At 44.5% G+C, this 72089-nt stretch overlaps 2 long non-coding RNA genes across 3 annotated transcripts in view; both read right to left on the reverse strand.

Moving 5' to 3' along the window:
• Positions 1 to 22698: 22698 nt before the first annotated feature.
• LOC309346190 lies at positions 22699 to 34242 on the reverse strand. Of its 2 annotated transcripts, none has more exons than XR_014158439.1 (4): positions 34032 to 34242; positions 32147 to 32293; positions 23432 to 23563; positions 22699 to 23124 (listed from the first exon to the last, which is right to left on the reverse strand). It is a non-coding gene; the product is annotated as an uncharacterized lncRNA (long non-coding RNA). The 2 variants fall into 2 exon arrangements; XR_014158440.1 differs by having other exon boundaries at positions 34084 to 34235.
• Positions 34243 to 69783: 35541 nt separating this feature from the next.
• The window catches only part of LOC309346277, a 4983-nt gene continuing 2677 nt past the window's right edge, over positions 69784 to 72089 (reverse strand). Inside the window, exons 2-3 of the long non-coding RNA XR_014158558.1 lie at positions 71015 to 71146; positions 69784 to 70363 (exon numbers count right to left, since the gene is read on the reverse strand). This is a non-coding gene — a long non-coding RNA (uncharacterized lncRNA). The remainder of the gene's footprint in view (positions 70364 to 71014; positions 71147 to 72089) is intronic.

The raw sequence follows: 72089 nt of genomic DNA on the forward strand, positions 1-72089 counted from the left end.
AGGTCGTCATTGCTCTCCCCTGCGGCGGCGTAACGGGGGCGGCTATCTCTGCTTGAACATATGTTCTCCAGAGCCGGCCCATCCCCCACACACACACTGGATAACCCTGATGCTCCCTAGGTCCCCGGCTGGGGACTAGGGAGGGAGAACGCCCAATGCCTGAGCCAAGGTCTACCCACATTTGAAATTTAATAAAGTTGTGGCCAATTTAATCCCATAGCACGTTGTCTAGAGTCGTTATTCCACATGACGGGGGGACCACTCGGGATCTGGGGACTCCGCCTGTCCACGCAATGACCGCTCCCCACTTAAAACGGGGGGCGCCTTTTGCGTGGACGCGTGCAGCCCTGGATCTGGAGTGGCCCCATCAGCATAGGCTTTGCCTTCCCCCAGGTGGGATACCTGGAGGTCCCCGCCTACCCCAGCGAGTTGTCCAATCCCACCTGGGGGAAGTGTTGCCAGGGAAACCAGGCCAGGTAAGGGGAGGGATTACCTGCCCACACAATAGAGGGTGGATCTTAATTGTTAATCCTCACTTGGCTCCAGAGCTTCTCCCACCCTACCCACCCTCAGTTAATGTCTTCTTTTGCAGGTTAACTTTTTTTTTTTTTCATAGGTTTTGCAGGTTAACCTGTCTCCACAGGTATGCGGGCGCTGCTACGATAAGGTCGCTGTTAAAGGGCCGGAAAGGAATTTCCCTGCATTGGCAGGTTTCGCCTTTCCCGTAGCAAAACGTCACAACTTTGGCGGTATCAGGCCTTGGGCGGAATCCTTTAGTCCATCTTCCTCTTTGCGGCGGCGATACCAGGGTTCCCCGTTAAAGGGGTTTTTGAAGGGAGGCTTTGGCCGTACGCCGAAAGGTCGTCATTGCTCTCCCCTGCGGCGGCGTAACGGGGGCGGCTATCTCTGCTTGAACATATGTTCTCCAGAGCCGGCCCATCCCCCCCACACACACTGGATAACCCTGATGCTCCCTAGGTCCCCGGCTGGGGACTAGGGAGGGAGAACGCCCAATGCCTGAGCCAAGGTCTACCCACATTTGAAATTTAATAAAGTTGTGGCCAATTTAATCCCATAGCACGTTGTCTAGAGTCGTTATTCCACATGACGGGGGGACCACTCGGGATCTGGGGACTCCGCCTGTCCACGCAATATAAATTGAGAGCATTTGCAGATGACTTGGTACTTACGTTACAAGAGCCAGAATCTAGTACCAAAAGGGTTTTGGAATTAATTCAAGAATTTGGTCAAGTGGCAGGATTTAAACTGAATAAGTTAAAAACTAAGGTATTAGAGAAAAATTTAACAGTTATTGAGAAAGAGAGGTTTCAGAATGAGACAGGTTTAACTGTGGTTAAGAGTGTAAAATATTTGGGGATCAATATGACAGCAAAAAATATGAATCTATTTAAAGATAATTATGAGAAATGTTGGAAACAAGTGAAAAAAGATCTAGAAATCTGGTCAAATCTGAAGCTTTCCTTGTCTGGTCGAATAGCAGTTATAAAGATGAATGTATTGCCTAGAATGCTGTTTTTGTTTCAAACATTGCAAATTGTGGACAAGATGGAATGTTTCAAGGGTTGGCAGCAAGATATTTCTAAATTTATCTGGCAGGGCAAAAAGCCCAGAATAAAATTTAAGATTTTAACTGATGCAAAGGAAAGGGGGAGATTTGCCCTGCCAGATTTGAAACTTTATTACGAATCAGCAGCTTTCTGCTGGTTAAAAGACTGGCTGCTTCTTGAGAACACAGACATCTTAGATTTGGAAGGTTTTAATAACTTCTTTGGGTGGCATGCATATCTGTGGTACGACAAGGTTAAGGCTCATAAAGGTTTTAAAAACCACATTGTCAGGAAAGCATTGTATAATGTTTGGATTAAATATAAAGATTTGTTGGAAAATAAAACTCCAAGGTGGCTGTCACCAATGGAGGCAAAAGCTTTGAAAAAACTTAATATGGAGTCTAAATGGCCAAAATATTGTGAAATCTTAGAACAGGAGGGTAATAAGTGGAAATTGCAGAGTTTTGAGAATCTAAAAGATAAAGTGCGAGATTGGCTTCATTACTATCAAATAATGGAGGTTTACAAGTTGGACAGGAAAATTGGTTTTCAGGTGGAAAAGTCGAAATTGGAAACAGAGCTGTTAGAATCCAAAACTAAGAACTTGTCAAAAATGTATAACTTGCTGCTGAAATGGAATACACAGGATGAAATGGTTAAATCAGCTATGATTAAGTGGGCACAAGATATTGGACATAACATTATGTTCGCTGACTGGGAAAGGTTGTGGACCACCGGTATGAAATTCACGGCATGTAATGCCTTGAGAGAGAATATTATGAAAATGATCTATAGGTGGTACATGACCCCAGTCAAGCTTGCAAAAATCTACCACTTATCAGATAATAAATGTTGGAAATGTAAAGAAAACGAAGGTACATTTTTTCACCTCTGGTGGACATGCCCAAGGATTAAGGCTTTCTGGGAAATGATATATAATGAAATGAAAAAGGTATTTAAATATACCTTCTTGAAGAAACCAGAGGCCTTTCGACTTTCGGGTTAGCGCCAACGTCTAATGGCGGATTCCCTCCGAGCTCCAGAGGGAATCGGCTCAGTAGGGATCGGGTTCTACCGCGCCGGCGTGGATAAATGTGGATGCCTGTGGACGTGGTGACTCGGCGGGCACCATTAGCGCCCCCGACCCGCAAAGGAGCTTTTTTAAAGGCTACGGAACGGGGGACGGGGGGCGGCGCGGTGCTGAGAGTCTTCTGCTTCCCCTGCTGAGTGAAGCCGCATGCCATGGATGGAGAGCGCTGACTTTTTCCTTCAAACATTCGGACTAAAAGCAACAACCCGTGAGTAATACGGAAATCGGACTTTAAAGAAAAAAAAATTTAAATTCGATACGAACGGGGGAGGGGTAAAAAGGAAGTCTGCCCCCCCCACCTTGTAGATACTTTAAAGCAAAGACCGGATAACTAAAGTCGGGAGAACCACCTTTTCCTTCTTGGAAGAAAAATTAATATTTTCGCGATTGGACTGTACAATTGATTTTGCTGGAGGATAAGAACTGGCTTAAGCTAAAGTACAACCCCCCTGGGACCCGGGAGTGATCTGTGAGAGAGCCTGCTGATAAGATACAGACTTTGACAGCTGTCAAACTAGCTGTCAAAGTTGGGAAATAAAAGGAAACGTTTCTGGTGACTCTGCTGGCTAGATTTTCTTTTAAATTTGGATACAAATCGTCAGGAGTAAAGGAAAATAAGTTACATTTGGACTAAACAGAGTCCCCCTAGAGGGGACTTTTGAGATATTGCAAGAAATGGCTCTAAGTGGAAAAATACTGGATGAGCTGAATAGGACTTTTTATCTCCTGGGAAAGCTTCACGACCAAAGTGATATCTTAGCAACAACGACAACAGCATTGAATGATACTGTCAACAACCTTATGGGAACAGGAAGAGACTTGATACAAGTTTTTGTCTCCGAACCAAAAGTCTTGGAAGGTGGAATAGAGGCAGCTACAGCTGAGGAAATGAACTTTGACAAATCCCAAGAGACACATGAGGACTTGCTGGAAACTGAAGGTGAAGCCACAAGGCTGCAGAAGATCAAGTTTGACCAGAGGCCTGGTAGCATAAATTTGTTCAAGATGGAAATTGGAGCTTTAGGGCCATATAGATTCAAAAGATTCAAGAAACAGAACTTGAGCTCCACTTCTAAATACAGAGGCCTGCTGGTAAGAAAAATGGACATTATGGTGACAGGGCTTCTTCGAGAGTCGGTGTTGAAAACAAAGGACTGTCAAGAAGACTGGCAGAGAGAAACTAAGAGAGGGCTAAAAGCCTCAGGTGTTTGGGACACAGGCTAGAATAGATGTACTGATGGACATTGGTTTAGGGAGCACAACCGGGAAAGGGAGGGGGGGATTTGGGAATCCAAAGGGTGTTAAAATATAATTTGTTTAGATCTTGTTCATATGTTTATTTTTTGTAACTTTTATGGAAGGTGGGAAAATCGCGGAAGGGAGATTTGGGTCGACTTTAGGAAAAAGGTTTAAAATTAACTTAAAATTGGGTTTTTTTAGATTAAATAGATACAAGATTTTAAATAAGTACTTGTTGAGTGGACAAAAATGAAATTATAATACAGAAGGGGGAGGTGCGAGGAGGTCGGGGAAATAAGGTTTAAGAAAGAAAGGGATTGGAATTATACCTGTTTTGTTTGTTTGTGTATGTTTTCATGTTGGTTTGTGTTTATGTGTTTATAATTGGAAACTTCAATAAATATTATATTAAAAAAAAAAAAGAAACCAGAGGCCTTTCTCCTGGGTATGGTTAGCCATGTGGTGTTAAAGAAAGATAGAACTTTTTTTATGTACGCTACAACGGCAGCAAGGATTCTTATTGCAAAGTATTGGAAGACACCAGATCTACCCACCCTGGAAGAATGGCAGATGAAGATGACAGACTACATGGGACTAGCAGAGATGACCGGCAGAATCCGAGACCAGGAGAAAGAGACAGTGGAAGAAGATTAGAAGAAATTTAAAGACTATCTTACTAAATACTATAAAGTTAATGAAGGCTAGAAAGATATGGGTTTAAAAATTAGTGGTTTTCAGGGGCGTTGATTAAGGAAAGAGAACAGAATTATTAAAAACTATGGGAAATAAGGGAATGGATTTGCTTAAAAGATAAATGAAATTAGAATACAGAAGGGGGAGGTATGAGGAGGTCGGGGAAATTAGGTTTAAGAAAATAAGGTTTGAAATTATACTTGTTTTTGGTCTTTTGTTTGTGTATGTTTTTATTGTTGTTTGTGTTTATGTGTTTTAATTGGAAACTTTAATAAATATCATTTAAAAAAAAAAACTAAAACTGCCAATGTTGTGACAATTCCTATGGGGAAGGTGAAACCTGCGGAGCAGGGATAATTCCTTCCTGGCTCTTCAAAAGCAACCATCATAAGATGGTAGCAAGACCCACAAACCTGGAAGGAAGATGGTTAAACTGCCACAAAAGGAAAAGATCTAAGAGAGGGTTGGGTGGGTGAAGCTCTGGAACCGACTTTGCATCCCACGCTGGCTCCGCCCCACTTATAAAACCCCAGAGCAGACCGGAATGAAATTTTCTCACTCGCGGTCCGCTCACTTGGCCTGGCCTTTAGTGACACCACAGATTGGCTGGTTTAAATAGGGGTTTGGCAGGAACCCCAATGATCTGCGACTCTTGGAAGGCAGGCCAGCTCAGGCAAACTGGCTTGTTTCTAGGGAGATCGGGAGTGCTGCGCACTGGTCCACAAATGGCACCCACTGTCTGATGTTTTAGTGATTATTCATCTCTCTATCGCTCCCCAATCCCCCAATAAATGAAGAATCACCCAGGGGTCATTTGAAGCTCTTTGTCAATAAGTGCTTCAGACAGGACGCTTGCTTCCCCCTTGAGACACAGATGGTGATGCTGATTCTAATCATCTCCCATGTAAACTAGGAAGATGGCTATTGCACTGGAACAGTATCATTTCTCTATCAGCAAGCAATGGGGAAATGGGAAACCTCTATGCTATTCATGCTCAGGAATACATAGAGATATATAAATCTAAAAGAATGCAGCTACTTACAGTTAATCTGTATTTCGTTGCACAATAAATTTTGGCAGCAGAGGATGTTACTCTGTAAGTAACCTTCAAATGTAGTGAAGCTGTAATTCGTTGAGGGACAATTTGCAGCACATCCCTTTTTAAAATTGGTTTCTACTGAAGACCCATCTGTGAGCAAGAATTGGAAAGACTAAATCTGCAAAAATTCAAATCACATCTCTCCTTACTGAAATATAGATGATTTTTTAATTATTATTTTTTTGTCAAGTGGGTGACTGAAGAAAATAAAATATGTCAAGCACTAGATTTGCAAGCTAGTGATTCAAGTCATTTCATTAGTAATCAACCAATGAGTACAACATATTTTCTTCTCCAAAACCATGTAAATATTCTAGGATATTTCCTTAAAAAATTGCACATAATTAGGTCAACAGACTCTACAGGGTCTTCTGGGGAGAATCACAGGCCTGGTTCACGTATACACTCACTTCAATTCATCTCCAGTTCTTTGGTTGTCCAGCACTTAATGATTCACCTGAATGCTTGAAAGGTCATCCCTAGATACTTCAGGGACCAAATGGTGGACCTACACACCCAATTTTAATTAAACAGAAAAGACATACTCACTTAAAAAGCCATCAAAATGATGTTGAAAGCAAAAGCCGTCGTCAATTCGGCAAAAACCCAAGTAACCTTCAGAACACACTAGATTTGTCACTTCTGTGAGGAGAGATGAAGAAACATTCAGTGGCGCCACAAAGTTGCTCGTTCCATGAGAAACGGCATCTACATTTACGGTTAGAAATATGACCATGAGCTAAACCTTTGCTGGATATAATCCAACAAACGAAATATGAGCAGCTTTCATCAACTCAGGATCCACTTGCAATAGTGGGTCATGCGGGATGAAAGCATCCAAAACACTAAATAATGCTCACAAGGTCTGTAGAACTCTGTAATGTTTGAGTCAGGTGGTACAGCAGTGGCCCTTATTAACCATCTTCTGTATGAGAGCAGCAGAAGTGGTGTACTGCTATCAGCCTCAGTTTGTCTCAGTATTTATGTTAGAAACAAATCATCTATATAAGATGTATTAACAACATTTTCCTACATTGTGCATATTAATCTGAACGTGCGAGCACACAAAGTAAAAGTTATTTCTTATTTAAAGTGTCTTGTTCAGCTTTTAGAAGAGGGAAAAGGGAGCTCCTTAAAGGGTCAAATGACCCTTTATCATTCAGCAAACTTACTGGTTTTCAGGATCCACAAGCAGTGTTGCGTTGGAACATGCATGTACACATATACACACCTTCCCCCCATTTCTCACACCCAAACATACCCACTCACTGTGACAGACAGAGAAATAGCTTTATGGTGATTCATGCATCCCCATACCAAAGCAATGGCATCTCCTTCCCCCATTGCAGCACATTCCACCTTACCTCTCCCTGTTGCCCAGATAATTGACTGTGTGGTTCCCCCTTCTTCCCTGCACCAGTCAGATGGGCATTAAGTTGTACAGTGCAATTTCAGAAGTCCCATCACACACTGCTGCACACAGCCCACATTATTGGTGCTAGGAAGTGTGCTACCACCAGCCCAGAGCATGAGCAGAGCATGAGGGCAATGGGGAGAAAGATGCACCAGGAAAGCCTTCCCCATCCACCTTCATCGAATGTGTGCTCATCTGCCCTGCCAAACACCTGCTTGGCCAACTGAGGGAAACACAGTTACCGAAACATGACAAAGGGTCAATCCACAGGTATGTGACACAGACAACCGATTGCAGCTGACATGAGGTCCATAAGCCATGAATTGCTCAATTGTGCTGGAAGTAATGGGCAGGTGGCCCAGTCTCATGAGAAGTGTAACAAGCCCAAACAGAGCAACGACATCAGCACAGCAAGCACTATAAAATCAAGCACTAACAGGCAGTGCTGTTGCTGGGAGGGAAGACTAGCCAAGTTCTTTGCCCTTGGTGAAGCCTCCAGAGGCTGCACTGCGGCTCTCAGCCTCTGTGTGTATGTGTGTGCAAATGCATGTGGGGTGTGTGTGCAAAACTGGGTGTTTGACCTGGGTGAAATGATGCCTAGTTTCGCCCCTGCTACCAGAGATTCCTTTCTATTTTGATTCCCAAATGCCCTTGGTCTTATCCAATCTTTTCAGCATATTTTTGTTTTCCTTCAATGAACCTATCTCAGTCTCCCTAGCTTAGTCCACTTCACATCCCCTCCCAGGTAGTGAAAAGAAGAATCCAGGATTTCAGCTTCCTACTCACCTGGGAGAAACAGGGCCAGGAGAAGGCAGATACTGAGGAAAGCCTTCATAGCGCTGAAGAGATCAAAAGCTTAGACTCAGAACAAGCCAGCAAGTGACTTGTGGAGGAAGAGGCTGATGTGGGGGAATTTATAGGCCAAAGCGGGGAGGCCTGGGAGTAGAGGTGGGAAGAACTGGTCCAGTGAGGGGCAGGAAATGATGAAATTAGAAATTGCATAGAATGTTTTCTTGGAACACAAATTTCAGTGCTGAAATTAATAAAATGTTTTTTTTAGAATGGCACGATCTTCTGCCAACTGCCTTTTCAATTAATTAACAACTCTTCAATTAAGAAACAACGATCATTCTCCTTTGGATGTAATTTCACCAAATGACCTTCCAGTCCTTCTCCACCCCAATTTCCCCACAATGTCTGAGGAAAGTCTCTAGAGTCAGCCAACTTGGCACGTTCAGTTTTGTAATATACAATCCTTTTACAGAATGTATCCTGCAAAACAAAACAGCTGAATTTTTAAACCCCACAAATTAAAAGCTGCTTGAGAATGTTTTAAACAAATTAGAAACTTGGAGCAGGAAAACAGCAGCAGAACCGCCCCCCCCCCCCGCCGCTGCCGCCAAACCCTGCCCAAAGTGTTCATTCACATGAGTCTGGTTCTACCTCCTAGGTCAGCTGGTAATGGCCTTACAAAGGGAACAGACCCTGCAGTCCTCACCACAGTCAAAGGCCCAGTCCTCACTGCAGCAGGAGTTTTTTATAGTGGAGTGCAAGGGCCTGGGCCCTGCCCTGTAGGCCAGATGGTGAAGGCCTTGCAAGGAGGCAGGCCCTTCAGTCCTCACCGCTGCTGATGGTAAGTGACCAGTCAAGTGACAGTCAAGTGAGATGCAGAAGGCTTTACACAGTCAACCATTTTGTTTCAGACATAACATGAAGAGAACAACCAATATGGTTTTGTAGTAAATTCCTTCCATTTTGGTCTGGAACTGAACCGGTGGTACACAGCTTGAATTGTTCCAAGAAAGGCTAGTGCTTCAGGCATCAGCGGCTTCATTTGCACATCAGTTGAGTGTTTGACAACCGCAAGCTGAAGCACTGTTTCTGTATTTTTGCTTTTGTGCCAGTGGCGTAGCGTGGGTTGTCAGCACCCAGGGCAAGGCAAGTAATTTGCACCCCCTAACCCGTGGATTTGCGCCCCCTAACCCGTGGATTTGCGCCCCCTAACCCTAACCCCCAGATGTTGCGCCCGGTGTGGCCGCCCCCCCTGCACCCCCCACGCTACGCCACTGTTTTGTGCTGCTGTATTTTCCAGCCATATTTGCCCATTATCATAAGCTTGAGTTCTATTCCTCACAGAAAGGAATAGTATCTTTCAGTGGGACTTCATTGCTGCCTCTCTGGATTGGCTGGGAGAAGTAGGCGGGAGCATATTGGCAGAAGAGGAAGCAGGCGGAAGAAGAAGTGCCATGGTATTTTATGTAGTATTACACAAAAATGTAAATTGTAATCTTCACACACTATATGCAAACATTTTCCGATGTCCAGGTAAATTTCTGGCTCCACTCCTTTGGCTCCCAGGTTCTTGTTTGATCCCAAGCACAGATATGATGTACTACCTGCAATCCTGTCCCCTGGGCCCCTTGGAGAGGCTTGCAGGGGCTGATTTGGCCCCCATGCCAGATGTTCTTCAACCCTGAAATAGATTACAAAAGGGCTCCATATCTTCTCTGTCTTTTGGCTTCCCTTTTTCAGCCAAAAGAGCAGACTTGTGATTTTAGACGAAATTGTCAAACCACATTTCTTCAAGAAGTACATTATAAATCCACTCCTCTTCAGAAGGTGAGCAGCATATTGAAGCAATTAAGATTTTGGCTGATGTTAGATTTCCCATGAACTTCAACTGGCAGAGCTTAAATGAACCTGCTGAACGAGGCCCTGCTCTCACAATGGCCAACCAGATTCCTATGCAAAGCCTAAAAGCAGGACTTGACAGCAACACCACTTTCCCAACTTCTGATTGTTTTGTATATTGTTTATTCTATCGATGTTTAATTTTATCAATATTTAATTGTTGTCCATGCTTTTCTTCTTTGTTTTTTATGGTTAATATTTTTGTCTGTAAACCATCTTGAGGCCCATCAGGGGACAAGACAATAAATAAATATATTGTTATGAGATTTGGGGGGGGTGGGAGGAAGGGGGTTCTAAGATGTATGCCAGAGCCATCTATTCCCTGGATCCAGTAAGTGTTAAAGGTTAGTCAAGCCTTCTAATTTGTGGAATAGTCAAACTATGTTCCTGGTGAGCTGATGGGGTATTAAGGGGCTCTGTGCAAGACAGAAAATGAATGGGTGGGGCTCCCTCCCTCAAGAAACAAACCCAGAGGTGAGAGTGGAGTTTTGCACTGATGCGAGCTAGATGTTAAAGCAGCAAGGTGAGAGAAGACAGAGAGATAAATCAATTTTGATGTCTGTCATGGTGTCCCATTGTGCCAGAAGGGGAAAGCTGTCTGCAGACAAATGCCGGCTTCCTTGTCCTGAAGCGAAATGAGCACTGCACCCCGTAGTCACCTTTGACTATACTTAACCATCCAGGGGTGCTTTCCCTCTTACCTTTTACCTGTGTCAGAGACAAAGGCATGATGATTATGGACTGCATGTTTTCCTAGGACTCCTAGGACTTTAAGGCACATGGTTGAAATCCGTTGCTGGAACACCTGTCTCCCCCTCACAATAAGTTTCATACCACTAACTCTTAGTGAAATCTGGCAAAATTGCTTGAGTTTCCAAAAACATAATCCAATTTTTGTGCTCAGCTTTGAAATCTTGCGCAACCTGTGGGGACACATTTCCCCAGGGTGGTGAAACTGAGGCTGGCACAGATTAGGAGGGACGTGTCCTTGGAATTCTTGGGAGGGAAAAGAGATTTAATTTGCTTTCAGCACTGTGCTTCAAATTCTGGTATAGTGCAATTAGAATTCTAGCAGTTCACTGTGCTGAACCTGTTGTTCCTGGGTGCTGGCAAAGTGCTCCTTGTCGTGACCTATACTTTCCTCTTCATGCTTCCCTGTTTGGCCCACTGCTGTTCCTGACTCTTCAGCTTTCTAGAATGATTAAGACACTCGTATCACCTGCCTCCTCTTGATCCAGCTTCCTCCAGGAAAGAGCCTCGGAAGAATAGACATATTATGGGTACCAAAGTCCACAGTATCTGTTTTAAGAACACTGAAATGCAACTGAGAACTTTATCAGATCATAATCTAATATTTACTATTATGAAAGGCCAACCAAATACCACTTTTAGACGGAAGCTGAATGACAGCTTGTTAGAAAGCTGTCTTCAGTCCAGAGAGACTGGTAATAAGCGACCCCTCCATCGTGAGAGTGTTGAATAATTGGCGTAGCTAATTGGTTTACGACCCCAATTAGCCCCAGCTTACAACGATCTTCAGTCCGGCACGTTTCCCTCTAGCTGCGCCGATCCTTCGTTCCGCCACGAAATGCAGAGTAAACACAGCGGGCTGTTGCTTCCCGGTGATTTAGTTGATGCAAACACACCCAGGCATTAGTGTGTTTATTTAACAGTGTTTATTCAAGCAGAAAAACAACAAACAGAACTTCTCAGATTCTCCCTGGGCTGCTAGCGTTCATGGCTGCCGTCTCCTTCAGAGACAAACAGGCAGTGAGAAACAACTCCTCCCTCCTTCTGGGTCACGCGACAGGAATGGACAGACGTCATCCAGAACTCCTTAACCCTATGAGTTCTGAAACCACTAACACCCCCTCTTCTGTCCAGTCCTGAGGTGACTTGGGTGTCTACCTTTACAAACCTCTTGTGCCCCTTCCTGGCATCCTTGTCAGGCACCAGTGGAACCTCCTCACAACTCTCAGGTTCGCACTGTGCGAAACCAACCCACACCCCTGTGGCCTGATACCTCTCAGGTGGAATGCCCTTCGTTGTGCGACTGGACCGCCTGGGCACAAACTCAGGTACTTCCTCTGACTCACTGTGGTCAGCAGGTGTGTCCTCTGCATCACGGGATTCCCCCTCTGACTTAAAGCGTCTTCGAATTCTTTGCATTACGCTAACAGGAGATGCAGGCTCACTCTTGGGCTCTCTTTTAACAACTTGTGGAGATGCCCCATCCTGTTCTTGACCCTGGTCATCGACCTGGTCTTCATCAACAGGTTCAGCCCCTGGCTGTCCCTCATCCTCATCCTCAGACAGACATTCTGAGAGAACGTCACGCCTTGCAGGAGTCTTTGACCAACCATCCTGCTCATAGAACTCAGCACGTTTACTGACCAGAAGCTTGGTCTGATCACCTCCTGGATATGCAAACCTCCATCCTTTAGTGGCTGGTTCATATCCACAGAAGATCATTTTCTGGAACTTGGGTCCACCTGGCTTTTGTAGTGCCTTTGGCACTGGCACCAAGGCTGGTGACCCAAACGAACGGAGGAAGTGAACCTGAGGTTTCCTTCCGTGAAGTATGAAAAACGGGGTGTCACCTACCACTGAATTGTAGGACCTATTAGCCGTAAATGTCACGGTCCGAACTGCCTCCCCCCAAAAGCTTGGAGGCAAACCAGAGTCTGACAGCAAAACCTCTGTAGCCTTAACCAGAGCTTCACTTCTGAGCTCCGCCACCCCCCTCTCTTGAGGAGAAGTCACCTTGTGATGTATCCCTTTCTGGTGAAAGAACTTCTGCAGAGCAGACCCAGTAAACCCTGCACATCGGTCACTTTTGACTCCTTGCACCTTGGTGGAGAACCTTAGTTCCACCTCCGCAATCCAATTTTTAATCAGTTGTGGTGCATCCTCCTTGCATTTGAGAGCAAAACACCACAAAACCTGGCTAAAATCATCCTGCATCGTCAGCAGAAACCTGGCCCCTCCCAGACTTGGCTTTGCCATGGGACCAAACAGATCTATGTGAACAAGTTCAAAAGGTTTTGTGGTTACCCTGTCCACCCTGGGGTAACTGCGCCCTTTTACCTTTGCCCTTCTGCAAGCCTTACAATCTAGGGATCTTCCACATTCTTCAATTTTACAGCCTTTAGTGCACTCAGGTAACACTTGGATTTCTTCAAGAGAACTATGGGCTGTCTTCTTGTGCCATGCACACGCACATGAAACATGTGTGGGAACTGTAGCACGCATAGCTTGTGCCCTCTCAGCCTTCCCCTCACCCCCTAGAGGCGTTTTAAGAATAAAGAGATCATTCTGCCCCTTTTCAACTCTGACCAGTTGCTTCTCTCCCCTGGAGATTGTACAAACATCATTTTCAAAGCACACCTTAAACCCCTTTTGCAACAAATAAGGGACAGATAAAAGACAGTGTTTCATCCCAGGCACAATGCAAACTTCCATCTCCTCCTGCAAAACAGAAAAATAAACATTTGCAACATTAGTCACAGGTTTTTTTTCTCCACTAGCAAACTGAACAGTTTTTCCAGCTGGAATTGCCTTGCAATTCCACATCTCGACAGTAGGGGTCTCTGGAATAAGATTCCGGTTCGCTCCAGAGTCGATAACAAAACACAGATCATTGTCTCTCTCAGAGCTGTCCTTCAACATCGCCATAGCAACAAACGTCTCGCTGCCCCCTCCCTTTGGGCTTCTGCAGCTATTCTCTCTGGTTGTCACGGCAACCAACTCCCCCTTGCAGGGAGACTTGCTCAGGACCTTGGCAGCTTCCGTAGATGCAACTGTCTCCGTTGCCTTGGAGACCAGACTGGTCTCTACGTTCCCACGCAACTCTGTAGGGCTTATCTGCACGTTGTGCAGGTGGCTGGCCTTGAAGCGTCTAGCTCTCCGCAGCTTCCCAGGCCTCGGCTGACGACAAAAACAACTCTTGGCTGCCTTTGGAAAACAAGCCGTTTCTGAGCTTCCACCGCTCACTGCCCCCCCCACTGCTCTCAGGGCTCCCAGAACGTTTTCCTGCACCCCCTCTGGTGGGTAAAGGGCTCCCAACGCTTGGCCTCTGGCCTGGCTCCTCACACAGGTACGGTGCAGCATTCATACAGCTGCCAGCAATAGTCCCTTCGTCCCCCTCTGGGGGCTCACAGCTTCCCTCAGCTGTGTGTCGGCTCTCAAGAATGTGCCCAGCGCCATCTTGCCTCTCTCCTTCGGATGCGGCCACGTGTTGGCCCTTGCTTCCCACTCCCGCTTCACAAGCCTCACGGAGTGCCAGCCAAGCAGCCTCAGGCCTTTCAGCATCCAGGATAACATGCATCAGATCAGCACTCACATGTTCTGCCAGAAAAGCAAGCACAGGCTTCTCAGCTTCACTCAGCTCTGCAGCCTTTATAGCTGCCCCAGCCGCCTTCTGTGGGGGCTGGACTGCTTCCCAAAGGTTTGTCCCGACTAGAAAAAGTTCTACGTGAAAGCTCCACTCCAACCAGCCTTCGCACATCAGCTTCTCACATGGCAGCTTAAGCTCAAAGCCATGCTTCTGGGACTGCGCCATCTCTCCCCCAGTGCCCCAGCTTACTCATGTAGCAGCAGCTTTCCGGCACCTGTCTCTTGGAGATGTGATTCCCCCAGCGAGCTCCTCTGCCTCTCAGCGTCAGGCAGGACTCCAGCTGGCCCCAGCGTCTTCCCAGCTGACTTCAAAACACACCGGCACACTTCGCAACAGCTTTATAGCAGTAATTAGAGTCCATAACCTGTTGAATAATTGGCGTAGCTAATTGGTTTATGCCCCCAATTAGCCCCAGCTTACAACGATCTTCAGTCCGGCACGTTTCCCTCTAGCTGTGCCGATCCTTCGTTCCGCCACGAAATGCAGAGTAAACACAGCGGGCTGTTGCTTCCCGGTGATTTAGTTGATGCAAACACACCCAGGCATTAGTGTGTTTATTTAACAGTGTTTATTCAAGCAGAAAAACAACAAACAGAACTTCTCAGATTTTCAGATTCTCCCTGGGCTGCTAGCATTCATGGCTGCCGTCTCCTTCAGAGACAAACAGGCAGTGAGGAACAACTCCTCCCTCCTTCTGGGTCACGCGACAGGAATGGACAGACGTCATCCAGAACTCCTTAACCCTATGAGTTCTGAAACCACTAACAGAGAGGAGCACACTAATCTTCTGGCATCCCATCACAGAAGAAAGAGACAGTCCGTAGTCTACTCACTACTTTATTAAGACTGTACACGCAGCTCTTACAAGCATGACTGCTCTCCAGAGCAGCAAACACAAGAGTCTATGACTTGACTCACACTTTGACTCAGAAGCGAAAGTAACTCTCCCATTACAGGAGAACTAGCAGAGGCTTCCTTTCTCACGCTCAGAGACATCACATGATGTCAACAACGTAGCTGCTCTTCGCAGCTGGTGAGATATAAAAATCCCAACAAACTCTTCCCCCCTTTTCTTCCTAATGTAACACTAATGTCTCAACAAATGAAACTGATCTGCAGAAAATGTAACTTGAAAAAAGAGACATTGTACATACTTTTGTAAACCAAGAAATCTTTAATAAAAATACATGAAAAAAAGAATGTATTAGGCTTGATTTTTGTGTGTTCTGCATTTGTGAGTCTCTCCCTCCTACATTGCATTCCATGTCTCCTTATCTAACCCTGAAAGTGGTACAAATGGCAGCATGTTTTAGCACAAGACTATATATCAGCGACCCTAGAAGTTTTCTGAGACCCAGGAAGAGGATTTTATGATGCTCTTCCCTCACTGAATGCTAGGTTGCCAGGGTAATGCTGGACATCCAAAACCTAAAATGGTCAAATGGTCTGGACACATCGGAGCCACTCCAAGGTGATTGGAGGGGTGAAGATACCAGTATGGAGCCATAAATGTGTTATTTCTCCAGACCTTTAACCTTTCCTGATGTATGCGAAGATGCTTTATGACTCTTTGTTGGCTGTTTGAGAACTACTATATAAGCTTTGGTTCTGAGGTGCCTCCGGGCAGACCTTCTCAACTGGCATGTTGAGTTGAGTGAGCTCGGTCCTGTTGCAATAGCTATAATAAATGCTGGGTCCTTAAATCTGGATGCTAGACTTGAAAATAGTTCCTTTGGTTCTGTGGTCTATTCAAAAGTTGGTTGTTCCTCACCTGGGTAATGAATAAGGTGGTGTAGAGGTGAATTCTTACCACAACACCAATTCTAGTCCGAATGCAATGGCTACCAATTAATTTCCAGGCCCAATTCCAAGTTGTGGTTTTGACCTATAAAGCCTTAAACAGCTCAGGACCGCAATATCTCAAGGACTGCCTCTTTCCATATGAACCCACCCAGATCTTGAGATCATCTTCTGAGGCCCTTCTTCACGTGTCTCATCCTCAAGAGGTCCAGAGGCTGGAAACACAAAAACGGGCCTTTTCTGTAGTAGTTCTCTATTTGTAGAATGCTTGCCTGCAGTCTTCATTATACATCTTTAGGTGCCAGGCAAAATTGTTCCTCTTTAACCAAGCCTTTGTTTGATTGGCATCCTATGCCCTTTTAAAATGTTTTGGGGGAGTTATTGGGTTGTTTTTGTTTTGTTTGTGTATTTTGTGGTTTTATATTCTGTGAACCGGCCTGAGACCTCTGGATATAGGGTGGTTTATAAATTTTAACAGGGACGCGGGTGACGCTGTGTGTAAAACCTCAGTGCCTAGGACTTGCCGATCGTATGGTCGGCGGTTCGAATCCCCACGGCGGGGTGAGCTCCCGTCGTTCGGTCCCAGCTCCTGCCCACCTAGCAGTTCGAAAGCACCCCTAAGTGCAAGTAGATAAATAGGTACCGCTTTATAGCAGGAAGGTAACGGCGTTTCCGTGAGCTGCACTGGTGCTGGCTCACCAGAGCAGCTTTGTCACCCTGGCCACGTGACCCGGAAGTGTCTTCGGCCAGTGCTGGCTCCCGGCCTCTTAAGCGAGATGAGCACGCAACCCCAGAGTCGGTCACAACTGGCCCGTATGGGCAGGGGTACCTTTACCTTTTTATAAATTTTAACAACAATTACTTAGAGACCTGCAGGTACCAAGCAACTAACATGTCTAAATAAGAAGATGATGGTGATGAAGAAGAAGATGATGGTGATGGAGGACACTATCACAATCACTATCACAAGAAATCTTGTGATGCAGTGAAACTGTAATTTGTTGAGGGACAATTTGTAGCACATCCCATGTCATACTTGCCATGTATTTTAGACCCATCTGTGATAGAGAAGAAATAAATAGCTACATCTGCAAAAATTCTCATCAGTTCTCTCCTTTCTAAAATCTAGATGATGTTTACTAACTTATTTTTTGGTGAAATGGGTGATGGAGGAGGGACACTGTCACAATGGCACTCTCCCTGCCCCCTCCATCATGATTCCCAGCATCTGGGAGTCCCAATGTTTCTCATTTTTAAAAGAAACAAAGAGAAGTATCTAAGCTTCAAGAGTCAATTAGATAACAACATTATACCATTATCCTCCTCATGAGGAGGAAATGAGGACAGATGCCTCTATCCCCTTTCATTGAATTTTATGCTGCTGATTCTCAGGGCAATCTGGAAAATTGGCCGGGGCTTCTAGAAACATAACGCAATTACTTACCAGTAATTTTATTAACTAATAATTATCCATTTGCTCCTTCTAAAAACTCTGTCCTTCACTGCCACCACTGCCAAATATTGTTAATTTGATAAATGCAGAAACACAACACAGTTTTATTTGCCACACCAGTTTATTTTGATTATGAACAAACGGGGGGGGGGATTAATAATAATAATAATAATAATAATAATAATAATAATACTAATATCTTTATTGTCATTGCCCCCTCTCGGGGACAACGAAATTACTTGGCTGCTCCATCCACCCAGGTAGGGCACTCCACTCAAAATCAGAACAACTATAAAAACACTAATTAAAACAATATAGTATAATAGAGCAAGGAAAATTAGATGACTTTCAAAGTCCAGGTTTCCCATTCAGGGCTGAGATCGCTCTGGAGCAGAAGCTGTTCTTGAGACGGCTCGTTCTTGTCTTCATCGTCCTGTATCTCCGTCCCAACGGCAGGAGCTCGAAGAGACAGTGACCAGGATGCGATGGATCTTTTACTATGTCCAGTGCCTTCCTATGGCACCTTGTGGCATAAATCTGCTCTAAGGTGGAGAGTGGGCAGCCAACAATGCTCTCTGCTACCTTAACAACTCTGCACAACCCCATCCTGTCCTGGGTAGTACAGCTTCCGTACCACACACATAAGCCATAAGTGAGCACGCTCTCAATGGCACAGTGATAGAAGGCAAGCAGCAGTTTCTGCGGAAGATGGTTTTTCCTTAGGATTCTCAAAAAGTACAGTCTCTGCTGCGCCTTCTTCACAAGCCCCCTTGTGTTGACACTCCAGGACAGATCCTCTTGTAATTCAATACCCAAAAATCTGAACGTTGTTACCCTCTCCACACAGACCCCATCAATCAAAAGTGGCTGGACATTGCTCTTCTGTCTCCTGAAGTCCACCACAAGCTCCTTTGTCTTCCTTGTATTTATGAGCAAGTTGTTAGCTCTGCACCACTCTGTCAGCCGCTCCACCTCATCTCTATAGTCCGTTTCACCCTCCCTTTCAGAGATGAGCCCAATCATGGTTGTGTCATCTGCAAATTTGACAACCCTATTACTAGGGTGAGCAGCGACACAATCGTACGTGTAGAGAATATAAAGGAGCGGACTAAGTACGCCTCCCTGTGGTGTTCCTGTGTTAGTCTTAAGCGTATTAGAGGTATAAGGGCCCAACTGAACCCTCTGGGGGCGGTCTGACAGAAAGTCCAATATCCACCCACAAAGTGATAACGGAAGCCCCAGATCTTCCAGTTTAGACATCAGACGTTGTGGTAGAATGGTATTAAATGCCGAGCTGAAATCTAAAAAAAGCAGTCTGGCATAACCCCCCTGCTGCTCCAAATGTGCAAGAACGGCATGGAGGGCAATCGCCACAGCGTCCTCTGTCGATCTTTTCATTTTATAAGCAAATTGGAATGTGTCCAGTCCCTCTGGTAGGCAAGCAATGACATAATTTCGTACCAACTTTTCAAAGCACTTCATGATTATAGGTGTGAGGGCTACTGGACGAAAGTCATTCAGATCTTCCGGGTTAGATTTTTTTGCTATTGGAACGATAGTAGAGGACTTTAGGCAGGATGGAACAATAGCCTGGGCTAGGGATCGATTTAAAATCCCAGTGAAAAATCCTGCTAGTTGATAAACCATAATGTAATAAACCATATTATAATGAGACAGATCCCCCAAGCTCCACATTTCTACTTTAGCTTCTCTATCCCCTGCATCCCATTCAGCCTCTGCCAAATGCCAAGTAGAAGACTCAGGAGTCCTGTGAATTCCAGAAACTCTGCAAACCCCCCATCAGACAAGCAACTTCCACCTCCACCGATGCTGCAAATGGTGGTATCCAAAATGATGAAGACATTTTTCTCTCCCATCTACCCTTCAGTGTTGAGCCACTTTCCAGAAGGCATCATGCTTTGATTATCGTGCCTGAAAGGTAGTCATTATACAGTGATGTCCTAGCCAACTCACAAAAGGACTTTTGTCCAATCCATTGGAACTGCTTTTTGTTCATAAAATGATATGAAGAGCCCTGTTAGACCCGCCCTTTTAGACCCACCTAGTCCAGTATTATCTTCTCACAGTGTCCAAACAGATTTCTATGGGAAGCGTCTCCATGGCACAACTGTGGTTTCCTGTCTGTGGGATGCTCTCTCCAGCGAGGTCCACTTACATTATTTCCCCCCTAATTTTTAATAAAGTTTTCACAATACAATAAAATGATACCTAGAACATGTGAAATTGGAAGGAAGGAAGGAAGGAAGGAAGGAAGGAAGGAAGGAAGGAAGGAAAACAACAAAAGAAAAGAGGGAAAGGCAAAGGAAGGAAGAAATGAGAGGAGATGCTTTGCCAAGCAAGGTCTGTCAAGCACCTTCATTAACATTTTTTTTTCCAGCAACAGGAAAGACTTATCTTTTGCCCAGACCTTTTGCTGCAGATGACAATTTTCCTACTGGTGCTCTTATGGGAGTTGTTTTGCTTTTAATGCTATACTCTTTTTATAGTAATGGTTGTGAAATGCAAATCACTTGTTCCAGATCCAGGTGCTTTTGGAAGAAACTGTTTTTCTAGATACAGTGGTACCTCAGGTTAAGTACTTAATTCGTTCCGGAGGTCCGTACTGAACCTGAACCTGTTCTTAACCTGAAGCACCACTTTAGCTAATGGGGCCTCCCGCTGCTGCTGTGCCGCCGGAGCCCGATTTCTGTTCTCATCCTGAAGCAAAGTTCTTAACCTGAAGCACTATTTCTGGGTTGGCGGAGTATGTAACCTGAAGCGTATGTAACCTGAGGTACCACTGTACATTTCAATCAGGATTTAGGCCTGGTTTTGGCACAGAAACTGCTTTGGTTGCCTTGTATGATGACCTCTGGAAACAAGGGAAACATGTCCCTGTTCATTCTCCTGCCAGCTATCCAATGTTTTGCGGTTGTTCCAGTCCTAGTTGGATGGTCATTTCCAGAGGGTATTGCTTGGAGAGTGTTTTTCAGACCCATGGAGCCTTCAACATGGGGTTCTGCAGTGCATAATCCTATCCCTTATGCTTTTCAATATCTACCTGAAACCACTAGCTGGGGTTATCTGGAGATTTGGAGCATTGCAACAATATGCTGGTGACACTCAACTCTATTTCTCCTTTGCTTCTGCAGGTGAGGCAGTGGAAGTGCTGGACTGGTGCCTTGCCTCAATAATGGACTGAATCAGAGCCAAAAAAAAACTGAAGCCAAGTAAGATCCAGGTAGGAATGAGGCACTGTGGCCTAGACCGGAAGGGTGGGAGATTGCCTGCTCTTGATGGGGTTACCCTTCCTTTGAAGGAGCAGCTTCATAGCTTGGGGTACTCCTGGTTCCTTTGCTGTCACTTGAGGCTCAGCTGGCCTCAGCAGCACAGAGTGCTTTCCATCAGCATTGGGTGGTGGCCCAGCTACACCCCTATCTGGACAAGGATAGCCTTACTACTGTCATCTACACTCTTGTAACCTCAAGGTTAGATTGCTACAATGCAGTATATGTGGGGCTGCCTCTGAAGACGGTTCAGAATCTTCAGCTAGTTTCAGCAGCCAGGTTGTCACCTGAGCAAGATGGTTTGAGCACATTACACTGATATAAGAATTAGAGACCCAAGGTGTATATGCTTATTATTTCAATAATGTTTCAATGTTTCACTTCAATTGCATCTCAACAAATGAAACTGAACTGTAGAAAATGTAACTTGAATAAAGAGACTTTAATAAAAGATACATGAAAGAAAGAATGTATTAGGCTTGATTTTCATGTGTTCTGCATTTGTGAGTCTCTCCCTCCTACGCTGCATTTCATGTCTCCTTATCTAACCCTGAAAGTGGTACAAATGTCAGGATGTTTTAGCACAAGTATATGAATCAGCTATCTTTGAAGCTATCTGAGACCCAGGAAGAGGATTTTATGATGCTCTTCCCTCACTGGAGGCAAGGTTGCCAAGGTAACGCCAGACATCCAAGACCTAAAATGGTCAAACGGTCTGGGCACATGGAGGCCACTCCAAGGCGATTGGAGGGGTGAAGATACCAGTATGGAGCCATAAATGTGTTTTATCTCCAGACCTGTAACCTTCCCTGATGTATGCGAAGATGTTTTATGACTCTTTGTTTGCTGTGTTTGAACTACTATATAAGCTTTTGTTCTGAAGTGCCTTGGGGCAGACCTTCTCACATTGAGTTGAGTGAGCTCTGTCCTGTTGCAATAGCTATAATAAATGCTGGGTCCTTAAATATGGATGCTGGACTTGAAAATTGTTTCCTTGGTTCTGTGGTTTATTCAAAAGGTGGTTGTTCCTCACCTGGGTAACGAACAATGTAGTGTAGGGGTGCATCATTACCACAACACTGATCCTGGCCTGACTGCACTGGCTACCAATTAGTTTCTGGGCTCAATTCAAAGTGATGGTTTTGACTTCTAAAGCTTTAAACAGCTCAGGACTGCAATACCTCAAGGATCGCCTCTTTCCATATGAACCCACCCAGATCCTGATATCATCTTCTAAGGCCCTTCTTCATGTGTCTCATCCTCAAGAGGTCTGGAGCCTGGCAATACAAAGAAGGGCCTTTTCTGCAGTAATTCTCCACTTGTGGAATGCTTGCAAAGGAGGCTTGCTTGCAGTCTCCATTATATGCCTTTAGGCACCAGGTAAAAACGTTCCTCTTTAACCAAGCCTTTGTTTGATTGGCATCCTATGCCCCTTTAAAATGTGTTGGGAGAGTTATAGTTTGCTTTTGTTTTGATGGTGTATTTTGTGGTTTTATATTCTAATTTTATTCTGTGAACCGCCCTGAACCTCCGGGCATAGGGTGGTATACAAATTTTAGCAACACCAACTACTCAGGTACCAAGCATCTAACACATCTAAATAAGAAGATGATGATGGAGGAGGAGGAAGAGGGACGCTATCACAATGGCACTCTCCCTACCCCCAGATACAAATGCATTTAATGGAAGTGAGGAAATCTACAACTTAAGTCATTATTCATTTTATTACTGTATCGCAGAGGAAACTGTGGACAGACAACCTTCTCTCCTTTCATTGAATTTCATGCTGCTGATTCTCAGGGAAAACTGGAAAATTGGCCTGGGTTCCATGAACTTAATCCAATTAGTTACTGTATTAGTAATTTTATTAACTAACAATTATCCATTTGTTCCTTCTAAAGACTCTGTCCTTTACTGCCACCACTGCCAAATATTGTTAATTTGATAAATGCAGAAACACAACACAATTTTATTTGCCACACCAGTTTATTTTGATTATGAAGGAAGGAAGAATTACCCCATAAACCATATCATGAGACATAGCTCCCAAGCCCCACATTTCTCTATGCCCTGCATCCCATTCAGCCTCCACCAAATGCCAGATAAAAGACACAGGAGTCCTGTGAATTCCAGAAACTCTGCAAAGCCACCATCAGAGAGGCAATCTCCACCTCTACCGATGCTGCAAGTGGTGGGATCCAAAATGATGGAGACATTCTTCTCTCCTATCTACCCTTCATTGTTGAGCCGCTTTCAGTGAGGCAGAGTATCACCGCATCGTGCTTCTGTTATAGTGCCTGAAAGGTAGTCATAATACGGTGATGTCCTAGCCAACTCACAAAACGTTGGTGTCGCACAGCCGTTATAAACCTTATCAGGAACCGAACTGTCATCTGGTAAAGAGAAAGAGGCATGGTCACATGTGTATTTTTTTGTTATTATGCAAGAGAGGCTTAATCCACATTCTGGGATGGGGAGAGAGAGAGGCTAAATGTTGCATTCTGGATCACCGCTCCATAGGCTCAACTATATACTGCATAATACTGTAATATGTTCAGGGGGGGGAAACCCCTGCCCTTCCCCACAAAACATGAAATCTTTTTTCTGGCAGGAAGTTGCAAACAGAATAAGAGAGCAACCAACCCACCCTGGCAAACTGTGTTTCTAATCTCCCTCACATTTATTGGCAGTGATACTTACTGTGAACAAGGACAAACTCAAAGCATCGAGTCTCATCACCACGACATCTGAGATTTCTCAACTTCGGACAATCTTCTGGGTCAGAAGCATCATAGAATGGACACCTTAGCCCATTGAAACCATATCCTGGCCCTGCCAAAAGCAATCCATACAATAAACACATGGATCCAGCTCATATATCTCCATAAACAATCCTAGGCCTCAGTTCTTTAATCCTGCCAGAGGGTTGCATTAATCATGCAGACAACACAGATCTGGTTATTACCTTGAATACCTAGACTGAGATGCCAGCAGTTGGACTGCAGGACTTCACCTGCCTGGATGGTGTGTTTTGGGATGGGGAGAGAGAAGCCAGACAGGCTTCAGGTGGTAGGCCATCCACTTGGGAGCCAGGATCAGCCCTGGTAGGCATATGTTCCAACATTTCTTGAGAGGACATTGGGACATCTCCCGCCCCAACCCTCCCACAAACACATGGATATGGCTGGGAAAACCCAGACGTTTGGCAGCCCTACATTATGTTGTTTACTTTGTTACTATGTTGTAAACTATGGTGTCACCTATTGCTGAAGGGTATATACATATATATCTACATATAGATATATACATTTTTAAAATAGTAAATACAGCTGCTTATTATTATTATTATTATTATTATTATTATTATTATTTGTATTCAATACATTTATATATGCTTTATATACCACAATACAGTCTCAAAGTGGTTTGCCAATTAAAAATGTGTGTGTGTGTGTGTGTGTGTGTGTATGAAACTGTGAAACTACAATAAAATAAAAAGCAATTTTACACACAACTACAATGCAATGCAATAAAGCAATCAAATCTTAAAAGAAATAAAAATAAGATATATTTAGATTCAGGGATCTTTTCCCTCTCTTCAGAGACTCTTTTGCCAAGACATCTCCCAACTCACTACACATTACACTGAATTTATGCCCTACATTTACACAAATAATAAAATACCTGCTACTCAGTCAGTATCATACATCCCATTCTGTTTCACAAATGCACACAATCTGCCCAGTCACTCCAGCATCTCTTACTCAAGTCACCATCCCCTATCGCATGTCACTCCTTCCACACAACAAAAATGTACTTCAAAAACCAAAGAAAGAAAGAAATGGTTCACTTACTGAACTGTATAAAATAATAATACAAATTGCCACCCATGAGTCACACATATATTCCTGACAACAATTTCGCTACTTCCCAGGTCACAGTCTCCCTTTCCTGACTCAAGTTGGGCTAGTAGGGACAAGATGTCTCGGGAAGTGTGCTGTCTCCCCGGGGCTAAGATCCAAGATGTAACTGAACGACTGCAAGGAATCATAAAACCCACTGACAAATACCCCTTCCTCTTGGTTCATGTGGGAACCAATGACACTGCAAGCAACAGCCTCCAGAAGATCAAAAGAGACTACAAGGCTCTGGGCAGGAAATTGAAGCAAGAGGAACAGCCATTTTAGATCTGGTTCTAACCAATGTCGATGACCTGGTTAGTGGGGTAGAAGTGGAAGGATCATTAGGTGTGAGTGATCATGCTCTTCTGAAGTTTACTATACAGCGGAAAGGAGCAGTCAAGCATACTAGGACTTAATTACTTGACTTTAAGAAAGCCGACTTCATTAAACTTAGGGAAGTGCTGGGTGAGATCCCATGGACAGTAATACTAAAAGGAAAGGGAGTTCATGATGGCTGGGAGTTTGTTAAGAGGGAGATAGTAAAAGCACAACTTCAGGCAATACCATTGAGACGGAAACATGGAAGGTGCCTAAAGAAGCCAGGGTGGCTATCTAAAGAACTTTTAACTGAATTAAGACAAAAAATGGAAAAGGGGGGAAACCACCAAAGAGGAATTCAAACAAATAGCCAGCACGTGTAGACACAAAGTCAGAAAAGCTAAAGCACAGAATGAACTCAGGCTTGCTAGAGAGGTTGAAAGCAACAAAAAAAGGCTTTTATGGGTATGTTCGTAGCAAAAGGAAGAAGAAAGAAACCGTGGGGTCACTCAGAGGAGAAGATGGTGAAATGCAAACAGGGGACACAGAAAGGGCTGGACTCCTCAATGCCTTCTTTGCCTCAGTCTTCTCCGATAAAGAAAACAATGCCCGACCTGAAGAATTTGGAGCAAATGATTCAGCAGAGGAAACACAGCCCAGAATAACTAAGGAGATAGTACAAGAATACTTGGCTAGTTTAGATGTATTCAAGTCTCCAGGGCCAGATGAACTGCATCCAAGAGTATTAAAAGAACTGGCAGATGTGATCTCAGAACCACTGGCAGTCATCTTTGAGAATTCCTGGGGAACAGGCGAAGTCCCGGCAGACTGGAGGAAGGCAAATATTGTCCCTATTTTCAAAAAAGGGAAAAGAGAGGACCCAAATAATTACCGCCCAGTCAGTCTGACATCAATACCAGGGGAGATTCTGGAGCAGATCATTAAGCAAACAGTCTGTGAGCACCTAGAAAGGAATGCTGTGATCACCAATAGTCAGCATGGATTTCTGAAAAATAAGTCATGTCAGACTAACCTGATCTCGTTTTTTGACAGAATTACAAGCCTGGTAGATGAAGGGAACACAGTGGATGTAGCCTACCTTGATTTCAGCAAGGCATTTGACAAGGTGCCCCATGATATTCTTGTAAAGAAGCTGATAAAATGCGGTCTTGACTATGCTACGACTTAGTAGATTTGTAACTGGCTGACTGACCGAACCCAAAGAGTGCTCATCAATGGTTCCTCTTCATCCTGGAGAAGAGTGACTAGTGGGGTGCCACAGGGTTCTGTCTTGGGCCCGGTCTTATTCAACATCTTTATCAACGACTTGGATGATGAACTCAAGGGCATCCTGATAAAATTTGCAGATGACACCAAACTGGGAGGGGTGGCTAACACCCCAGAGGACAGGATCACACTTCAAAACGACCTTGACAGATTAGAGAACTGGGCCAAAACAAACAAGATGAATTTTAATAGGGAGAAATGTAAAGTATTGCACTTGGGCAAAAAAATATGAGAGGCACAAATACAAGATGGGTGACACCTGGCTTGAGAGCAGTACGTGTGAAAAGGATCTAGGAGTCTTGGTTGACCACAAACTTGACATGAGCCAACAGTGTGACGCGGCAGCTAAAAAAGCCAATGCAATTCTGGTCTGCATCAATAGGAGTATAGCATCTAGATCAAGGGAAGTAATAGTGCCACTGTAGTCTGCTCTTGTCAGACCTCACCTGGAGTACGGTGTCCAGTTCTGGGCACCACAGTTCAAGAAGGACACTAACAAACTGGAACGTGTCCAGAGGAGGGCAACCAAAATGGTCAAAGGCCTGGAAACGATGCCTTATGAGGAACGCCTAAGGTAGCTGGGCATGTTTAGCCTGGAGAAGAGGGAGTTAAGGGGTGATATGATAGCCATGTTCAAATATATAAAAGGATGTCACATAGAGGAGGGAGAAGGGTTGTTTTCTGCTGCTCCAGAGAAGCGGACACGGAGCAATGGTTCCAAACTACAAGAAAGAAGATTCCAGCTAAACATTAGGAAGAACTTCCTGACAGTAAGAGCTGTTCGACAGTGGAATTTGCTGCCAAGGAGTGTGGTGGAGTCTCCTTCTTTGGAGGTCTTTAAGCAGAGGCTTGACAACCATATGTCAGGAGTGCTCTGATGGTGTTTCCTGCTTGGCAGGGGGTTGGACTCGATGGCCCTTGTGGTCTCTTCCAACTCTATGATTCTATGATTCTATTCTAAGGAAGAAATGTATTGTGTGTCCAGGCAGAGACCCCCCTCTCCCCTAGGAGACAGGCCCAGAGCAATGAATCATACATGTCAACATTTATTATGATTAAAATGGCCACAACTTTATCCACAGTTTCACATGTAGGAAACTTTGCCATAGGCATTGGCCATGTATCCCTCTCAGCCCCCCAGCCGGGGAACTGAGGCACAGAAGAGTTAATTGGATCAGAGGGGGCATTGTAAAATGCATCTTTACTTAGCCAGCCCCCACTTCTCAACACAATTTTGGGAAGTTCACTGACAATCTACCAGTGTATGGCCAGTGATCCCCTTCACACAAGTCCTGAACCCTGAAAATGCCATCGCAAGGAGGGGTGAGTCACTACTTCAGTCCCCCCACCCCTAGAATGACGACTAAAGGTTTCTGTCCAAGGCCTAAAACTGCCAATGTTGTGACAATTCCTATGGGGAAGGTGAAACCTGCGGAGCGGGGATAATTCCTTCCTGGCTCTTCAACAGCAACCATCATAAGACGGTAGCAAGACCCACAAACCTGGAAGGAAGATGGTTAAACTGCCACAAAAGGAAGAGATCTAAGAGAGGGTTGGGTGGGTGAAGCTCTGGAACTGACTGTGCATCCCACGCTGGCTCCGCCCCACTTATAAAACCCCAGAGCAGACCGGAATGAAATTTTCTCACTCGCGGTCCACTCACTTGGCCTGGCGCTTAGTGACACCACAGATGGGCTGGTTTAAATAGGGGTTTGGCAGGAACCCCAATGGTCTGTGACTCTTGGAAGGCAGGCCAGCTCATTGTGAGGAGAATCAGAACTTACAGGGGTAAAAAGTTCTGTGTGACGTCTCACATTCTGAGGCGTGGTTATGTTCACATACGGGAATCTTTGTGTGTGAGTTCTCTTTCGGTTTTGACTGAGAGGCGAAAGGATGCCTGCTCTTTCGCTGGGCTAATTTACGATGTTTTTCTACGCATTAAAAGACTGTTGGAGATAAGAGAGAAGCCTGCATTCAGTCTGGTTTATTATCCACACAAGGCAACAGTTTCTCCCGCTGCTGAACTCTGCTAGGACTATACTAAGAGAGCTAAGGGAAGTTTTCGATCGGCATGGACATCCATCTGGCGCAGCAGAAGTGTACTGGGCGCCATCTTTCCGGACAGGTTATGGGAAGCCTGCCAAGCTTTGAAGCTGTTGCCACGTCGTGCCTGTGTGTGGGGGAGAAGCCGGCTGGAGCTTCTGCCTAACATTTGAGGCAGAGAAGCTCGCTGGGGAGGATCTTATCTTCAGGACCGGGTGCCAGGAGGAGCTGCTGTTACGTGAGTAGGCTCAGCCCCGGGGGAGAAGATGGCAGACGGCCAGGAGTCATACTCCGTCCCTTTAAATGGCAGAAATTGGGAGGAGTGGTCCAGGAAGGTGAAGGCCTGGCTGATAGCCAAGGTTCTGTGGGAGGTGGTCCGAGGGCCCCCACAGCAAGCTGCAGATGGAGCTGCAGCAGCAGATGATGCAGCTGCCCAAGCCTCACAGAGGAAGAACCAGGAAGCCCAGGGAGCTTTAGTGCTCAGTTTGAAGGGCTCACAGCTACCTTTAGTGGAAGGTCTTGACAGTGCCCAGGCTGTTTGGCAGGAGCTGGAGAGGGTTTGCTGAGAAACCACAGCAGAAACCAAAAGCCACGTCCCCAGATGCAGTACGGAGAGCTGCTGGCAAGGTTGGGGGGGCAGAGAAGACCAAAGGCAAGTTTACAAAGTTTTCTACTGTGTGTGACGAGGAGGAACGCCGTCTCAGAGGGGGATGAGCTGGCACAGAGAGCCCTGCCAGTTGCAGGGGGGGGCAGGCCAGCAGAAGGCACAGTTCAGGCTTTTTCCACTCGTCAATGTTTTGTCTGCAAGTCTGTTGACCATTTGCGTCGATCCTGTCCGCGGAGAGCCAGAGAGGCTGGGCAGGATGTCTCCAAGGTCGCTTCCCATGGCAGTCAGCCAGGTTTCCATGGCAGCCAGTCTAGGAGAGGAGGCCAGCGTGGGAATGCGAAGGGAGGACATGACACAGGAGGTGAGATGGATGGTTCTTATCACCTAGCTGCCTCCATGGCAACGCTATGGGACAACTCCAGTGAGGGCAGAATGCTGCATTGGGTCATCGACTCAGGAGCCAGCCACCACCTGATGCCAGTGCAGGAAGAATTTGGAACTGCAGGGCTGTTTCAACTGGGAAAACAGTCACTCTTGCTGATGGCTCACAGAGACAATTAACCACTGTTGGCAATGTGTTTGTTTCTTTTTTACAGGCAGAGCTGGAGGTCTACATTGTGCCAGGAATGAAATGTTGTCTTTTATCTGTATCTTCTCTTGTACAGGCGGGTTACAAGGTTTGCTTTGAAAATGATATCTGTTCTATTTCCAGGGGAGGGGAACAACTGGTAAGTGTTGCATGTCAGGACAACCTCTTTGTTCTGGAGACACCTCTGGAGGGTAAGGGGGACGCTGAGGTAGCACAGGCGAAGTGTGCTAATTTTCCCACTCATGATTCGTGTGCTCACTTGTGGCACAGGAGAATGTCGCATAGCTGTTGGAAGTATATCCAGAAGTTGCCCGAATGCACTGAAGGTTGCAAGTTGAAAGCATGTGATAAATTCCTAGATTGTAGGGCATGCAAAAGAGCAAAGGTAAAAAGGTGCAGTTATCCCAGATCGGAGAGGGTAACCCCAAGGCCTTTTGAGCTTGTGCACACAGACCTTTGTGGACCCATGCCAAAGAGTCTGGGCGGGGCCAGATTTGTGCTCACGCTGACAGATGATTTTACTAGGACCGAGTGGGTCTTCTCGCTGAAACAGAAAAGTGAGGCAGTGCAACTGATCAAGGACTGGGTTGCGGCGGTGGAACTACATTTTTCCACCAAGGTGCAGAGTTTCCAGAGTGACCGAGGTGGAGAGTTCACTGGGTCTGCTCTGCAGAGTTTCTTCCGCCAGAAGGGAATACGTCACAGGTTGACGGTTGCTGCTTCTCCTCAGGAGAATGGCGTAGTAGAGCGCAGGAACAGAACGCTAGCTGAGGCAGCTGACGCTTTACTGTTTGACTCTGGTTTGCCTCAGAGTTTTTGGGGCGAAGCTTGGAGGATGGCCAACTTCACGTTGAACAGGTCGTTCAATTCAGTGGTAGGTGACACTCCGTACTTCTTGCTCCACGGAAAGAAGCCGAAGGTGCATTTCTTACGTGTGTTTGGTTGCGAAGCTTGGGTGCTTGTGCCAAAGGCTCAACGAAAGAAAGGTGACCCAAGGTCCCGGAAAATGATCTTTTGTGGGTACGAGCCTGCGACAAAAGGGTGGAGGTTTGCCTATCCAGAAGGTGATCAGTCCAGGATTCTAGTCAGCAGAAGTGCTGAGTTCTGTGAGCAGAACGGTTGGTCAACGATCCATGCGAATCCTGATGTTCTCTCAGAATGTCTGCTTGATTCTGATGAGGAGGGAGAGTCAGAAGCTGAACCTGTTGATGAGGACCAGGTCTCTGACCAAGAACAGGGTTGGGCATCTCCACAGGTTGTTAAAAGAGAGCCCAAGAGTGAGCCTTCGTCTCCCGTTAGCAAAGTTCAGAAGGCCCGAAGACGCAGTAAGTCAGAGGGGGAGTCTTCTGGTGTCAGAGACACACTTGCTGGCCCCAGTGGGTCAGAGGGGGCACCTGAGACAGTGCTCAGATGTTCCGCACACACCACAAAGGGGGTACCACCTGAGAGGTTTGAGGTCACCAGCGCCTGCATTGGTTTCGCGCAGTGCGAACCTGAGAGTTTTGAGAAGGTTCAACAGTTGCCTGAGACAGAAGCCAGGAAGTGGCAAGAGGCAATGGGAAAGGCGTTGAACTCAATGAGGTCTTTAGATGTGTACTCGACCACAAAGCTGCCAGAGGGCAGGCAGGTCGAGAGCTGTGCACAGACAGACAGACAGACAGGTGCAGGGTTTTGCTGAAGAGCTTGGTGAGATGTTTAAGCTCAAAAACCCTGGTCCCGTTCGGGTTTCTCCAGGCGATAAGATTGACAGGTCTGAGAATGGGAGTTTCTTGCTCAGTCCGAAAGGCAAGATTGAGCAGTTGCTTGAGAAGTTCCGGATGTCTGACTGTGCAGGGGTCAGAACGCCCATGGAGTCCAACTCTGTGAAGGGTTGTGTTTGGGGTGAGTTATACTCACAGTTTCCCTCAGGATACGAGAAGAGAGGGGGTGTGAGGAGAATCAGAACTTACAGGGTTAAACAGTTCTGTGTGACGTTTCACATTCTGAGGCGTGGTTATGTTCACATACGGGAATCTTTCTTTGTATGTGAGTTCTCTTTCGGTTTTGACTGAGAGGCGAAAGGATGCCTGCTCTTTCGCTGGGCTGATTTATGATGTTTTTCTACTCATTAAAAGACTGTTGGAGATTAGCAAGAAGCCTGCATTCAGTCTGATTTATTATCCACACACAAGGCAACAGTTTCAGCCGCTGCTGAACTCTGCTAGGACTATGCTAAGAGAGCTAAGGGAAGTTTTCGATCGGCACGGACGTCCATCTGCGCAGCAGAAGTGTACTGGGCGCCATCTTTCCGGACACTCAGGCCGACTGGCTTGTCTCTAGGGAGATCGGGAGTGCTGCGCGCTGGTCCGCAAATGGCACCCACTGTCAGATGTTTTAGTGGTTATTCATCTCTCTATCGCTCCCCAATCCCCCAATAAATGAAGAATCACCCAGGGGTCATTTGAAGCTCTTTGTCAATAAATGCTTCAGACAGGACACTTGCTTCCCCCTTGAGACACAGATGCTGATGCTGATTCTAATCATCTCCCATGTAAACTAGGAAGATGGCTATTGCCCTGGAACAGTATCATTTGTCTATGAACAACCAATGAGAAAACGTGAAACCTCAATGCTATTCATGCTCAGGGATTGATAAAGATATATAAATCTAAAAGAATGCAGCTACTTACAGTCAATCTGTGCTCCGTTGCACAAGTGAGTTTGGCAGCAGTAGATGTTACTCTTTAAGTAATCTTCTAATGTAGAGAAGCTGTAATTCGTTGAGGGACAATTTGTAGCACATTCCATTTCAAAATTGGATTTTACTGGAGACCCATCTGTGAGCAAGAATTGGAAAGACTAAATCTGCAAAAATTCAAATCACATCTCTCCTTACTGAAATCTAGATTATGTGTGTTTTTTTAAAAAAAAATGTCAAATGGGTGACTGAAGAAAATAAAATATGTCAAGCACTGGATTTGCAAGCTAGTGATTCAAGTCATTTCATTAGTAATCAACCAATGAGTACAACATATTTTCTTCTCCAAAACCATGTAAATATTCTAGAATATTTCCTTTAAAAATTGCACATAAATGGGTCAAGGCAGACTTGGTTTTGCTAAGGGCTCGAAACAGGCTAATCTACCATTCATCTCTACCTAATAATCAGTTAGTTGTTTCAGAGGCCCACTGAAGAATATGCCATATACTATATTTTTAAGAGGCAGAAGAAGAATATATTACTATGCTATGCATTTTTGTGTTTTTATACTGTAAACCGCCCTGCGATCCTCGGATGAAGGGTGGTATAGAAATTTAATAAATAAATAAGATGGTAAGAAAAACTGGCAACCCTGGAAAAAGAGAAGGCTAGTATGGAGGTGGTGAATGTTCACTTCACAGTCCAAGTTTGTAGGAGAAAATAAAACACAATGAAAAAATTAAAGGGAATAAGAAAAGTACAATTAAAAACCACACAGCATTTAGCACATCAGTTGATAACTGCTGCAACAAGCAAATGTCTTGGGGGTGTGTGTGGGAATTGGAGACTGCAGAGCTCCCAAACTCAACATCCCTACTGCCTCTTTGCCTCAATTTGCAAACTATATCAGGTTGGTTAATTCACTTAACTCATGATGCTCCAGCAACTTTACATTCCTGTTTATCATTATGGCCTGTCACTCAGGTACAAGTCTCTACAGAGTTGAAAATAACCCACTGAAGACAACCAGAATGATTATAAAGCACTACCACCCACCCACAGCTCAGATAGCTTTTCCAGGAGAATCCAGTGGTTGATGCATGTAACCTTCTAAGAGGAAATATATATATGTCTGTTCATATTGGCTTTTTTTTAAAGAGAGAGATTTGTGTGAAATGTCAGAGTGTGCCTGTCAGGGTTTGAGGAAGTATGATATTATAATATTGCAGACCTACTTGCATGAGCCCATGGTGCCCAGCGTGTGTATCTGTGAGCACCGGAGGGCAGGGCAGACTGGGAGAGGGACGCAGAAGATGAAGGAGCCCACCACAGCACCCCAGTAGCCCCATGTACTGAGGGAGAAATGAGCTCCCACCAGATGTCAAAGAGAACAACAACTACCAGACTTTTAGAAGACATCTGAAGGCAGCCCTGTTTAGGGATGCTTTTAATGTTTGATGTATCATAGTATTTTAATATTCTTTTGGAAGCCGCCCAGAGTGGCTGGGGAGGCCCAGCCAGATGGGCGGGGTATAAATAATAAATCCCTGTTTAGGGATGCTTTTAATGTTTGATGTATCATAGTATTTTAATATTCTTTTGGTAGCCGCCCAGAGTGGCTGGGGATGCCCAACCAGATGGGTGGGGTATAAATAATAAATTATTATTATTATATGCAAGGCATAGTGGCAGATGGACTTCGTTACTTCCTCGGCTGCAGTATCACCACCTCTCCAACACTTCTGCTCCCAAGTCAGGCCTGATCCAGAAATAGACCGGTTCCTGCTGCCACCCACACTCCAGCCCCAAAGGCCAGCCCAGTTGTGGGTTCCCTCAATGAGGGAGCTATAGTGGCAGTACATGGTGGCACCCACTTGAAAAAATGTGCCCAGGGTAATGCCCCTCCAACGCTACATCACTGCCTACTTGGCAGCAGCTGCTTTGCAGATAGTGAGAAGATGACTTTGAATCTTGCTTCAAAGGGCTGGGTTCAGGTCATTTAATTCTGGTTGGTCAAGGAAACAGCAGACCCCGATAGGCTTATGTTTCTTATCAGTTGGTATTTAACTGTCAGTGAAGAATTAACATACAGGGCAGTTGAGAAAATCAGTTGAGGGAGGTGTGAGGCAAAGGCCAGAGAATATTTACAGAAAGAATGTTAACAGTAATTGGCTGTCCTGTCTAAAGTCCATAGCTGAGATATTACACACTCTATTAAGTTACAGAGTGTCAGGGCTGCCCGAGGTCCCAGCTCACAAAGGACCAACGCCAGTTCGTTGTTATATACAAACGTCTTTATTGTAGTTCAGTTTCGATTTCAAAGCCGTGGCGCGCAGCTCTACGTCTCAAACTCTAGACCGCTGAAGCTCCGTCTGAATCTCCCCCCCCCCCCCAGACACCAGTTTAAGACTCTAGCCTTGCTCCACCTCTTCCTTTGCTCTTTTCTCCTCTGGGTCCGCCTGTCCGCTGGGGTTTCGCCCTTTCTAGACTCTTCTGACGCTGAGTCCCCTGAGTCTTCCCCCTCCCTCCGGCGGGCTTTAGGACCTGGTTCCCAATCCGGGTTTCCTGCGGTGCCGCGCGCCTGTACATTCGAACTTGGCGCGCGCGCCCAGCCGGCAACCTTCCTCCTGACCGTTACACTGCTCCTGTCACTGCTTTCCCCTTCGGAGAGGCTAGCTGGACCTGACTTCCCCTCCGTTCCCTCACTCTGTGATAGAGGCGTGGCCAGCCCTGATTCATCTTCTCTCCCTGCTGGAGGAGAAGCTGGCCCTGATACATAGGACTCTTCCCCCCCACTACGCTCTGGTGTAGGAGCTGGTCCTGATCTCCAGCTGCTGCTTTGGGAGTCCCCGCTGGCCCCTTGCTTCTGGTGTGTCCCCCCTGGGATCCCCCTTGCCCTGGCCATAGGCGCCCCCCTCTGGGAATCTTCTGATTCACTGGAGAGGCTCATGGAATCTCTCGGGCCACTTTCATACTCCCCTACGCTGCCCTCCGATTCTTCCCCTTCGCTCTCCATTTCCTCTCTCCCCTGTGCCTCTGCTCCTGAGCCCCTGACACAGAGGAAGGGCCCGAACTCACTAGTAGATCATTTGCATTGGATGCATAAGGTCCCAGATTCAATGACTAACATCTCCAGGTATGGATGGGGGAAATTACCAATAGACAGTAGACACCTCATGCCAATTGGTTTAGACAATACAAAGATGGACCAAGGGTTTGAGTCTGCAGGAGGTAGCTTCCGCTTCCTGTCTTCATGTGAGCAGGTATTATATCACCGAAACAATGTAATGTATAAACCCTCTTTCATTTCAATGAAGAATATATGTGAGGCTTGAATTGAATGCATTACTATTTGCATAGATTAGTGCTAGCACACTCCCAGTTATGTCACTTTCTTGGCACTCTCTAAATGCTATGGAATGTGACTCTAAACAACAAAACTCCTGCACACATGCACAAAGAAAATACAGAGGTGTGTTACAGCACTATGTTGTATGCAAGCAAATAACAAGGTGTGTTGTCGTGGTATGTGTGGCAGTGGAGGGGTTCCCAAGAAAGGCTCTAATACGTTTTGTTTTGGCCAACAGCAACACAACAGCCCTGCAGCACAGCCAGTAGATGCTTAATCTCCAGAAGTTGCTGTCACCACGCTCTCACTTACTCCTCCAGTCCAAGTTGGGAGAAAACTTGGAGTACACTGAAGCAATCACTTTTTCAAAGGTTTGGAGCCTGTACCACAACACTCCTCTGATTGCCCTGCATCTTTGTGGTTTGTCTCAAAGTTTAGTGGCACCCCATACTCTTTCTGAGTCTCCAAGGACTCAGAAGAGTGTGCTGGTCACCTACATCTCTTATCCTAAACTCACAGTAGGTTATACGCATGTGTGGATTCTAAAACCCCGACATTGGAAGACATGTACACTTAAGCAGTCAAATTAAGAAACCTACCAGGAATTAAGGTAACAGGAAAACATGAAGAAAGTCAAAGCAGAATACAAAATAAACCCAAGCACTGTGGGTTTAAACTAAACCAATCTTAACCAAAGCACATCACTTGTTGTTCAGGTTTACTCCCAAAGAATCATAAATTTTTAGAAGATTCCATCTTGGAACCACAGTGCTGGAAAGGCAGCTGGATCCCCTGCTGTTGGAAGGGGAACAAACAGCAAGAAGCAGCTCAGTTTTTAAAGGCCCACTCCTCTCTTATGGGAACGGAGAAGCCTTGGCTATTTCTGATCAAGTTTCTTTGGTCCTTCAAATAGGCCCTTTAACTATCCTCTTTGCTAAGAAGAGGCTTGACTCAGAATTGATGTGCAGCTCAGGCTCTTTCTTCACAGCATGTTTCCTGGCTGAATTTCTTGGGCCTCAGAAAAAGAAATCTTCCAGATGTACTCAAATCCCTTGAAGAAAGCAAGACCATTATATGTCAACAGACTCTACAGGGTCTTCTGGGGAGAATCACAGGCCTGGTTCACGTATACAATTACCTCAATTCATCTCCAGTTCTTTGGTTGTCAAGCACTTAATGACTCACCTGAATGCATGAAAGGTCATCCGTAGATACTCCAGGGACCAAATGGTGGACCTACAAACCCAATTTTAATTAAACAGAAAAGACATACTCACTTAAAAAGCCCTTGTCAAAATGTTGAAAGCAAAAGCCGTTGTCAATTTTGCAAAAACTCAAGTAATCGTTGGAACATATTAGATTTGCCACTTCTGTGAGGAGAGATGAAGAAACATTCAGTGGAACCACAAAGTTGCTCATTCCATGAGAAACGGCATCTACATTCACAATTAGAAATATGACCATGAGCTCAACCTTTGTTGGATATAATCCAACAAACGAAATAGGAGCAGTGGCCCTTATTAACCATCTTCTGTATGAGAGCAGCAGAAGTGGTGTGCTGCTATCAGTCTCAGTTTGTCTCTAACAGTATTTATATTAGAAACAAATCATCTATATGATACATTATCAACATTTTCCTGCATTGTGCATATTAATCTGAATGTGCAAGCACACAAAGTAAAAGTTATTTCTTATTTAATGTGTCTTGTTCAGCTTTTAGAGGAGGGAAAAGGGAACTCATTAAAGGAACTCTTTAAAGGTCAAATGACCCTTTATCATACAGCAATCTTATTGGTTTTCAGGATCCACAAGCAGTGTTGGGTTGGAAGATGCATGTACACATATACACACCTTCCTCCCATTTCTCACACCCAAACATACCCACTCACAGTGATAGACAGAGAAATAGCTTTATGGTGATTCATGCATCCCCATACCAAAGCAATGGCATTTCCTTCCCCCATTGCAGCACATTCCACCTTACCTCTCCCTGTTGCCCAGATAATTAACTGTGTGGTTCCCCCTTCTTCCCTGCACCAGTCAAATGGGCATTAAGTTGTACAGTGCAATTTCAGAAGTCCCATCACACACTTCTGCACACAGCCCACATTATTGGTGCTGGGAAGTGTGCTACCACCAGCTCAGAGCATGAGCAGAGCATGAGGGCAATGGGGAGAAAGGTGCGCCAGGAAAGGCTTCCCCATCCACCTTCATCACAATCGAATGTGTGCTCATCTGCCCTGCCAAACACCTGCTTGGCCAACTGAGGGAAGCACAGTTACCGAAACAGGACAAAGGGTCAATCCGCAGGTATGTGACATAGACAACCGATTGCAGCTGACATGAGGTCCATAAGCCATGAATTGCTCACTTGTGCTGGAAGTAATGGGCAGGTGGCCCAGTCTCATGAGAAGTGTAACAAGCCCAAACAGAGCAACCACATCAGCACAGGAAGCACTATAAAATCAAGCACTAACAGGCAGTGCTGTTGCTGGGAGGGAAGACTAGCCAAGTTCTTTGCTCTTGGTGAAGCCTCCAGAGGCTGCATTGCGGCTCTCAGCCTCTGTGTGTATGTGTGTGCAAATGCATGTGGGGTGTGTGTGCAAAACTGGGTGTTTGACCTGGGTGAAATAAAGCCTAGTTTCGCCCCTGCTACCAGAGATTCCTTTCTATTTTGATTCCCAGATGCTCTTGGTCTTATCCAATCTTTTCAGCATATTTATCCCCCTTCAATGAACCTATCTCAGTCTCTCTAGCTTAGTCCACTCCACATCCCCTCCCAGGTAGTGAAAAGAAGAATCCAGGATTTCAGCTTCCTACTCACCTGGGAGAAACACGGCCAGGAGAAGGCAGATACTGAGGAAAGCCTTCATAGCGCAGAAGAGATCAAAAGCTTAGAAAGACTCAGAACAAGCCAGCAGGTGACTTGTGGAGGAAGCGGCTGATGTTGGGGAATTTATAGGCCAAAGCGGGGAGGCCTGGGAGTAGAGGTGGGAAGAACTAGTCCAGTGAGGGGTGGGAAATGATGAAATTAGAAATTGCATAGAATGTTTTCTTGGAACACAAATTTCAGTGCTGAAATTAATAAAATGTTTTTTTTAGAATGGCATGATCTTCTGCCAACTGCCTTTTCAATTAATTAACAACTCTTCAATTAAGAAACAACAATCGATCTCCTTTGGATGTAATATCACCAAATGACCTTCCAGTCCTTCTCCACCCCAATTTCCCCACAATGTCTGAGGAAAGTCTCTAGAGTCAGCCAACTTGGCACGTTCAGTTTTGTAATATACAATCCTTTTACAGAATGTATCCTGCAAAACAAAACAGCTGAATTTTTAAACCCCACAAATTAAAAGCTGCTTGAGAATGTTTTAAACAAATTAGAAACTTGGAGCAGGGAAACAGCAGCAGAACTGCCCCCCCCCGGCCGCCGCCGCCAAGCCCTGCCCAAGGAGTTCATTCACATGAGTCTGGTTCCACCTCATAGGTCAGCTGGTAATGGCCTTACAAAGGGAACAGACCCTGCAGTCCTCACCACAGTCAAAGGTCCAGTCCTCACTGCAGCAGGAGTCTTTATAGCTGGAGTGCAAGGCCTGGGCCCTGCCCTGTAGGCAAGATGGTGAAGGCCTTGCGAGGTACACTGGGTGAGCAGCATATTGAAGCAATTAAGATTTTGGCTGATGTTAGATTTCCCATGAACTTCAACTGACAGAGCTTAAATGAACCTGCTGAACGAGCCCCTGCTCTCACAATGGCCAACCAGATGTTTCCCGGCTTCCTGTTTGACCCCAAGCACAGCTATAATGTACCACCTGCTATCCCTTTCCCTGAGCCTTTTGGAGAGGCTTGCAGGGGTTGCTTTTGGCCCCCAAGCCAAATGTCCTCCACCCTTGGTCGTCATAGTCCTCCAATCTTCTCTGGCTTTTGGCTTCCCTTTTTCAGCCAAAAGAGCAGTTTGGTAATTTTAGACCAAACTATGAAACCACATTTCTTCAACAAGTGCACTATGAATCCCTTCTTATCAGGGACGCGGACTTATAAAAAATATTGGGGGGGGGGGGCGGGAAAGCTCATGAATAATAAATAAGCTCATGAATATGCAAATAAAGTGGCGCCGCCTCCTCGTGAGCGAATAGGGGAGAGCGTGCTGCGCCTATTAATCAGCTCCAAAGGAAATTGGGTGGAGCTTTTGCTCGGGAGGGAGGGCAGGAGGCATGCAGCCCGCCCCTCCCTGTGCATTTTGGGCTGGGGGAGGGGCGGCGATGGCGCTCTGCTGGAGGGGCGCCGGAGATTATTGGGGGGGCAGAGCCCCCCCAAACGAATTTTTGAGGGGGCTCGGGCCCCCTCAAGCCCCATGGAGTCGGCGCCTATGCTTCTTATTCAGAAGGTAAATTGGCTGAGCAGCATTTTGAGGAAATATTGGCTGATGCTAGATTTCCCATGAACCTCAACTGGTAGAGTTGAAATGAACCGGCTGAACCCGGCCCTGTTCTCACAATGGCCAACCAGATGCCTGTGCAAAGCCTCAAAGCAGGACTTGACATCAAACCATTCTCCCCACTTGTGATTGTTTTGTATATTGTTTAATTATATTGATATTTAATTGTTGTTCATACTTCTCCTTCTTTTCCTTTTTTTTAAATGGTTATTATTCTTACCTGTAAACCATCTTGAGGCCCATCAGGGAAAAGACAGAATAAAATAAACAAATTGTTACGAGGTGGGGTTTTTGGGGGGGAGGGTTGGAGGGGTCCTAAAATGTATGCCAAAGGGGTCCTAAAATGTATGCCAGACCCATCTATTCCCTGGATCCAGTAAGTGTTAAAAGTTAGTCAATTGGCAGAATAGTCAAACCATGTTCCTGGTGAGCTGATGGGGTATTAAGGGGCTTTGTGCAAAACAGAAAATGGGTGGGGGGCCCTCCTTCAAGAAACAAAGCCAGAGGTGAGAGCAGAGTTTTGCAGTGATGTGAGACAGATGTTAAGACAGCAAGCTGGAAGACGACAGAGAGATAAAGCAACTTTGGTGTCCTATTGTGCCAGCAGCGTTTAGTCATGCTGGCCACATGACCTGGAAAGCTGTCTGAAGACAAATGCTGGATCCTGCGGCCTGAAGCAAGATGAGTGCTGCACCCCACAGTCACTGTTGACTGGCCTTAACTTTCCGGGGTCCTTTCACTTTTACCTTTTACCTGTGTCATAGACAAAGGCATGATGATTATGGACTACATGTTTTCCTAGGATTCCTAAGATTTTAAGGCACAAGGTTGAAATCCCTTATTGGAACACTTGTCTGCCCCTCACAATCAGTTTCATACCACTGACAGTGAAATCTGGCAAAATGCTTGAGGTTCCAGAAACCTAATCCAATTTTGCTGCTGAGCTATGAAATCTAGTGTAACCTGTGAGGCCTCATTTCCACAGGGTGGTGAAACTGAGGCTGGCACAGATTAGGAGGGACGTGTCCTTGGAGTTCTTGGGAGGGGAAAGAGATTTAATTTGCTTTCAACACTGCTTTAAATTCTGGTATAGTGCAATTAGAATTCTAGCAATTTGTGACACTGTGCTGAACTGCTTGTTCCTGGGTGCTGGCAAAGTGCTCCTTATCGTGGCCTATACTTTCCTCCAACTAAGCCTCATCATGCTTCCCTGTTTGGCCCACTCCTGTTCCTGACTCTTCGGCTTTCTAGAATGATTAAGACACTCCTCCAGGAAACAACCTTGGAAGAATAGACATGTTATGGGTATCAAAGTCCATAGTATCTGGTTTTAAGAACACTGAAATACAACTGAGAACCTTATCAGATCATAAGCTGATATTTAGTATTATGAAATGCCAACCAAATACCACTTTTAGATGGAAGCTGAATGACAACTTATTAGAAAGACTGGAATAATGCAAAAGGGATTTAATGTTTGACTGACTTCTTTGAGTTAAATACAGGGAAATGTACAGATTTAAATACAGTATGGCATACTGGGAAGGTGATTATTAAAGGCTCCTTCAAACAGCAAAATGCTTATCAAAAAAGGTGAAAGATCAAAAGACATATTAAAAGAAATAGCAAACTGTGAAAACTCTTTAATTGACAAGCCTGGTGATAATAAAATGTTACAAACTATTAGACTGTCATTGTTATTAAACCCATAGCTGTCAACTTTTCCCTTTTCTTGCGAGGAATCCTATTCGGAATAAGGGAATCTGCCTTTAAAAGGGGGGAAATTTGACAGCCATGATTAAACAAAGAGATGGAACAAAAGTTAAAATGTTTTAAGCAGAAGCACTTCAAAATTGACACTTCTGTAATGATGTCAACTCCTGTCCAAGACAGGAGGCATCTTTCTAGTTCTGGGAATGTTTTAGGCAGAGAGATGAGACTGTTCATAATATACTTTTCTATTTGCTTTTGAGATGAATACTTGCTTTTCCTACATTCAGTGCAAAGATGGCTCTAGGGGAGCATGACTGGTGCGGTTGCATCAGGTGTGGAGATTCTGGAGTCGCTGCAACAGATACTGCAACTATGACATGCAACAAAAGGTGAGAGATGGGTGGGGGGTAGATTTTGGTGCACAGGGTGCCACTGAAATTTGAGGTGCCAAAGTTAACCACTGTCAAGTTTCATCATGATTACTCCTCTCTCCTTCCAAATTCGCTTCCCCATATGTCTGTTTCTTTCTGTTTTCCATTCTCATGTTCTGCATCTGCCCCTTCATCCAAATACTGTACATGATTATCCAGATCAACAGCTCCTTGTTTGGGGATGAGGTTTTCCAAAGGATTATCTTGCTGCAATCCTACAGGTAAGTAAAAAATAAAACAAAATGAAGCTTCACTTAATCCAAATTGAAAGAGAGTTTGTTGACCCCCTTTTTTTTTCACTTTTCCCTTCTTGTCTTTTCTTGTCCCTGATCTGTGATACAATTTGGAAGGGTGATTTATAAATTAATGGATTTTTTATATATCTTCAGAAAGGGAGAGAGGAAAATAAGACAAAAAATATTATATACTAATAGAAGTTGCAGCAGCAGTGGTAGTAGGCTGGTAGTAGGTGGGGGCACATTGGCCAAAGGAGAAGGGGGCAGGGGAAGAATTGCTGTGGCATTTTATACAAGCATTCCCCCACTTATGCATGATCGACAAGCGTGACTGCATATGCTCACAGTGCCAGAAAATAAGTACATGAAGAAATAGAATACCAGGAAATGGTGAGAGAAAGCAGGAGAGTCCTCGTGGCTTGGGAGGAGACCCTCCTAGGAACCTGAAGTAGACTTCAATGAGGGTGGATGAAGCCCCAAAGACAGTGGAGGTGCAGTGGGGCTTTGTTTAGGCTGCTCAGCCTCCCTTCTTAGCAGGTGATGCACATGGTATTGCAGAAGTTTCTGCTGCTTTCCCGCACATCCTCCTATCTCCAGGCACCCCAGAGCTTCAGCTCCAGATATTTTGGTCTGATCTGAAGAGAGAGCGTGAGTGCAGGGAATTCCTGTGTAAGCTTACACAAAATGGAAATGCTAGTCTTCACACAATATATGAAAGAAATATCTGACTTCTCTCCTTTGGCTCTATGGTCCTTTTTTGACCACAGGGGTATGATGTACCACTTGCAACCCCCTCTCCTGAGCGCTGTGGAGAGGCATGCAGGGGCAAGCCCATTATATGTCAACAGAGTCTTTGGGGGGAAATCACAGACCTAGTTCACATATACACTCACCTTGTATCATCTCTAGTTCTTTGGTTGTCCAGCACTTAATGACGCAGCTGAATGCATGATACATGCATCCATAGATACACCAAGGACCAAATGGTGGACCCAAACACCCAATTTTAATTAGACAGAAAAGATTTAAACTCACTTAAATAGCCATTGAAATAATGCTCAAAGCAAAAGCCATTGTTAATCTTGCAATGCAACATGTAAGAGTCATAATAGCCACAAAATATTTGTCACTTCTGTGAGGAGAGATGAGGAAACATTCAGTGGCACCACAAAGTTGCTCATTCCATGAGAAATGGCACCTACATTCACGGTTAGAAATATGACCATGATCTCAACCTTTGTTGGTTGTAATCCAGCAAACTAAATATGAGCAGCTTTTATCTTCTCAGGATCCACTTGCAATAGTGGGCCACGTGGGATGAAAGCATCCAAAACTCTCAGTAATGCTCACAAAGTTTGTAGAGCTCTGTAATGTCTTTTTTTTTTTAAAACTTTATTAAACATAACTTTTGTACAGAAAAAAAAGAAAAACGAAAATACTTTAAAAACATGTCTCTCATATAAATACAAGATATCAAAATATAAAACAGACTAATATAACACCAATTTTATAAGTCAGACAAACATACATACAATATAGTGTATGGATACACTATATTGGATACAATATAGTGTATGGATAGAATATACAAACTCCCTAAGAGAATAAGACCTCCAACCAGCTCAGCTTTGGGTTACATAATCATATATAGTTTCTGCATATATTATGGGATTACTCACAATGCCGTAAGCATTAACAATTATCTACTGTTACAATGTTAATTCCTAGATTATTCTTAATATAATTTAAAAATTTGTTCCAATCGTTTTTTAATTTAGTCATTTTATGTTGCCTAATTATTTGTGTTAAATTTGCTAACTCTATATATTGAGACAGTTTCACTTGCCAGTCGTCAACCGAAGGTATTTCTGAGGATTTCCACTTCTGTGCAATTAAAATCCTCGCCGCTGTAGTAGCGTATTGAAAGAAGGTTTGGTCCGCATTTCTTATCTCATCCTCTATCATGCCCAACAGGAACACCTCAGGGGTTTTGGGAAAATTATATTTCAAAATCTTCTTCAACTCCTCATAAATTTGTCCCCAGAATGTTTTAATCACGTCACAGGACCACCAGACGTGAAAAAAGGTTCCCACACTGTCCCTACATCTCCAACATAGGTTGTCAGCATTCCTGTACATCTTTCCTAACTTCGCCGGGGTCAAATACCAGCGATGTATCATTTTTTCTAAATTTTCCCGAAGGGTTGCACAAGCTGTGAACCTCAAACCTTTTTTCCACAGTGTTTGCCATTTGGTATAGTCCACCTTGTGCCCCAGGTCCCTTTCCCATTTTACCATTGCACCTTTCACTACATCCCCTTTGGTGTCCCACTCCAATAGTTGTTTATACATTTTAGAGAGGAGTTTATTATTGCTTTCCAGGATTTCCACTTGGTATTTTGATTTTTTTTCGCTCATCCCTAATTTTTTGTGTTCTCTCCACAATGCATTAATTTGATGAAAGTGTAACCATTCCTTGATTTTATTCTTCAACTCCTCATAGGGCCTAATTTTCCATTCCTCTTCCGTTTTAACTAATAAATCTTCATATGTCCACCTTTCACCTGTCATATTTTGTTTTTTAATTTTAACAATATCGATCGGGGAGAGCCACCAGGGTATGCCCTTTTCAATCACCTTCTTGTATCTATTCCAAACATCTAGTAGAGAGCCTCTGATAATATGATTGGAAAAGCCCCTGTGGACCTTCCCTTTCTCCTGCCACAGGTAGGCATGCCAACCAAATCTTATATCGAAGCCCTCTAAGTCCAATATATCTGTGTTCTTTAGAATGGCCCATTCCTTTATCCAACAGAGGCATGCAGCTTCATAGTAGAGCTTTATATTCGGGACTGCAAAGCCGCCCCTATCTCTCGAATCCGAAAGGTATTTAAACTTCACTCTAGCTCTTTTCCCCTGCCATATAAACTTGGTCAGGATTTTTTGCCAGTTCTTAAAACAGGTGGTACCTTTAATTACTGGAATATTCTGAAATAAAAATAATAACTTCGGGAGGACACACATCTTTATTGCAGCCATCCTTCCTGTCCAAGACAATTTCAACCTGTGCCAGGTGTCTAAATCCTTCTTAATTTCCTGCCAGATCTTATTATAATTATCTTCCATTAAATTTATATTTTTTGGGGAGAGCCAGATTCCTAAATATTTTACCCTATTCACAACCTGAATTCCAGTATTTTCTTCCAACCTAGTTTTTGTCTGTGGATCCAAATTTTTTATCAAGATTTTAGTTTTTTTCCTATTGAGTTTAAATCCTGACAACTTGCCAAAATCCTCTAACAGATCTAGTGCACAACTCGCACTGACCAAGGGGTTCTCCAAAGACAGGACCAGGTCATCGGCGTACGCCTTTAACTTAAATTCCTTTTGCCCTATTTTTATCCCACTTACATTCACCGTTTCCCTCAATTTATTTGCAATAACCTCTAAAACCATAATAAATAACAGGGGCGACAAGGGGCAGCCCTGTCTAGTCCCCTTCATAATCGGAAAAGGTTTAGAGAGATTATTATTAATGATCAACCTGGCTCGTTGTTCAGAATATATAGTCTTGATGCCATCCATATAAGGTCCTTCTATTCCTGCCGTTTTCATACATTGTAGTAAAAACTCCCACGAAACATTATCGAAGGCCTTTTCGGCATTGATGAACATCAAGGCCACCGGAATATCTGTTCTCATATCTAAATATTCAATAATGTTCAATATATGGCGTACGTTGTCTTTCTGCTGCCTGTTTGGTAAAAAGCCCGCTTGATCTTTATGAATATATTTCTTTAAATATTTCTTAAGTCTGTTAGCCATAATATCAGCAAAGATCTTATAATCACAATTAAGTAACGAGATTGGCCTATAATTTCTTATATCTGTTTTTTCCTTCTCCGTTTTTGATATTAAGGTAATGAATGCCTCCCTCCAGGTGTCGGGGGCCCTTCCTCCTTGAAGAATATTGTTAATAACATCTGTAAGCACAGGCGCAAGATGTTCCCCCAGGGTTTTATAGTATTTTGATGACAAACCATCCGGCCCTGGGGCCTTGCCGGGCTTCATCCTATTAATGGCCTCCTTCACCTCCTCTATAGTGATATTTTTATTAAGTTGCAGAGTATCATCTTCTGTTAGATATCTCCCCCCACCTTGGTCCAGGTAATTACTTATATCCATGCTGTTTTCCTCTCCTTTTTCATACAACTTTTCAAAATATTGGATAAACCTTCTTTCTATCTCATCTGCGTCTTCCGTCGTGTTGTCCTCCGTTGTAAGTTTATTAATCCCATTTTGTTTATTCCTTTTTCTTAACTGCCACGCTAGTAGCTTTCCCATTTTATTTGCCGACTCAAAATATTTCTGCCTCATGTTTTTGATTTTCCATTCAACCTCCCGGTTTAATAGGGCCGAATATTGGGCCTGTAGTACTTTAGACATTTGAATACTCTCTTTATCCCCCGGGTTTATGATTAATTTCCTCTCATTATCTCTTAATTGGGTGAGAATTTGTTCTTTCTTTTGTTCCCTGAGTTTTCTTCTATGACTATTTTGTTGTATTAGGAAACCCCTAAGGACCGCTTTCCCCGCGTCCCAGGTTATATCTATAGGGGTGTCTCCATTCAGGTTTAGATCAAAGTAGTCCTTCAGAGTATTTTTAGCCCTTTCCTTAACTTCATCAATTTCTAATAGGTAGTCATTCATTCTCCACCTATACTGTCCTCTTACTGCTTTTTTAATTTCCAAGACTAAAGGGCAGTGGTCTGAAAGAGTCCTAGGTAGAATTTCACATTTTATTACACTCAGCGGAACTGTACTTGACACCCATATCTGATCTATTCTGCCCCAGCTCTGGTGGGGCTCTGAATAGTGAGTGAACTGCCTTTCAATCGGGTTTTTATGTCTCCATATATCAATCAATGCCAAATTCTCAACCATATCATTAAAAGATTTCGGCAGTTTCCCTCGGTCTAGCCTCCCCTTCTTTTCACTTCTATCAATTTCTGGGACCGGTACTCCATTCATATCCCCCAATAAGATTAATTTATGGTCTTCTAATTCTGATAACATACGTTCTAATTTCTTAAAAAACTCCATTCTGTTCGTATTAGGTGCATAGACCGTAACTACATTAATTTTTTCTCCCCGATAGTTTAGTTGAACTCCCAGTATTCTACCCTCATCATCTTTACAAATTAAAGCAGGTGCCCACTTTTCTTTAACATATATTACCACCCCTTTTTTCTTACTTGTCTCCGAGTTGACAAACTCTGCTCCCAATCTTTTATTCACCAAAATATGCTTGTGCTTTTTAGCAATATGGGTTTCCTGAAAGCAAATCACATCATATTTCTTGTTTTTCAAAGCTTTCTCAATTTTATTCCTCTTAACCCTTTCATTCAAACCATTCACATTCCAGGACAAGAGTTTTAATGTATCCACTATTATTAAAAAGACTCTCTAATCAGGCTCTCAAATTATAAACTAACGCCTTTGTTCTCTGGAAGTTCCTCTTCTTCCGCCGCCTCTTTCCCCACCGCGGCCTCATCTTCTTCATCTCCTGATTCCATCCCCTTCTCCTCCTTCCCCAGCCGTCTCTCTTGCCCTTCCTCTTCCTCTTCCTCCTCTCCCCCCTCTCTAGTTCTCAATCTGGATTCTACCTTCCCAAGGTCCTTCTCATATCTTCTCATAAACTTTTCCACCTCCTGTAAGTCCATCAATCTAAATTTTTTATCTTTATAGAAAAAGGTAATCCCCTCTGGGAATTCCCATCTAAATTGAATACCATTCCTTTTCAGGACTGCCACCAAATACTTGTACCCTTCTCTTTTGCGCAACAGCCTGACTGGAATTTCTTTGTAAATAACGATAGGCCTGCCGTCAATTCTTAATTTATTATGGTAACTCATTCTTAAAATCCGATTTTTCATCTCCAATGAATTAAGAATCACTAAGCAGTCCCCCAGGAATCTGTTTACTTTTAAATGTGGAGGTTTTGTCAGTCTAAATATATTCTCTACCGTCATGGCCATCTCTTCCTCTCTTATATTCAACCACCTAGAAAGCTCTTTAATCATTTTCCCTTTAATATCCTCATTTCTTTCTTCAGCTACCCCCCTAAATTTGAGGTGTAGCTGTTTTTGACGCATTTCAGACATGGCCAGATTGTCCCAAATCTTATCTTGTGATATATTTATTTCCTTTATCTCCTCTTTCATCTTAACGGATTCCTTTTTCTGTTCTCTCATTTCCTTCTGCAGTTTTTTATTAGATTCCTCAATTATTTTGGACTTCGTGGATAGCTCTTGAATCTTAATTGAGAGTTCTCCAACCGCCCCTTCAATCTTCTTATCAATCATCTCCTGTACTTCTCCCAATTTGTTTTCCATATATATCTCATTTTGCTTAAATTCCTCCTTTATTCTTGCCCATAAATTATCCAAATCCTTGATTTCTTCCTGACGAGATGATTTTCTATCCCCCGGGGTACCCCCCCTCTCTTCACTTCTTTCCCGTCCTTCCACATCCTTATTTGCTCTCTCCTTCCGCAAGCTCACCAGTAACACAAGTTCCCCCCTCCTTCCCTAAACCCCAAATCTTCAAAAAAAAAAAAAAAAAAACAAAAAAAACCACACAAACAAACAAAGAAATATATCAGGAGGTGATAGTCCTGAGAGCTCCACAAGATTCCAAAAAGTCCTACACGCTTGCGGTGCAAGAGTAAAACTGGGGTAAATCCGGGGTTAGTACTCCGGTGATGCTAGGGGCTAATAGCAATCTCAGCTCAGGCCGTAGTGAAGGTGTCGTCCTATGTAAATCAAATCAGATTATTCCAAGTCAGATTACCCAATAACCTCTCCAATGACCTCGTTAATTAGTCCAGTTCGATAAAACAATAGTTCAATTCAATAGGTCAATAACTCACAAATAATTCACAATAACTCAGTTCAATGGGTCAGGAGATCACAAAAGCATATGAGGGTAGCTGGGGGTGCCCCCACTGTTTCCCTCCTTCCTTAATCAAACTTTAAATCCTTAAAGACCTTCGGTTTCATAAAGTCCTTTGAATCTTTGTAGCATGGAGTCTCTGCGCCAATCTCCTTCTCTCTATTATTGTTCACCTCCTCCAAACAGTCCACTTCAAAGGTCACAGGCAAAAAATAAGAGAGAAAAAATAAGAGAGAAAGCTGCAGGCGCCACAAAACACTTCAATGGGCACAGACAAAATATAAGAGAGAAAATATAAGAGAGAAGGCTGCAGGCACCACAAAACGCCTCTAGAGGGTTAAATTAATTCCCAGTGAATGGAATAAGTAACATGAGCACGTGGGCATGGGCGTCTGAGGCCCTCCAAACAGGGTCCACTTTGGCCTGGTTGAAGTCCGTTTAACCTAATTAAAGTCCGTCTGGCATAATTAAACAGTAAAAGCATTAATAACAGTAGTAAAAATAGTCCCCAGCTAGTAACCTCCTTGTTAATTATGACTAAAATAAAGTCCTCAAAATCCTCCTCACGACCTCCTCGTGGGCTCTCAGTTTGAACTCAGTAGCTACTCACTCAGTCAGATTAATAGCGAAAACCTCCTCACTCTTACGGCTTCGCATCTGCGCCATCTTAGCTCCTCCGCTGAGTGGACTCCGTAGTACATTCTTCAAACAACCAGGTGACCAACAGCTTTAGGTCAAAATTCTCACTGAGACAAATCCACTAAACGCTGAGGCTCCCATTCAGCCTTTAAGGAAGCTCGTCGCATCCCCAGCAGAAGCTCGAGGCATCGCGTTGTAGAGTCGGCGTCCCTCGTTTGCGCTCGCGTTTCCTTCGTCCTCACGTCCTGGCGGACCGGCGGAGGCGAAGCAGCCGCTCCCACGCTGCCGAGGCCTTATCCCCCAAGGGTCCCCCCCTTGGAGTTTTAGGGGTGCGCTGAGCCTTCGCGCATTTCCCCAAACCTCTACAACGCTCAGAGAACCGAGACGGAGCTCTCTGCGCTTCCTCGCTGTCCGCGACCGGAACCGGAAGTGCGAGCTTTGTAATGTCATACATTTGAAACAGTTAAGTCAGTTGATACAGCAGTGGCCCTTATGAACTGTCTTCAGGTGTGAGAGCAGCAGAAGTGGTGTGCTGCTATCTGCCTCAGTTAGTCTGTCTGTAAGAGTATTTATGTTACAATAAATCAATTTATTATGTATTTGACAATTAAGTAACATGTACCTGCATTGTGGGACGTGGGTGGCACTGTGGGTTAAACCACAGAGCTTAGGACTTGCAGATCTGAAGGTCGGCGGTTCAAATCCCCGTGACAGGGTGAGCTCCCGTTGCTCGGTCCCTGCTCCTGCGAACCTAGCAGTTCAAAAGCAAGTAGATAAATAGGTAGCACTCCAGCGGGAAGGTAAATGGCATTTTTGTGTGCTGCTCTGGTTCGCCAGAAGCAGCTTAGTCATGCTGGCCACATGACCGGGAGCTGTACGCTGGCTCCCTTCGCCAATAAAGCGAGATGATCGCTGCAACCCCAGAGTCAGTCACGACTGGACCTAATGGTTAGGGCCCCTTTACCTTTATCTATACCTGCATTGTATTTTTTAATCTGCAAGTGCAAGCACTATAAGTAAAAGTTATTTCTTATTTAAAGCATTTGGTGCCGTTTTTATAGGAGGGAAAAGGGAACTAATTAAAGGGTCAAATGACCTGGACTCCCGTCCGCATAATTCTGTAAGGTCTAATTTCCACAGGACGGGCTGCATGCACACACACAAGCACACAAACTTCTGCATCTCACATAAACAAATATACTCAGAAATTGACAGATGCACAGCCTTCTTCCCATTCACGATCACATTTGCACACACTCCTACCCTTTTGGACACACCGAGATGGGAAGCACCCTGAGATCCCATCATAACTTCCTCTTCCCCACCAATCAGATAGGCAGCAAGGTGCAGAATGGAACTTTGGAAGTCCTGTCATACAGCAATCTTATTGGTTTTCAGGATCCACATCAGTGGATCTTCCCTGCACCAATCAAATGAGCATTAAAGTGCACAGTGCGATTGCAGAAATCCCACCACGAAATGTTAGAGACTTCAGATTCTGTAAATTCAGAATCTAGACCAGAATGGAAACATCCAGGCAGCAATATTTCTTTGAGAAAATATTTTATTCAATTTGGTTTTGTCAGACAAAATCAAAGAGGGGAACATTCAGGAAAAATGAGAGAATGCCCCCGAACACCAGGGGCAGACAACTTTTATACCTTTTGGCAAAAGCACAGTTCAGCCCTTGACCCAGCCCTCAAACATTCCCCTTTATGCATATTAATTGAAACTCAACCAATTAAAGAATTGATGGTGGCCCTTCGGTTCCAGGCTGCATTATCCACTAGGTGGCACTGATGGCTTAAAATCTTTCTGACCTATTTACTGGTTTCCCGTAAATGCTCCTTGGCCCCCTCCTCTTTTGTGGTTTTAACAGGTTGCTCGGCTTAAGTCTGCTTTTAGAACTTTGTGGTGGGCTACATCCTGGGCAAACGGACAGTTTCTCAGAAAGAGCTCAACCACTAGCAAAATCCCCTGGCCGCATCCTCTTGCAAAGAGCAGGTGTGAAGTGCTCAGACCACATTTGCTGCATTTGCAAAGAATGCTTTTGCAAACAGAAGAGAGATAGCTTTTAGCTTTTAGCTTGCTCCTTATAAAATGGCTTCAGTCTGGCTCTCCAAAGTGGACCTCTGGTCTCCACTCCTTCATTCCCCCCTTTCCATCACGAAAATGCTGACCGGTTACGGTCTCCATTTTCGTTTTGATGGACCTATAGGTCATAGAGAGCCAGATGGGAAAAGTTGGCATGGGAGGCCAGGGGACTCTTTCCCGCTTTGGCCAATGCCAGCAAAAATACATGAACATCCAAAGAAATAGGGCAGTACATACCACTCCTACCCACCAACCCCAATATTTCCATAGTTCCTCCCACCAATACTCGGGGTCATTCCTAATGTTCTTTTACCGCTGAAGGGCCCACTGATATTCGTATTCAATTATTCGCTGGACCTCAGGGGTGACTCTCCACCTTATTTCGGAAGCTCCTACCACTTGGATCAACTTCCCAACCATTCCCGGTGGGTGGGGACCCCTGTGGTCTCCTGGGAGAGTACTATATCCAAAAGGGGCTTCTTCTTCCACGTAAATGATGTTGCACCCACAAGAATATATCCACCCCTGCAATGGCCTGACACACACGGAGTGACTATATCAAGGGGTTCTGGTCCCAATACCAAAAGTCCTAGTGGTGCCTCTAAATTTGCTGGAGAGCAAGTCTCTACGCTGGGGACGCTGCCCTCGGGCACCCCTCCCATCCAATTCTTCTGGAACTAGGTGCCCTGTCTGTCTATTGGGTGGCAACCCTTATGCAGCCACAAAAATACCCTGCCACATTCAACGGTATTCGGTGTGGAGTTACCAGGCCCAGTAGTTCAGGCAGTATCCTGGGATTTTGGGAGACTCGAGCCACCACAATAATCACAGGTGGGGCTGCAGAATTTACAGACACCTGTTCAGCAGTTTTAATGCACACCTGGTTAAGGCTCCCACCCATGCAACACCTGGAGTAAGATTTGGGCCTTGTTTATCAAATGGGGTTGGTATGGTTCGGTAGGGTCAGGGCAATAAGACATAGAGCAAATCAATACAGAAAATAAGAGAGAAAATATAAAGTCTTTGTGACTGTCCTTGTGATGAGTAGTCGCAGGATCTCGTTGCCCGTGGCTCAACGCATTCCCGGTAGCGTCAAACACAAGGTGATGATCAGCTTCAGAGGGTCAGCAGGATTTCAGACGCGTGTGATGTACCCAGGGGATCACCTCGGCTACTTTCACTGCAGTTGGGGATGAGGGGGTTGCCAGACGCTGTCACCCAGAGGAACTGGTGAACCGGCTCAACAAGGCTGCCGCGGGACTGCACGGTGTACGCTCGAGGGAATACCTGGAAAGGAAGCAAACACACACACGACAAACAAAGGGATTGCACTTGTCCTTGGGTGATGTGATTTTTTCATCTGCCCCAAACTGGCGGGGATGTCTCGGACGAAAGGAGGTGGCCTGCCATACAAAAGCTCAAAGGGTGATCTCAGTCTCTTGGTTGGTGCACAGGACACAGTTTTGGGATATAGCAGCAGTTAGTTATAGCAACAGTTAGTTGTAGCAGCAGTTAGTTGAGATAGGTTGGTGATGTAGAGTATTCTCCCAAGGTGTGCTTTAGCAGCTGGTCTTCCCAAATGGGTGGATTCGTGGTAATTCTTCACAATCACGCTGGCCAGATGCTGGGGCACCAAAAACACGGCTGTCTGGTAGATGAAACCATCCCTCCTGGAGTGTTGCTCCTTCTTGGCTTGCCCTCTGCTGTTCATCAAGGGTGTAACGCTGTTCCACATCGTCTGGAGTGAGTTCTGGGATTATTCTTTTGGCATAGCAGGCATTTTCTGGAAATCTGGGCTGCCAGTTGATAAAGGTTGGCTATATAGACATACTTCTCCAGCTGCTTGGTTGTGGCATCTGGCCTCATGTGGGTGGACTCATAGTATCTGGTTTGTTAGCAGTGCTTAAGATCCCTTCTGGGACCACTGCCCCAATAACTGAGGCTGGGGCTGGTTACCGGGCTGCTTCCTTGGCCACTCTGTCTGCCAATCGATTTCCCCTGGCCACTTCTCCTGGTCCAGTCTTGTGTCCATAATCTCAATGCAATCGTGCGTCTGTTCCTCACCTTCTCCTACCGGCAACAGGGTAGCTGGGTTGAGGGCGGTGGTGACCATGTCCCGACCTCTGCTATGGCCTTTGCAGTGCATCACATCAATCTCTTTGGGGGCCCATACAGCTTCTAGTAACGTCTCAACTTCTGGACCGTATTTCAGAGCTTTCCCGGCTCTTTCCATAGGGCGCCATGCGCATGCAGGGTTAAGAAGGCATATTTAGAATCAGTATAGATGTTAGCCTTGCATCCAGCTGCCAATTGCATGGCAATGCCTTTCGCTGTTGGACTTCACCTCAAAGGACAAATAACTCTTGGAGACTTTGGCCTCCTCAGAACTCTTGGAATGGCTTGCCTGGCCTGCACCCCCACTTTTGGGTGCTCTATTGCCTGAGGAACAGCTTGCAACTGCCTTTTCAGCCTTTCTCCAACACACAGTCCATCACACAGATGCGTTGAACCGTAGAAACAACTTCCCAAAGCAGCCTCAGCCCCCTCTGGGCTTGGTACTCAGCCCCCCTCTGGGCTTGGTACTCTTTCTGGGCATCCTCTAGCCCCCTCTGGTCTGGCTTCTACTGCGGCCTGACATGCCGTCTTCAGTGCTTGCCACGCAACCCAGGGCTTTCTCCCTTGTAGCATTGGCAACAGCCAAACACCAACGCTGGCTCTAAATGGCTAGCACCCTTTGGTCTCTCTCTAGAGCATCAGCCACGTCTCCTTTACAAGCCTCCACTACGCCTGTAAACTTCTTAATGGGCTGGGCAAAGCCTGTTTCAGCCTGTGTACTTTCCCATAGCTGCTTTTCTGCCAGTCAGTAATACATGCATTTTGACCAGGCTTCCCAATTGGCTCCATGCAGCCTTTTACAGGGGTAATTCTTATGGCCTTGCTGTTGCTGAGCAGGCATCTTCCTCCCCTTGGCTGCGGGTCTCTGAATGGCTACGGCGGACCCCTCGGATCCCTGGGCTGTGAGCCATTGCCGTGGCTATCACTGCTGCCTTTTCTTTCCTCCACTGCTTTTTCTCCCTCTTCTCAGTCTCTCCTCTTTGTTTAAACACCTTCTGGGCGATGGTCATGATCTGAGATCTGCACATGCCCTGGAACTCAGGCTGTTTTTGGATTTTGGTTCTAATGTCCTTTGCACATTGTCCTATGATAGGTACTTAGAGCATTGCGATTGTCCACATTATTTGGGTCCCACTGTGGGTTGGTTAAGGGATATCGTTGAGGCCACTCTGCCTCCTGAACCTGCTGTTCTTTTAGGTGTTCTAGAGCCTGTGTATTAATTCTCCTCCTTTCCTCTGAAGTAAAGAGAGTGTTCAGCAATTGCTGACAGTCTGTCCAGGTAGGCTCATGTGCTGCAAATATAGAGGACAGCAAGTCCACCATTGCCTGGGGCTTCTCAGCAAACGCAGGGGTGTGGGTCTGGTCTTCCAATTCATCAAATCAATGGTGGTGAAGGGGACATATTGAAGGGTGAATGTCCTAGGCTGCGGTGGCGGGGCAGGTGGGGCAAGGACATTTTGACCACCGTCTTGACCTGCCGGACGTGCAGGGGGTGGAGGGGGTGGATTGTCAAAAACCACGCGAAGGGGGGTCAGGACTGTTGTCCCTGCCTCTACACTGGACGTGGGCTGATTGGATCTGCACTGTTTTAGGTACTTTCCAAAGGCTTTTTCTCGACCCCTGTGATAAGCATCTGCAGCATCTCGATACATAGTGGTCAAACTTCTGTATTTGCTCATCTTTTTCCTCAATTCTTTAAGACTGGGGTATAATTCATCCAGGACCTGGTCACTGGGCTCTGCCTTGTGTACTTCTGGGCTGGCTGGCAGCCCCCCCTTTCCTGCTTTGGCTCCTGGGGCCGCATATCGGGGCAGCGGTGGAGCTTTGAGGATATGGGGCTGTCCCTGTCCTCCCAAGGGGGCCACCACGGCACTTTTGCCTCGGATCCCTGGTAAATGGGCTTCTTGAGGCGTTTTCCTGCCTGTGCTCCTTTAATTTCATTGATCAGTCTTATATTTCTTCAGCCAGGGGGGTGGGGTGGGGTTCTCTATTATCACGTAAACCTCTAGAACTTCATCCATGTTCACAAACTCATCCAAGTTAAATGGAGAAAGTTCTTCCTCTTTTTTTTATGCAGTTTTTGTTTTGTTTTGTTTTGTTTTGTTTTTTTAAACTTCTAGTAGCTCTGCCAGCAGACACCTGACCTTGGCTGCTCACACCCTGTGGTCAGCTTCAGGTGTCCGGATTATTTCTTCATCTGTTCCCTCATCCCTTTTCTGTGGCAACTAACTTGTCAACTGTGGTGGCCACAAAGATGCAGGTCTTCTCTTGAGGCTCCTCTGCCTAAGCCTCAAACCAGGGGTCTGTTACAGTGTTCTCTGAGACACACCTGAGCTCTGAGCCATCCAGCTGGTGCCTGATTAAGGGCACCAATTAAATTGTCCTCCCTGTCTCAACTGTAACTTCTATAGGTCTGAAACCATTTCGTATTTCCTAGCCATAGACCACCTCTCACTAGTCATCAGAGAAACTAGGGGCTGCTGGTGGTTTCCCTGATGTATTCCAAACTGCCGCTGGTCACAGAGGTACCCAGCTCTTCCCTAACTAAGTTCTGGGATTTAGGTTGACCTCCCTGGTCAAGCTGTAGTTACTATAGGGATCAAAACTATTGGAGGTCTGCAAGGCTCATGTGCTTCCCAGTTCAGTAATGGGCTTTGGAGAAACTAGGAGGCTTGCCTTACTACCAAAGCCACAGCTCAGCAGAGAATTCTCCAGCTCTGCCTGGCTGAACTCTTGCCTTCATTGAGGTCCAGAGATCTGAAACCTTTGTATACACTCTAGTTCTGTATACTAACTTGGATAACCTAAGGGATCTCTGGAGTGATCCCCTCCATCGCTCCCAAATCTGAATCTGAGTCTGAAACTCTTCCCTAAGTAGATACTCAGCCTCAAAGAGATACTCCTTGTTGCCCTGTCCCAGCTAGAGCCTCTATGTTTCTTCCCAGTTCACACAGAGTGCGCAAGCGTTCTGGCATCATCACAACGCCATAGTCTCCGCTGAATCCTTTCTTGAAATTGTTCAGCATGCATTGCAGGGGAGTTACCGGACTTTTTTGAGCCACCCCCTCCCATATTTAATATGGTCCTTGTGCAGCGTCCCCAAACACCACACACACACACATGCAGTTCCCAATTTTCCTTGCCCAGTCGAGCTCGCGCTGCTGGGAAACGAAGTACTTATTGGTTCTACCCCAGGGGAATACCCTGGGGTTGCACACACACATGCACCAAGTGCCTCTTTCACTGGACGCTGTACCACACACTAGCCTCCCGGTTCCCCCCCTTTTTCCTTTCTGCCTTCCTTATACCTTTAAATCCTTAAGCGTGGGTGGTTTTCAGGGGCCAACTCTACCCTTACTGCCACCAAGCACGCTGGACAGGTGATCAGTCTGTCCCTTCTCCTTAAAAAAGGAGGCTTCCTATGTCCTCAGGGCCCTTTGCCCATGTACTCACCCCAGCCGGCTGGTCTCTGCCCTGTTCTCCCAACCTCGGTCCTTCAATCCGTTGTCTCCTCTCACAGGATCCAGCATAAGGGTCAAATTGGCTTCGCCCTCCTCCGAAGAAAAACCTCGGTGGCGCCAGGAGTAAGCGGCCTATTGGCTCTTCCCCTGCGTCCTGTCTAGAAAAGGACAAGGGAGCTGCCTTCTGGTCTTTTTGAGGACTTAAGGTCCTTGATCCGAGTCACCTGTGGCACCAGAAATGTTAGAGACTTCAGATTCTGTAAATTCAGAATCTAGACCAGAATGGAAACATCCAGGCAGCAATATTTCTTTGAGAAAATATTTTATTCAATTTGGTTTTGTCAGACAAAATCAAAGAGGGGAACATTCAGGAAAAATGAGAGAATGCCCCCGAACACCAGGGGCAGACAACTTTTATACCTTTTGGCAAAAGCACAGTTCAGCCCTTGACCCAGCCCTCAAACATTCCCCTTTATGCATATTAATTGAAACTCAACCAATTAAAGAATTGATGGTGGCCCTTCGGTTCCAGGCTGCATTATCCACTAGGTGGCACTGATGGCTTAAAATCTTTCTGACCTATTTACTGGTTTCCCGTAAATGCTCCTTGGCCCCCTCCTCTTTTGTGGTTTTAACAGGTTGCTCGGCTTAAGTCTGCTTTTAGAACTTTGTGGTGGGCTACATCCTGGGCAAACGGACAGTTTCTCAGAAAGAGCTCAACCACTAGCAAAATCCCCTGGCCGCATCCTCTTGCAAAGAGCAGGTGTGAAGTGCTCAGACCACATTTGCTGCATTTGCAAAGAATGCTTTTGCAAACAGAAGAGAGATAGCTTTTAGCTTTTAGCTTGCTCCTTATAAAATGGCTTCAGTCTGGCTCTCCAAAGTGGACCTCTGGTCTCCACTCCTTCAACACTTCTGCACACAGCCCACACTATCAGTCCTGGTAAGTGCGCTACCACCAGCCTAGAGCATGACCGACACAGGACATGGTGTGAATATGCAGGTATGAGACATAGGCAACCTGTTGCAACTGCCACGAGGCCCATGGGCTTCAGATTGCTCACTTGTGCAGGAAGTAATGGGCAGGTGGCCCACTCTCATGAGAAGTTTATCAAGCCCAGACAGGGTAACCACAGCAGCACAAGAAGCACTATAAAATCAAGCACTACCAGGCAGTGTGTGTGTTTGTGTGTGTGTGTGTGCGCGCACGCGCAAATGAATGTGGTTTGTGTGTGCCAAACTGGGCCTTTGGCCTGAGTGAAATAAAGCCTAGTTTCGCCCCTGCTACCAGGGATTCCTTTCTATTTTGTTCTATCCACTGCTGGTTTCCCTTCTGGTGTCACTAATCTTGGCCTCAGGAAATCAAAGTGTGACAGAACTCAGGGACCTCTCTGTGAAAACTTACCTAAAGCCAACTTCATGAAACAGAAGTACACTCTACCAAGCCCTCAAAATTAGCTATTCGATTTGAAGGTGGCCTATGTAGGGGGGGGGGTACTTGTTTTACTATCAATGGGTATAGATCCTGGAAATAAAGTTTGCTAGTCTTCTCCCACCCTCCAAAATTTAGAGTATGGATTCCCAGATCCTCTTGGTCTCATCCAATCTTTTCAGCTTCTTTTCTCTTCAATGAACCTATCTCAGTCTTCCTAGCTTAGTCCACTCCCCATCCTCTCCCAGATAGGGGAAAGAAACTATCCAGGATTTCAGATTCCTATTCACCTGGGAGAAACATGGCCAGGAGAAGGCAGGTACTGAGGAAAGCCTTCATAGCACTGAAGAGATCAAAAGGTTAGAAAGACTCAGAACAAGCCAGCAGGTGACTTGTGGAAGATGAGGCTGATGTGGGGGAACTTATAGGCCAAAGTGGGGAGGCCTGGGAGTAGAGTTGGGGAGAACTGGTCCAGTGAGGGGTGGGCAATGATGAAATTAGAAATTGTATAGAATGTTTCATTGGAACACAAAGTTCAGTGCTGAAATTAATGAAATGTGTTTTTGGATTGACATGATCTTCTACCAATTGCATCTTCCATCCCATGTCATAAGCAGGGTTAAGAAACAACTGGTATTGCTCTCCTTTTGATATAATTTCACCAAGTGACCTTCCACGTTCATTTTTGTAATATTCAATCATTCAAAAAATGTATCCTTCAAAGCATATTTGGAAGGCTAATTCAGTGAAGATGAATCATTTTTTGTTTCTTTGTTTCGTTGTCCTCATGGCACTCACATATGCTTGCCGTGATAAAATATTTTTTCTACCTGGGTTCCACCATAACCAGCAAGCTCTCCATCAGCACTGAACTGGACAAGCGTGTTGGCAAGGCAGCTACAACAATTGCTTGCCTCTCCAAAAGGATGTGGGAGAATATGATCTTTATGACCAATATCAAGTTGAAGGTCTGCCATGCTCGCATGTTGAGCCCATTGCTATATGAAAGTAAGTTACGAGCAACTTACAGCTACCAGGAGACACACCTCAAGACCTTCCACATGTACTGTGTCATGAAGATTTTGGGTATCACATGGCAACACACAATCTTACACAAAGATGTGCTCTCCAAATCCCACATTCTCAGCCTTTTTGGACTCCTGTCTCTGTGACATGTACACTGGCTTGGTTATGCACACAAAACGGAAGATGGAAGGATCATCAAGTGGGGGAAAAAGACAGTTTTCAAAGAGAAACTGGTTTGGAAATTACTAAAAAGGTAAAATATCTGGGGGTGAATTTAACATCTAAGAATGTGAACCTATTTAAAGATAATTATGAGAAATGTTGGGCTGAAGTGAAGAAAGATTTTGATATATGGTCAAGATTGAGACTTTCCTTGTTAGGCCGAATTGCTGTTATCAAGATGAATGTATTGCCGAGATTGTTGTTTCTGTTCCAGACATTGCAAATCCTAGATAAGATGGACTGTTTCAAGAAGTGGCAGAAAGACATATCTAAATTTGTCTGGCAGGGCAAAAAACCCAGAATAAAATTTAAGATTCTAACTGATGCAAAGGATAGAGGGGGCTTTGCCCTGCCGGACTTAAAACTTTACTATGAAGCAGCAGCTTTCTGCTGGCTGAAACCATGGCTACTTCTTGAGAATACAGACATTCTAGACCTGGAAGGTTATGACAATAACTTTGGTTGGCATGCATATTTATGGTACGATAAGGTAAAGGTACATAGAAATTTTAAAAACCATATTGTTAGGAAAGCATTGTATAATGTATGGAATCGATATAAAGATTTGTTTGAAAGTAAAACCCCTAGGTGGTTGTCACCAATGGAAGCCAAGGCGGTAAAAAGACTGAACATGGATACAGATTGGCCAAAATATTGTGAAATTATAGAATATGATGGTGAAAAGTTGAAACTACAGAGTTTCGAGAAATTGAAACCTAAAGTCCGAGATTGGTTACATTATTTCCAGATCAATGAAACTTTTAAGCAGGACAGAAAACTAGGATTTCAGAAGGAGAGGTCAAAGTTAGAAACAGAATTGCTAGAACCCAATACTAAGAATTTGTCTAGAATGTATAATCTGCTGCTAAAATGGAATACACAGGATGAAACGGTTAAATCAGCTATGATTAAGTGGGCACAGGATATTGGTCATGATATTATGTTTGCTGACTGGGAGCAGTTATGGACCACAGGTATTAAATTTACGGCATGCAGTGCCTTGAAAGAGAACATAATGAAAATGATCTATAGGTGGTACATGACCCCAGTCAAGCTTGCAAAGATATATCATTTGCCCAATAACAATTGTTGGAAGTGTAATGAATGTGAAGGAACTTTTTATCACCTTTGGTGGACCTGCCCAAAGATTAAGGCCTACTGGGAAATGATCTATAACGAAATTAAGAAAATCCTTAAGTGGACATTTGTAAAGAAACCGGAGGCTTTTCTCCTGGGCATGGTCGGCCAATTGGTACCAAAGAAAGATAGGACCTTTTTTATGTATGCAACAACAGCAGCAAGAATCCTTTTGGCGAAGTATTGGAAGACTAAAGAATTACCTACTCTGGAAGAATGGCAGACCAAGGTGACTGAATTTATGGGACTGGCAGAGATGACCGGCAGAATCCGTGACCAGAGGAAAGAGACAGTGGAGGAGGACTGGAAAAAATTTAAAATCTATCTTAAAAATTGTTGTAAAATTTCGGAATGTTAAGATGTCAAGGGATTGGATACAAAGAATTACAGCTATAAATTGAAATTTATAAAATAGAATTTTTTTTTTTTTTTAAAGAGAATTAAATATAAAAATGGGATGAAGAATTGCTAAAAATTTTAAAATATGGATGCAGTGAAGGGGAGGTTCGGGGAAGTCGTGTTATGTTTATTTGTTTTTTGTTTATGTTGTAAAATCAATAAAAATTATTTAAAAAAAAAAATGGAAGGATCATCAAGGACATGCTCTATGGCGAGCTGGCATCAAGCACCAGGCACCTTGGCAGAGCAACTCTGTACAACAAAGACAAAAAATGACATGGCAGCATGGCATGGCAACATGAATACAGCCATCCATCGCAGATGACCACAGTGCCTGGAAGCAGACAGTCAAATCATGCATCTGTAGTAGTTGCAACAGGAGAAATGATTGTTCATAAGAGCACAGATAGAAGAAATGCCATGGTGCATCTGCAGGAGCACAAACAGATGTCTTCATCTGCCCGTGTGCATATTATAATGTATATACCATAATAAATATAAATAAATTTAAATAAATTGGCAACTGTCTGTCTCAGGAGACAATGAAAGAGTGTGCCTTCAGGGGTGAAGTCAAGCCACTGGAGAGTTACAGCGCTTGCTGCGGATGTAGAGGGAGGGACATGTTTTGTTGCTGCTGGCTCAGTTCAAGGTGTCTGGTTGGGGTTGATGCAGGTATACCATGGTGTTCCTTCTTTCTATGGTCATCCCAGTGGTCAATCCTCCTCTGGTCACTGCTGTGGGTACATGTCCTGGCTGATCGTCTGCAGGCACAGAGATCAGAGATAAAAAAGCCCATTTGATGTGAACATCTACAATACAGATAAGGAGAAAGAATTCACACTGAAACCTCTTTTTATATTTTAATGCAGAACAGATAATCATATAACAGTAGTATTAGTAAGATGATATATAGAGATAGAAAGACAGATAGATAAATAGATAGATAGATAGATAGATAGATAGATAGATAGATAGATAGATAGATGGATGAGATAGATAGATAGATGATAGATAGATAGATGATAGATAGATAGATAGATAGATAGATAGATAGATAGATAGATGAGAGATAGATAGATAGATAGATGATAGATAGATAGATATACAAACAGACAGACAGATAGGCAGATAGATATATGGTAGACATCCAATTTACTTTAGAAAAACAACTTTTCTGGTCTTTTTTATGAAAACTTTCAAATCACAGCATGAAAACTAATTGTTCTGGCAATGGTGGATGCAATACCTAGCCTGGCCAAATTCACAAGATTTTTATGAGACTATAAATAATTCTTAATTAGCTGAAGTTTGCTAAATGACCTCTCTACAGAAGCTAATGTTCCTGGAATGCTTATTAGTAGTCTTAATCTAGCACAAACATTTGGAAACAGGTCACAAAGTCTGCACACTGTTGCCAAGTTTAACAATTCTAATGGCTTTAACTGAGCATTTACAAAATTTGCTTGATGTGCAGAGGATGTCTGTTTGAATCCAAGACTGTAACTAAGGGAGAAAGAATACCATTTTGGGGTGCTAACGCTGTGAATCTCTCTGTCGCAGGCTCAGTATAGATTTGTATACTGGCCCCTGCTGGAAGAACTTAATTTTTGGGTGAAATGGAGATGAGGGAGTACCTGACCTACATCATGACTCCCATTGGATTGCACCTGGGGAATGCTGTGGCCCCTTGCCCCCACATGGGCATATGAACAGAAGCATCTCTTCTGGATCCACAGTCTCCAAGTAGTTTACAGATTAAAACTATATGAATGTGTATTGTATGTGTGTAAGATATGTATTATACATTATAGTCGCAACAGAAATGAATAGACAAGGAGTTGTACATCATAATGGGTGAGTTGTGTAGTGTAGTACTGCGTTGTCAATGTTTGTCACTGCTGCTTCTCCTGCATTGCTTATCATTTATAATCTTCCATTATGCATCATGTATTGCTTATTCTATGAACTATATTCCTTGAGAAATAACTATATTCCTTGAGAAATAACTATATTCCTTGAGAAATAAACTATATTCCTTGAGAAATGGCATCGTGAAGCTGAGGCTTCAATACTTTGGCCACCTCACGAGAAGAGAAGACTCCCTGGAAAAGACCCTGATATTGGGAAAGACTGAGGGCACAAGGAGAAGGGGATGACAGAGGACGAGATGGTTGGGCAGTGTTCTTGAAGCTACAAACATGAGTCTGACCAAACTGCGGGAGGCAGTGGAAGACAGGAGTGCCTGGCGTGCTCTGGTCCATGGGGTCACGAAGAGTCAGACACGACTAAACAACATGAACTATATGTATATAACGTTATGCATGTATATTATGTTATTGTTGCTGTTGTTTTTACTATGTTCTAAACTATGCTTTGACCTATTGATGAAGGATATAGATAAAACAGTAACTAAACCTTGGGGGTCTTTTTATTTTATTTATATCCTACTTAATACTTAAAGCAGACTCCAAGTCTCTAAGTAGTTTATAAATGAAAACCATCTGTAGGTACAGTATATATGATGGTTGTTGCCTTTCAAATGGTATATGTGTGCCATATCTTGTGATCAATTATGTGGGGTGGAGCTTACCTTGGCCTCCTTAATATTTTATTCAAGTTGACACCCCTGTGCTTGTTTCCAGGGTCAAAAGCGCTGTGACAGAAAAGAGCTGCCACTGCTGTGAGGACCAAGGAGGAAACAGTGCCACTCCATTGAGCAGCTCATTCTTTGAGAAATGGCATCAACATTCACAGTAGAAATAAGGCCATGATCTCAGCCTTTGTTGGATGCAGTCCCCCAAACCAGACATGTCATACATGTGAGGTAGTTATGTCAGGTGGTACAGCAGTGGCACTTATTAATTGTCTTTTGTGTGAGAGCAGCTGAACTGTTTGCTCAGAGATAGTCAGTCTGTAACAATACTTATCTTAGACACAAATGTATGCAAAATGTATTTAAACTTTAAAAGAGAGTGCCTTGAACAGTTTTTACAGAAGGGAAAGAGGATCTGATTAAAGGGTCAAACACCTGGGTTCATTTCCGCATAACTCTGTAAGGTCTAACTCCCACAGGACAGGGGCTGCATGCACACATACACACACACACACACACACACACACACACACACACACACACACACTTCTCCCATCTCTCTCACACAAATAAACTCAGAAATTGACAGATACACAGCCTTATTCCCATTCACAATCACATATGCACTCACACACACTTCTCCCACCTCAACATACTGAGATTGGAAGAAACCTGACATCCCATCATATTTCCCCCTTCCCGACCAATCAGTTGGGCAGCGAGGTGCAGAATGGGATTTTGGAAGTCCCATCATATAGCAGTCTTGTTGGTTTTCAAGATCCACAAACATTGATGGATTGAAAGATGCATGTAAATATGCACACCTCCCTCTTCTATCTCCCCAATCCTTCTTGCCCAGATATCTGGCTGTGTGTTCTTAATTCTTCCCAATCAGATGGGAATTGAACTACACAGTGCGATTTCAGAAGTACATCACATACTTCCACACAAAGCCCACATTATTGGTGATGGTAAGTGTGCTCCCATCAGCCCTACAAATAGCTGTTGGGTTGATCAGGAGAGCATGAGGGCTATGGGGAGAAAGGTGCACCAGGAGAGGCTTCCACCTTGCTTACAATGAAAATTGTGCTCATCAGCCTTGGGAAACAGCTCCTTGGCCAGCTGAGGGAAGCACAATTACCAACACAGGACAAGGAGTGAATCCACAGGTATGGGACATAGGCAACCTGTTGTGGCTGGCATGAGGCCCATAGGCCACAGGTTGCTCAGCTGTGATGAAAGTAATAGGCAGGTGGCCCAGTCTCATGAGAAGTATATCAAGCCCAAACAGGGTGGCCCGATCAGCACAGGAATCACTAGAAGTGTTGACCCTGAAAGAGATCCATTTCTGTTTTCTTCCACCCATTTCTCATTTCCAATTTGGTGTCACCAGTCTTGATCTCAGGAAGCCAAAGTCTGAATAAACTCTAAATGAAGGTCCACATTCCCAGTACGTTCACACTCCTGTTTCAGCGACATCTACACTGGCTTTGTCATGTCCAAAGAACGGAAGATGGCAGTATTCCCAAGGGCCTGCATCCATAGCAGTCACCAGAGGAGGAACAACAGCTGAAAGGAGCACAGAGAGAAGTTGTATAGTTATTCAACTCCTTTTGATACTCATTTTCTGAAGCTTTTACAACTCTACAATATCTTCTATGAGGTGAGACAACTGTACACAATATTCCTGATATTGTCACACCATAGACTTGTATAGTAGCATCATGATATTGGAAGTTTTATTCAAAGGTAGAAAATATATCTGTAAATAAGAATCAGAATTCACACTGATGCAGTGATAGATGTTTTTCTCCCTCTCTCATAATAAATAACTCAGGGACACCCAATGAAGCCAAATACAGAATAATTCAGGACAAAGGAAGTCCTTTTTCAAAAAGTCCGTAGTTAAGCTATGAGTTTCATTCCCACAAGATGTAATGATGGCTACCAAGTGAGGTGGCTTTGTCTAGGCATACTAGTCACAATGGCTAAGTTTTACTCCCAGACTGTGGGTGCCCAGTGGCATGCATGTGCATCGTGACATCACATCACGTCATGTGTGTGCTGCTAGGCCTCCACTGGCTGCCACTGCTCTCAGGTGCCCTAGCATCAACTGGGCCTCTGTTGGAGCCCACTTCCACAGTGGCAGGGCTGAGGCATTGGAGCGTGGGTTCCCACAGCTCTATGGAGATGGCATGAGGCCTCCACCAAGACCATTTGCTGCTATAGATTCCTGTCAAAACTGGCAGGGCTTTCCACCTGGCAGGGTCTGTCACACGAAAGGCTTGATCTGACTTGGAGGCTAATCCTCAGGGGTATAGGGGTATAGGGAGAATTGTTCCACCAGAGGATCTCGCTGCTTAAGGTGGAGCATAAGGGATTGTGCTGTCTTCAATGTACTTTGGGCTCACATTGCTCAGGAATCTGGAAAAATAAACACAAGTAACCTGAATGTGGACTGGCTTGGCAACCAGTGCAACTGGCTCATCCACAGAGCCACACGATGCCAGCAGCCTGCTGCTTATGAGCACTCTGGCCCAGGGTGTCAAGGTGGGCCCCAGATTATGGATGTCTAATGGCACCTGCAACATAATGTGATGTCATGACATTGTGACATCATAATGTCACATGACATTGGCGCCACCGCAGAGGTGTTTCTGGGGCCTCACAAGACCTCCGGTTTATACCCGAAACCTCATTTGGAGGCCTGTTAGGGCCTCAAACATCACTTCTGAGGCTTCGCAGGGGCTCAGATGGGCCTTGCAAGGCCTTGGACGTGTCCTCAGAGATTGTGTCAGAGCCCTTTGGTGGGGGTGTTGAGAGTTGACTAGCTGCAGCTTCCAAGCCTGATGCATGGGCAGCCCCCTGCATGCTGCAGTAACCAAGTCTTGAAGTTACCACTTCAAGGGAGTGGGTATCCAGAGGGGAAAGTTTTGGCTATCCTACCCACCACTGCACCCAATGTGCTTTGACTATACGTGATATTGGCTTTAGGCAAGCTTACCGTTCTCTGAACCTTCTAAACACTGGGCTGGGAAGGGCATATCAGACGTTTGCCTCCAAATCCAGAGTGAATGCAATCCTTCCCAATACTAACCAGGAGGATCTGTACATGGCAAAAGTTTGCAGGCTAGAATGAAGGCATCAAACACTGGCAAAGCCATTATCTCTTCTTGGCTGTACAGACGCTTCAGGTTGTGTGTTTTTGGGTTGCGCACCGCACCGCACCGCACCGCACCAGGAAGTATCGGAATGAGTTACTTCTGGGCTTCAGTGCTCGTGCATGCGTAGAACCACTAAATCCTGCTTTGCACATGCGCAAAAGCACCGAATCGCTGTGAACGTGCCTCCCGCATGGATCACACTCACAACCCAAGCGTCCACTGTATTGGCAATTCTGCTTCTACCATTCCGCGGAGATTCTAAATATCTGCCAGGGCTTGATATTATTTAAAAATATTCTGCTGGGGAAGGAAGATGTACCTGGGATTGTCATCAGTTGTTGTGACAGTATCAGGACTTTAGAGGGCCCTAAATTCGGGGATTCCTTCCCCATGGAAGTGCATCTGGCACCTCTTTACGCTGCCTTTTGACATGTGGGGAGTATATTTTTAGCACCCATCTTATTTCTAGTGCACTCACCAGGAATCTGCAATCACTAATCCAGACCTGGGATGGGGTGTGAAGTTGGGTTCAACCACCAGGTTTGGTGCTATCCATTGCTGTGATTGGGGACTTGAGCTGGATCCTGAATTGCAGAACTCAGGAGATACAGCTCAGGTGACAAAACTTGGCATGACCCCAGCAGTGTGTATCTGGGTCAGAAGGCACCATGACAGTGCACAGCCTGTTTCATAGCAGGTGCATACTTTCTTGTCCCAACAGGTTTTTGGTAACTTTCTGGTTTTAATGAAGAGCTGCAGCTGTGCTGTTTATATTGTAATCATTGGTATGGTTTAAAAAGGTTTTATACACCTATGTTGAAATCCCTTGCAGGAACTTTGTTCAGATGTTCCCATATTGCATCACATTACCAGCAAGAGTAGAATGGGTTGTACCTTAACTGTGTCATCTGATCTATTTTTGTAAGTGGTTACCTGAGGCCACGTCAACCTGGGCCTCATCACCCAGCATCATCCTTCAGAATGAGCCTCATCCTCCACTCTGCTTATCTGAGACAGTCTATGGGTTCTCTCTCTCTTGGCTTTTGGGGAGAATTAAATCCAAAGTAAGTGGGGAAAACATGCCAGCCATGCAACCCTATCAGTATTTACTTGGGTGGCAATGCATCCCCACTTTCCTTTCAGGCATCACCAATACCAAGAAGAGGAGGCATGGCAACAGATATTTGGGTGAAATCAGACAACATTATTGATTACAGATGTAAGTGGTTTGACATAAGCATTGGGTAGACCCCACCCCTTCCAACCCTCCTGCCAGAAGAACTCAGAGTTGGGGTAAACTGGAAATGAGGAATTATTCTTATTCTTATTCTTATTCTTTGTACCCTGTCCATCTGCCTGGGTTGCCCCGCCACTATGAGCAGCTTCCAGCATATATAAAAACAAAGTAAACCTTAAACTTTAAAAAGCTTCTCTAATCAGGGCTGCCTTCAGATGTCTCCTAAAATATATAGAATTACTCATCTCCTTTACATCTGATAGGAGGGCTTTCCACAGGGTGGGCGCCACTACTGAGAAGGCCCCTTGCCTGGTTCCCTGCACTTTAATTCTCGCAGTGTGGGAAATGCCAGAAGGACCTTGGTGCTGGATCTCAGTGTCTGGGCTGAGGAGGTCCTGACATACATAATGGGGTAATACCCCCACTGGATTGCACGTGGGGAGTATTGTGGCCCGTTGCCACCACATGGGCATACAAACAGAAGCTTCTCCTCTGGATACCCCATTTGGGGGAGGGGGCAGGCAGAGACTGCAATCAGTGCTCAGATTAAGACTAAACCTATCAAATGCCCAAGTTGTAAAAATTGCTATGAGGGTGCTGAAAACTAGAGGGCTAGATCCAATTTCCCAACTGGGAGATTTTTGAAGGGGGTGCAGTTTCCACCCCTCACATAACAGAGAGATGTGGTTGTCAGCTACAAAAGAAGTACATTGAGTGTACCTTGATTAGCTACAACAGATGGGGTGGGGTAGTGATTGCTTTACAGTGCTTGAGTGTGAGAAGAGGGTACACAACGGGCTGAAGTGACCAAGTTGCTTCTCCCTCTCATCAAACGATCCCCTGGGCCAGAGGAGTGTCAGCTGAAGAAATGAGGAGCTAGTGGAAATCTTCTTTCTGATCTGACCGTTGTATAGAAATAAATTCACATCACACAAAGGTAAGTTTTAAAGCTTTACTTGCAGAAACTGGTTTTAAAAGTTACAAAAGCAATAACTGATACAGTGTCTCTGTTATATGTTTCTATTCTTACATATACTGATCAATCTATAAAATAACAATTACCAATTTGATCCTTCTAAGAACATTGCCCTTCCCCAACACCATGACCAAATATCCTTAATTAGATAAATACTGAAACACAACACAGATGTTTCAGCAACAATAATTTATTTTGATTGTGAACAAAGGAAAATTTAACCCATATATCATGAGACAAAGCCCCCAAGACCCATATTTCTACTTTAGCTTCTCTAACCCCTGCATCACATTTCCAAAATAGAGGACTCAAAATCAAGGGTCCTGTGAATCCCAGTCGCTCTGCAATCCCACCATAGACAAGCAACCTCCACCTCCATTAAGTGGTGGACTCCAAAAGGAAGAAGGTATTCTCCTCTCCTAATTACCCTTCAAAGTTAAGCCGCTGTGGGGAAGGCAGAGTGTCACAGCATCTTGCCTGGGTTATAGTGCCCAAAAAGTATCCATTATATGGTGATGTCCTTGCCAACTCACAAAAAGATGGGGTCGCACAGCCTTTATAAGATACATCAGGAACCAAACTGTTATCTGGTAAAGAGAAAGGGGCATGGTCACAGGAGTAATGGGTAATAACGGATGTGGGTTTGTGCAGAAGAGAGAGAATAGGAACTTTGTTGTTATTGTTAATGGTATTGCACAAGTATAGAAAGCATGTCAGAATCACATCATGAGATGAATTCTTATTCTTATTCTTATTACCCTGCCCACCTGAATGGGTTGCCCCAGCTGCTGTCAGATGTCTTCTAAAAGTTGTATAGCTGAATATCACACATATGTTTAAAATGTAGAAAACAATTAACTAAAGTCTCTTTTAGTTATTATGGGAGAGGGGCCCAATCCACACTGAAATTGCATTCCAGAGCTCCATGGCTGCTTTTACTTTTCAAAAAAGGCTAACAAAAACCCTCTTTTAAAAAACAGTCTCGCATGTAAATTAACAAACAGATTATTTCTCTCTTTCTCACCCCCCCCCCACCGAAATATACAGGCTCATCTATATAAATATGAAGCAAAAGTGAGTTTAACACTGTAATATTTTCAAGAAAAGTAAAACCTGCCCCCGCAACACACATGCAAACTATTTTCTGGCATGAAGCCACAAACAGAATGATAGCAACCCATGCACCCTGGCAGGCTGTGTTTCTCCTCTCCCACTCCTGGGCAGGCAATGCTACTTACTATGAACAAGGATGAATGAAATGCATTGAGTCTCATTCCCATAACAACTGATAGTTTCCAAGTCCAGACAACCTTCTGAACCAGATGCACGACAGGCCTCACACTTTCGCCGATTGCGAACACGTTCTGTGTCTATCAAAAGCAATGACTACAGTTAACACCTAGATCCAACCCATATATCTCCATAAAAATTCCTACATTACAGTTCTATAATTCTCAGAGGTGGTTGCAGTATTCTCCACTGCACTCTGCTTCTGGCATTAAACAAGCAGATTTGGTTACTACCTTGAAAAACTAGACAGAGGTGCCAGCAACTGGGGTGCTGGACTTCACCTGTCTTATTGTGTGCTTTGGGATGGGAAGAGAGAGAACAGATAGATTTCAGGTGGAAGACCGTCCTGTGATTAGCCAGCCCTGGTAGGTTGACCCTGAAAGGGCAACTTTAACAGCAGTTTCTTTCTGCTTGGTGTTTCCTGCTTTGGGTGCTATCTGTCCTTGGCAGGAGAAGGGATTAAGAGCTAGCTTTCAAGAGAGAGAAATATGCTGCTGATAGTTTTTCTCTCATTTCTTCTCTTAATATTCATACTGATACTGTTTTAAAATATGTGTTATATTTTAAAGTCGCAACTGAAATGGGCAAAAAAGAGTTGTACATTGTAGTGGACGACTTGTAAAGTATAGTGCTGGGTTGCCAATGTAGCTAATTTGCCACTGTTGCTTTTTCTGCATTGCTTATCTTCCATTATGCATTGTGGCATGTATTTCTTATTACTATTAAATATATTTATGTATATAATGTTATGTACGTACATTATGTTCTTTCTTTGTTACGTTGTTCTAAACTGTACTGTCACCTATTGAAGAATATATATGTGTATGTTTGTGTGTAAATGTGTTTTTGTGCATTTTATTTATTACTATTATTATTTTGTATGTAATACATTTATATACACTTAATACTTAAAAGAGGCTCCAGGTCTCTGCATGTGTACACACACACACACACACACACAAACACATAAACACCAGGTAACAGTGTAGGACTTCCTGGAGAGAGGCACGGTGGTTATTTCTC

Source organism: Podarcis erhardii (assembly GCF_964252035.2).
Source record: "Podarcis erhardii genome assembly, chromosome: 7".
Classification (NCBI taxonomy): domain Eukaryota; kingdom Metazoa; phylum Chordata; class Lepidosauria; order Squamata; family Lacertidae; genus Podarcis; species Podarcis erhardii.